Source organism: Notamacropus eugenii, chromosome 7, assembly GCF_028372415.1.
Source record: "Notamacropus eugenii isolate mMacEug1 chromosome 7, mMacEug1.pri_v2, whole genome shotgun sequence".
NCBI lineage: Eukaryota > Metazoa > Chordata > Mammalia > Diprotodontia > Macropodidae > Notamacropus > Notamacropus eugenii.
The window spans coordinates 15,028,208-15,100,296 of record NC_092878.1 but is presented as its reverse complement, the minus strand read 5'-3'; the positions used below and the strand labels follow the sequence as shown (position 1 = coordinate 15,100,296).

At 36.8% G+C, this 72,089-nt stretch overlaps 4 protein-coding genes across 4 annotated transcripts; all 4 read right to left on the bottom strand.

Moving 5' to 3' along the window:
* Nucleotides 1–22,956: 22,956 nt before the first annotated feature.
* On the bottom strand, nucleotides 22,957–23,934 carry LOC140514082 (olfactory receptor 4K2-like). The gene has a single exon (XM_072624067.1). It carries the CDS (start codon nucleotides 23,932–23,934, stop codon nucleotides 22,957–22,959), a length of 978 nt encoding a protein of 325 aa, XP_072480168.1.
* An 18,655-nt stretch (nucleotides 23,935–42,589) lies between these two features.
* LOC140514081 (olfactory receptor 4N2-like) lies at nucleotides 42,590–43,510 on the bottom strand. The gene has a single exon (XM_072624066.1). The coding sequence runs from the start codon at nucleotides 43,508–43,510 to the stop codon at nucleotides 42,590–42,592; it is 921 nt and encodes a 306-aa protein (XP_072480167.1).
* Nucleotides 43,511–56,241: 12,731 nt separating this feature from the next.
* LOC140513748 (olfactory receptor 4N5-like) lies at nucleotides 56,242–57,174 on the bottom strand. The gene has a single exon (XM_072623675.1). It carries the CDS (start codon nucleotides 57,172–57,174, stop codon nucleotides 56,242–56,244), a length of 933 nt encoding a protein of 310 aa, XP_072479776.1.
* A 9,981-nt stretch (nucleotides 57,175–67,155) lies between these two features.
* LOC140513647 (olfactory receptor 4M1) lies at nucleotides 67,156–68,097 on the bottom strand. The gene has a single exon (XM_072623499.1). It carries the CDS (start codon nucleotides 68,095–68,097, stop codon nucleotides 67,156–67,158), a length of 942 nt encoding a protein of 313 aa, XP_072479600.1.
* Between the last annotated feature and the right edge of the window lie 3,992 nt (nucleotides 68,098–72,089).

Sequence of the window (72,089 nt, the reverse complement as noted above, 5' to 3'; positions counted from 1 at the left end):
TTATTACTATTGCTAAGATTTCCAATACAATATTGAATAATATTGGTGACAACAGACATCCTTCTTTGACACCTGATATTAGCTGGAAGGCTTCTAGCCTATCACCATTATAAAAACTTTCTGTTGATGGTTTTAAATAAATGCCTTTTATTAATTGTAAGGAAAAATCCATTTTGCCAATACTTTCAAGTGTTTTTAATAGAAATGTGTTGTACTTTTTCAAAACCTTTTTCTGCATCTATTGATATAATTGTATGATTATTTTACATTTATTATTGATATAATCAATTATGTAAATAGTCTTCCTTACATTAAACCATCTCTGTATTCCTGGTAAAATTCCCACTTGGTCATAATGTATAACTGTTGTAATATATTCTTGAAATCTCAGAGCCAGTTTTTTGGGGTTTTTTTAGGATTTTTGCAACCATATTCATTAATGAAATTGGTTTATAATTTATTTCTCTGTTTTTATTCTTCCTGGTTTAGGTATAAGTATAATATTTGTTTCATAAGAGGAGTTTGGTAGGACCCCTTCTTTGTCTTTTATTCAAAATAGCTTATTTAATATTGAAATTAGTTGATTTTTAAATGTTTCACAGAATTTACTTGTAAATATGCATAGTCTTAATTTTTTTTCTTAAGAAGCTCATTTATGGCCTATTTATGGTCCATTCTGATATTCTATTTCCTCTTCTGCTAATCTAGGCAATTTATATTTTTGTAAATATTTTTGCACTTCACTTAAATTATTAAATTCATTGGCATATAATTGAGCAAAATAAGACCTTATGATTGCTTTCATTTCATCTTCATTAGTGGTACTAGAGCCATAACATAGAATACAAAAGAAAAATAACAATAAAAATATAAAACAACTTGTTTAGCCTTTCTGCAATTAATGGGCATCCTCTCAATTTCCAATTCTTTGACAACACAAAAATAATTTATATAAATATTTTTGTACATGTGGGATGCAGATCTGGTAGCAATATTGCTTGGTTAAAGGGCATACACATAGCCCTACAGCCCTTTGATCATAGCTCCAAATTGTTTTCTAGATTGGACTAGTTTACAATTCCACCAGCAATGCATGAGTGTCCCAATTTTTCCACATTCCCTTCAGTATTTGTCACTTTCCTTTTCTGTCATGTTAGCCAATCTTTGAGATGTGAGGTGATAACTCAGAGCTGTTTTAATTTGCATTTCTCTTATCAGTCATGCTTTAAAGCATTTTTTCATGTGACTATTAATAACTTTTATTTATTCTTCTGAAAACTGCCTGTTTGTATCCTTTGACCAGTTGACAGTGAACTATTAACACATTTAGCATTCCAAGATCTGCAATGAGAAGAAATGAGCCTTTGCCCTTGTTTTTCTTTTTGTTTACTTACTTTTTTTTTTTAAAATTTGAGTACTTTTCCAACTCTGAATTGCTCACTGTGCTCTTCTGGTCTCACCACATCCAGAGATCCCACCCTTAGAGGTATATAACATAATGCTATGCACCTAAAAATTCTATGGGAAATTTAATGAAAAAACATTTAATGAATATGGGCTTTCTATCAACCCATCCATGCCTCACTGCCAACCCCATTTCCATTTTTGACTTCCACCCACTTCTTTCTCCTGAAGATAGCTGAGTGTGCATTGGGCTCATGTAACTTCGCTGGATTATTGACATCTTTCATTCCATAATTCAATTATCTTTCACTGAGTATCTCCTCTTTGGTGAATCTTTGTGATGAAACTGGCCTGTGTGGGCACCTACATGCTGGGAGTGTTCATGATCTCAATAAGTGGTTTGATTGCTCTGGTGTGCTTTATCTTTTAATCACCTCCTGCCCCGTAATCCTGGTCACTGTCTGAAGGCATTCCTCTAGTGAGCCATCCAAATCACTCTCCACTTGTAGTGCACAATTCAATATTGTAACACTTTTCTTTTATCCATGCAGCTTCATCTGTGTATCGCCTTTCATGAATTCTACATAGTTAAAGACATCTCAGTGTTTTACACCATTTTTGCTTCTCCCTTGAATTCAGTGATCTAGGCTGGGACCCCTCCCCTAGTAGGTATTATATCTAATAGATATTCTTTAACAAATCCTTCCGTTGTTACCTAATCCCTTGATAATTCCCTCTTGCCTTTTGAATATTCAAAATTTCTGTTGTGGAATCAGCATCATTACACTATACAAATTCCCTGTCTTTTCTCACTAACATGCTGGTTCTTCTTGGAAGCCAGCCTACTTCTGAGAGTGTCACCCTCAATACATGCCTTTACTTGACCTGGAGATGATCCGAATCTGAATTCTTTGAGACATGCTTGCCACAAGAAACCATGAAATGGTGATATTTTTGGCATCCCTGCGTGGGCCTCCAGTGATAAGTGGTCACAGGATATGACCAGGTAGTTTTCAGGAGATGAAATCAAAGCTGCCACAGTCAAAGGAAAAAAAAATGCTCTGAATCACTAGTGATGACAGAAATGTACATTGAAACAGCTTTGAGGTACCAGTTTACACCTATCAAATTAGCTTGGATGACAGAAAAGTAAAATGACAATGAAAATGAAAGAGATGTGGAAAAACTGAGACATTACTGCATTGCCACTGGAGTTGTGAAATAATCCAAGCATTCTGGAGAGCAATTTGGAGCTTTGTACCTAAATATTTATATCAGCTCCGAAATGGAAATTGAAGGGATGGTCATTCATTGGGGAAAGGCTGCACAAGCATGTCATTGTGGCGGAAAACTACTGAACAAAAAGAAATTATGAGCAGGCTACTTTCAAGAAAAAAAACTTGGGAAGACTTACATGAACTGATGACAAGTGAAATGAGCACAACTACGACAGCACTGTATACAGTAACAACAATATTGTATAATGATCAACTGTGAATATATGATCCAAAATAATTCTAAAGGACTCATGATGGAAAATGCTATCCACCTTCAGAGAAAGAATTGATTCTGTCTGAATGTAGATTGAAGCATACTTATTTAACTTACTTTATTATTCTTGGTGTTTTCTTTTGCAACATAGCTAATATGGAAATGTGCATGACTCCATATGTATAATCCATATAAAATGGTCTACTTTCTCAAGGCAAGGGAAGGAAGGAGAGAATTTGGAACTCAAAAATTTAAAAACAAACAAAAAATTTGTTTACATGTAATTGAGAAATATTGAACAAAAATTAATTTTTTTAAAAAATGAAATGATCCTTAATAAAATGTGTATTAGTATTATGTGAGAATACTCATTCATGACCTTCTGAGTGTTCTGTAAATTAGTAAGCCCATTGTGAACACAAATATTTCAGTGGCAAGCACAGAGTAAAAAGCTTCAGCAAAGGCCCTGAGAGGAAACTGCTAAGGAAGGTGGGGAAGAAAAAGTCTCTCTTAATTCCATCCAAACCTTGACTTCAGAACATCAGAGCATCTGAACTTCTCATTGGCATCTTACCAGAATCACCAAAACAGTTGAAGGCAGTGTCTTTTCATTAGAGCCTAAGGCCAAACTTGACATACTGAGGGAATTATGATTTAGGACTATCCAAAAAGTCTAGCAGGAAGGCTCATCGTGTAAAAGGAGAATTTGATGAGTATCCCACAAAAGGGAGGAAAGAACTTCAGCAACTGCATATTGTAAGTTACTCTATTTACCACATTTGCTGACTAATAAGCCTGAGAGCAATTTGCTCTGGACTCTATGTAGTAATGAGACTATATTACAGACTTTTTAAGAGGACGTTTTCTTCCAACAGTTTTTACTGTATTTCCTTAGTCTAGACCTCTCCAGGTACTAAATAATTTTGATGAACAATGTATATGAATTGATAGTTAATAGGAAAGGATACCAATGAGTACCCATAGGCTATAGCATTAAAAATATACCTACTCAAAGTCCCTCAAACTCCTGAGAGGGGATACTGTAGCCATCCTCTAGGGACTCAACTTGCAAATGAGAGTTAAGATAAAAGACCTGTACCATGTGATATCCTTGTACTTATTATATGTGAATGTATGTGTGTATACACATACATAGATACTCATATGTGCATATATGTATGTGTACATACATGTGTATATGTGCATGTATACATATATGTGTGTATATATACACATATTGCATATGTATGTGTATATATATACACAAACATACATACATATATATGTGGAGAGAGAGATACTCTTTCCTGATAGAACATAAATTCCTGGAGGGCAATAGGTAATGAATAAATGCTAATTGATTAGTTGACTCTAAACAAATTTGGACCTGGGTGACTTGAAGGCTGGTAGTTCCCTTAAAAGAAACAGAGAAATCAAAAAATGGGGTAGGTGTAGGGGAAAAAACTTTCTATGCTGTGATAAAACCCAGCTGGGACCAGTGATTGCCAATCAAAGAGGTCTTCTACAGCCTTAAATCTTTATAATAGCTTTAGAAAGGGTAAATTTATGCTAACACTGGAATGTACGAAGGGTACGATGGAATCCTAATAAAGCTGTCCCCAGCCCCAGTAGTCTAACTCCACTGAACATCAGACATGTCCTGATTTAACCACATAATCTGTTTTTAACCACACCACAGGCCCCCAGACTCACTATAGCTCCTGCCTCTAGCTAGCCATTACCCCCAGATCCAATTTACATATTTAACAGGTGTGTTCTTCTCAGTCACAATCACATCGTCAATTCAGCCCAAGACAGGACCACAATACCCAAGTATCTATCTTGATCAGATAGGACCACAATAGCTAGCCCATCAGAAAGTAGTATGAAAGTAAGATGGATTTTAGTGTATTTAAGGTTGATTTTTCTTATTCTTTCTTATAGTTTTATTCCCAGGATCCATGGCCATAACAACCTCTGTTTCCCAGGCTCATGACTTGTAAATATCTCCACCATACTTGTATAGTACTATATAATGTTAAATAATATAGACACTTGTGCTTAAATTGTAAATATCCACGGTGACTGCACAGTGAGATATAACAGTGAGATGATGAAAACTTGTGAGACTATTGAACGATGCCATCTTTGTCTGTTGCCCTATGATAACAAGTAGGCACTGGTCAGTGAGTAGGGAACCCTTATAGTTGAATATACAGGTTGGAATACTGTGTATGCCTTGATCAGCTTCCATCAAGGCTTGGGGGAATCTGTGTTTGCCTCAACCAGCTCCCATTGAGACTTGAGGGAACTACACAAGTTGTGCCTGTCCCGACTGAACCCTTCCAGACAGAGGGGTAGTTGCCCTCCTTTACACCTTCCCCTGGGAGAAGGGTGATTAGGGAATGCTGTAGAAGTTGGTGCTCCCATTATCAGCAACCCCTTTAAGACTAGATTAGAATAAAGTAGATTATTGACCCCTCTGAAGCTGTCTTTCTGTCCTTCCTGTCTGACTAGAACAAGAATAAACCCGTGCTAGCAACCTTCTTGTGTGTTTACCTGTCTCATACAGCACAATCGGGATGGCTGACCACCTAACCATCGAAGGGCCCTCTCCCCATTACCTAATCCCTTAGCAAATCTCCCCTGCCTTTTTAATACTCAAATTTCTGTTACATAATTACAGCTTTACCTTTTACAAATCTGTCTTGCTTTCTCTAAAGTTTCTTATTCCTCTTTTGAACTTACCCTGCTTCATGAGAGGTGTCAATCTCAATAAATGCTTATACGTGCATTAGAGATGATCTGTCTTAATTCTTTAAGGCAGTTCCCCCACAACACATCATGAAGCCATAACAGGTATCTGCTGTGCATCTTGGGTTATCCCTCCTACCAGCATGTTGCTCCTCAGGATGCACCTGATTCCCTTCTGTCAACAACTCCACATCTGTCCCAGGGAAAGTATATCCTGGCAACCTCTCCCCTGGGCACACAGACCCCAGAACTCTCTGCCTGCCTCAGTGAGATGCTGCTGTGGTCTCTTTATGAGGCTCCCCCTGCTCTATGGCACAGCTCTTCTTAATTGTGAAGCAAGTATAAGACAGTCAAGTAGGTCTTCAATTTGTAGCTAGAAGACAGGTTCAAATCTTAATTTTCTCACTGTGTGAAATTAATTTATATACCCATTAACCTCTCAGCCTCATTCTCCTGACCTGTAAAAAGAGAGGGGTTGAACTGGATGGCCTCTAATGTCACTTTCAGCTAAAAATCTATAACTTCTGTGGGCCTCAGGTTCTTCATCTGTAAACTAGGAGGGTTGATAATTCAAGTTCCTTTTCATCTCTTATTCTATTATTTCTCTCTCTGTCATTTCTCTCCTCACTTTTGAGTCACTATGGGCAGTTCCCTTAACATCTGGGAACTCAAATTTCTTATGTGTAAAATAAGGCTACAGTTATCTAAGAGCTCAACTGATAACAATGAACGTGAAGAGCCTTGCCATATACACGGTATTGTCCAGTTAGGGTAGCAGGGTTCTGGATTTAAATCAACCTGAGTTTAAACCCTGCCTCAGACACTTACTAGCTGCATTGACTCTGGGCAAGTGACTCTACCCTGTTTACTCCACCCCACCCCCATCTCCCAGGCTTGTAGGTGATAATGTTTAATATAAAATTTTGGAATAATCTCTTTGTTCTCTCTGAAGCAAACTCAGAGGGTGCCTCTTCCTATGTTAACAAAGGCAGCCAAGGCTGACTCTGCATTCCTTAAGAGACCTTTAACCTAAGACACTATCTTGAATAATGGGACGTTTTCCATATCTTAATATTTGTAGACATATACTATGTTATGGCATATTAATGGTAAAGAAAATATGGACATCTTAGGTCGTAATTTCTATTGAACTTTGTTTACCCTTTCCTATGTCAGTTATCTGTTTAGGGCAGGAAGCCTGCCACTTACTAGTGGTGGGATTTCTCTCCTTATCACTGAGACATATGTTTACCCAGCCTGGAATCGCAAGGCCTGACCAACATTACTTTTTTAATTGTCTTGTCTTACTGAATTGTTCAACTGGGAGAGTTCCTTTCTCACGGCAAAATGTATATAAGCCAGAAGATTTCTGCACTGGGTAGCCAGAACATTTCTGGCTCCATAATGCATTATGTTACCATTTTCTTAATAGGGAATTGATCAATTAATTAATTAAATCATAAAATGTATGCATTTAGCCTGTTGTCTTTTCTTTAACCAAGTTTTCAGGTCAACATAGGGAAGGTCAAATGAGATATAGTAATAAAGACATTTTTGAAAAACTAAAGCTCTGTATAATGCTAGCTATTCTTATCAGTAGGACCTATGTGTGTGAGCCTATGCAAGAGCTAACGTGTGCAGGGAGCGAAAGGATAGATGGGGAGAGGTGGTAAAGGAAAAATGGAGAGAAGTATCTCTAGAATGTCACTCTGCTAAAAGCTTCCTTCCAGCCAATCCTCTCCTTGCCGATGGATGATGGCAGGGTCACGCTGGAGCCAGCTTGGAGTGACTCCTGACAGCTAACTGTTAAATGTCCTTTGAGAACATCTACAGCTCTCCGAAATCAAACGCTAAGCACTGAAGCCTGTCTGATGACTGTCTAGATTGAAAGCGATGGAGAAAATGCTAATCATGAAAGGTAAACTTAAAAGTGAGTCCCCGCCTTTCAAGCTAGGCCAGTTATTAACAAGTAGGCAGAATGAATCCCTCCAAGGCTTTGTCTTCCCAATGGATGGTTAGAAGAACAAAAGAGAGTAACCTACCTTCTCCTCCCATTGGAAGGTAAGAGCACAGACAAGGGTCGTCCCACCTCTCCTCCACTTCTGCCAATGGAAAGATGTCACCTAACCACTTCTTCAGGGCTTTTTTTTTTTTAAACCAGTTGTGTGATCTCTGCCTTCACTCGACTTTTTTACCTTTAAACAGAATGACCTTATCCAATTGAGCAAAGGATTCCTCCGCACCTTCTCCTATTTTTTTTCCTTAAAACTAAGTTGGAAGGGGTGATATGGCAGCTGTCCCAGGCCCTGGTTTGTCTGTGGGTGGCAGAGGTCCCAAAACAGCCCCTCAATATTTTTCCAAATTAAATGAGAAATCTTGGATAAATGGATGCTTTCACCTCACTTCTATGTCTAATAGGCAGAGAGACAAGGTGTGTGTGACCCTGAGGGCCATTTTTGATTTGTTTTCTTTTATGTGAAATGATAGGGCAGGCCCTGCTTAACAAACAAACAAAAAATGAGACCATAGATTTAGATGTTGAAGGGATTTATGATTGTATTGAATGTATTCCCCCCTGCCGCCATCCCCAATTTGGTGATTCAAGACCCTTTTCATCTCTTATTCTACTGTCTCTCAGGCATCTCTCCCCACTTTTGGTCACCATGGGCAACATAGGTGTAAAATAAGGCTAATATTATTGTGAGCTCAAAGGAACAATGGATCTGCAGCACCTTGCTATAGATGGCAAACATCAGGCATTGTCTAGTTAGAGCTTTGTTTTAAGGAGTAGGAAGCGAAGGGGAAAAAGAGATTTAAGGGATTTGCCTAGAGCGAAATTTGAATTTAGGTCTTCACAATTTTCAAGGCTGAGGCTGACATTAGGCCTCATCAAAGTTGTTGACTACCACAGGATGCAGAAGTCTGGCTTTTCTCCCATAGCCCCTCCCCAATTTCCCATTGAAAAGAAGGGCTCTGATCTGCCTTTTTTTTCCATTGGATGTGGGAGAGGGAATCACAATGACATGGCTTTTCCCTCCCCCTGGAGAGAAGACCCATGCCAGTTGATCATCATTTTGAAGCCCTTCTCAGCATGGCAGGTATACCACCCTCCCATTAGAAGGGGAGCTAGCTGCTTACCTAATAGAAAGGAAGAAGAGGCCTGTTGGAGACTGTCACCCCTTACCTTTAATCCCTAAAAATATAACAGCTGTCTCCTTTTGTAGTTGTGGTTTGTTCTTCATTCCTGAAGAGGACTATGACTTCAGGAAGATGATGACATAACTTGTGACTGAATTGGATTTGAGGGAGGGAGGGCTGTGCAAAGTCACCAGCCTCACTTTTTCCTCCAGAATCATCTGGTTCCAGTGGCCAGATATAGATCAGGAATGACAAAGAGATAACCAAAGATGCTGTGGGAGGCTTTGACCATTTTAAGCTAAGGTGTTTTCAGGTTCTCACTTTGAGTGAGACAAAGCACTTTCAGAGAACAGACCTATTTAAGAAGTGAGGCAAGAGATGGCCCTTTCAATCAGAAAAAAATAAATCATCAAATTCAATCCGAGACAGGAAAGCCCAAAAATAACTGTTGAGTGGTACTTGGGTGGGGACCTATTGTAGTCCAATCAATGAGAGCCAGAGTGAGTTGGGTTTAAAGCTTGATCTTTAAGAAAGAAATCTAGTCCATACACCCCAAGATAACTATGTAGGTTTCAGCCACAAAAATTTGCTTTCCTTTGTATCTTGGGTAAGAGCGTGATACCCCATGTGGGGAGAGAAAGAGAGAGAAGTGGAAGAGCTGAGTTGCCCAACTGGAACTGGCCAGCTGGAACCCATTGGGGCAGCTCAGTCTACTCATTGCTTGTGGTTTGTTCTTTGTTCTAGAGCATATCCCCTCATCCCTTTTTGTGGCCACAATCTTAGGCTACCTCAAAGGTGAGAGGAGAGGTGATCCCAAGAGAGTGGGAAAAGGATTAACTAGACCTAGAATACCTAAAATGAAGGGGATGTAGAATGGATGGACTTTTTTGTGTGTTGGGGCAAGTGGGTATTTGAGAATTGTGTTATTGTGGATCCACAGTTGTGTGAGATGCTGTGCCAGTTTGGTTCAATTCAACTGCATCTGTTTAGCATCTACTACAGTTGGGGTGGGTAGTATGTTTCTGCCCTCAAAGAGCTAACAGAGGAGTTGAGATCAGAATCTGTACATTGCTTAAAGGTCACCTAAATATGATTGACTATTTAAAAGGTCATTATGAATCATATTTTGAGAATCAGCCTTTCCCCTCTCCCGATACTTGTTCTTACAATGACTATTTTTTTAGTAATTAGAAAGCAATGAATCTGGGTTTATTTCAGTGGCAGTACTGTAGAACAAAAGCCTGGATTTGAATCATGGGATTTAGATTCTGTTCCTGGCTTTGACATTACCTAACTATATAAACTTAATTCAGGGCTTCTTAACCATGGGGTCTGTGAACTTATTTTTAAACATTTTCAATAATTTGGTTTTATCCTAAGTGGTTTCTTTTAATTCTTTGTATCTTTTGCATTTACAAACAGCCTAAAAAAGTTTCTTAATCTTTACCAATCTGTCAAAGTGTTCATCACACACACACACACACACACACACACACACACACACACACACACAGTCATACACATTAAGAACCCCTGCCTTAGTCAGATCTCAACTTTATGTTTCATTTCAGTTTCTCTATTTGCAAAGCAAGGTGTTCTTCACCTGAGGCCTGTGAACTTTTTTTCATAAAATATTGATAATTGTATTTCAATATAATTGGTTTCATTTTTAATCCTATGTATTTTATAATATGCTTTTAAAAACATTATCCTGAGGAATCCATAGGCTCTACTAGACTGCCCAAAGGGTCCATGACACCAAAAACTTTAAGAACTCCTTATTTAGACCACAGATTGATAGATTGAGTACTACTAGTGGATCTTGAAGCTATTTCCTCTTTCCAGGATGCAAAGATTCCCAGAAGGGAAAGGTGTGTTAAACAGTGGTAATTTCCACCCCTTCCCATTTGGGAACTTCACTCACTGCATTCCCATACCTTTAGTTATGATCCACAGGTTTGGGGGAAATGAAAAGTAAGTTTACTCACAAAAAGATTAAGCTCATCTGGGCTAAATTAATTGTCAGCTTTATTGATTCTACCTGGCTGGAAGCAATCTGAAAAGCCAGAGGAGCTGAAGTTATAAAAACTGTCCAGAAAGACAGTATATTGGCATGACTTAAGAAATCTGGGAAACACTGGGAGAAAAACCGAAGCATTAGTTACTTTACTATCTTTGCTGTTGCTATCTCCCCAGATATCCAGTATCCATCCATGTCTTAAGTGGCATGGAGAACCAGTGAATCACTTCTCTTCAGCCAAGGTCTCCACACAAGCCTAAGAACGAAGAAAGGGATTCGATTTGGAATAAGAGAGGAGAAAAGAATTTCTGTCTGATGGATATTTTATCAGTGTTACTTTAGTTGAATATATGAACATATACTAAAAAGAATTTCTGCAGTCTTGAGGCCTATATTTTCCCTGGAGGAATATATCTCTGAAGAGGAAAAGAAGAAAGAGAAGAGAGGAAGGTTCACCAGAAAATCTGTAAGTCAATAGAAATGGATTTTGGCACAGAATAACATTAATATTGGCACTGGAAGATTGCAGAATGAAAAGAGCTACTGACTTTCACTGATATGAGTGGTTGAAGCACATTTCCAAATTGGAAAAGACTGTGCATCATTCCACAGATCAGCAATACACTGTCACCATCCTGACAAATGTTTCATTAGATTTGGTTTCATCTATCATTGTCCTTGCAATGATGCCTCCAATAGCAGTTAGCACAAGGATAGTGAAGTACTGTGGTAAAGGTAATATAATTCTAATTTGTCTATAGCCTAGTTTCTTCACAAACTAACAAAAATTAGGGACAATGTGTTTTAGTTTGACTTCATTAGACTCATAAGGACTTTCTAATGGAAAAAGAAAAATATTAGAACATTATGTCACTGGTCATATTTCCTGCTTCAGTAAATAAGAAGCAACAAGGGAACAGAGAGAGCCATTGAACCCCATTCTAGTCTCTATCCCAGAATCAGAAAAGATATGGAATTTGATGGAGATTCATAGTGCTCAGATCAATAAAGAACATCCCAGAATGAAGGATTGACTTATGAGCTACAGATTCAGAGAATGAAAACTATATTTAATGAATTCAGGGACAATGTGGTCTCCACTGAATATATTTTAAATCTGACTCCTCTTTGGCTCCTGCTCTGGCTCAATTTATGGATATTCTTGATGCTCTGGGGATGAGGTTGATGGTGACAATTTATGTGTAGTAATTCTGTTGTTTACTAAGAAATATATGACAGTAAAATCATAGAATTGTAACATGTTAGAAATCATCTAGACTAACTCCGTCAATTTGACAGTAGGGAGATGAAAAGTCACAAAGTGACTTTGAAGAATTATTCCAGCTTGCACAGCTTTATAAATTACAGCAGAATACAGGATTTCTTACTCAAGATCAAATATGGCAGACCTGTGAAGTGGTCAGTTGGAAACATATTCAAAGAATATTCAAGTTGGCTAACAGGAAAACAAGCAGGTAGGTAAATCCCCTGTAGGAAAAGAGTCAGTATTTCTGGAATTAAGAGAAGACCTTTGCACATGTCAAGGATGGCATTAGACATCATAAGATAATACTTGGGCAAAATCAAAGTCCTAACACAGGGTAGGCCTGAAGTCCCTGTGAACTTGCTATAGATGCTCACCAGAATCAAAGAGGTCTAGCCCATCTGTGTGAATGAACTTCTTCCAAATTGCAGTAAAGATAAACTGAAGACTTTTGTTGCCCACAGAGAGTTCATCTTGCATGAATTTCCATGACCCATTCCTGTTAATGTTTCTTTTAAACTGAGTTGAAAGGAATTTCAGACTCAGAGAGAATTCCAAGATTGAATTGCTGTAAAAGTAGAGAGAAGACTTATATACCTATCAGAGATCTCATCTGACATGAGTCTCTATGTCTTTGCATATTGAAGCTGCCACTTATTAACATGGTGAGCTAAAATAAAGTGGAAGTTGGACTCATCCTAGAGAAGAACTCTTAAGATTGAACTTCATTAAGATGGTGGGGTAGAAAGATGCACATATGATAAGCTCTTACCCCACAGCCCATAAAATACTTGTAAAGAAGAACTCTCAACAAATTCTAGAGCTGCAGAAGCCACAGAACAAAGGAGTGGAGGAGATTTCTATCCCAGAGAGACCTGAAAGATATACAGGAAATGTTTGTCACATACCACACGTGAAGCAGAACCCAGCCCTGTCTTGATCATGCAGCATGGAAAGGAGCAGATCCGAGCTGGCTTCAGGGACAGAAACTCCAGCAGCAGCACAGATCCCTCAACCCACAGGTGCCAAAGGTCAGTGAGAGGGTCTTTTCTGCTTACCAAGAAGGGAGCAGCATGTCCCCATAACTCAGGCCTCCTCAGGTGGCAGTAGTAGAGACAGCAGGTGACAGGGGTCCCAAAGCAGGCAGTAGGCTGCATCCATTGTTGAAAATCTCATCAGAAAGCCACTGAGGGAACTGAACCCTGTGTGGTGGCCCTGCCCATACATGAGCATCTGACCTTAATCTTACACTGAATAGCAACTCTGCCCCTGCTGAAAGCCTTTGAGATTTGGGAACAGCTCATTTGAATCTCAGCCCCCAAATGCTGCGTTGGCAGAACTGGAGGCCAGGTAGTTGTGGAGAGGAAACTCAGAAGTCAAATAACTGGCTGGGAAAATGCCAAAAAAAGGGGAAAAAAATAACACCATAGAAGGTTACTTTCTTGGGGAACAGGTGTCTCTCCCCATCCTTTCAGATGATGAAAAACAAGGCATACCGTCAGAGGAAGTCAAGGCCTCTGCCCCCAAAGGGAACTTAAAATGGACTCAGGCAATAGAAGACCTCAAAAAACAAGTTAGCAGCTTACTAAAGGAGAACAAAAAAAAAATGATGAGGAAAATAACAGCTTTAAAAAGAAGCTAACTCAATTGGAAAAAGAGGTCCAAAAAGCCAATAAGAAGGAGGTTTTAAAAAGCAGAATTAGCCAAATGGAGGAGAAGGTTCAAAAGCTCACTGAACAAAATGATTCCTTGAAAGAGAGAATTGAGTTCAGGGAAATGAATGGCTTTGCGTTAAACCAAGTGTTAGTAAACATAACGAAAATTTTGAAAAAAATAGAAGAAAATGTGAAACAACTCATTGGAAAAACAACTCACCTGGAAAATAGATCCTGGAGAAGTAATTTAAAAATTATAGGACTACTGGAAAGCCATGATCAAAAAAGGAGCCTAGACTTTATCTTCCATGAAATTATCAAGGAAAAGTGCCCTGATGTTCTAGAATCAGAGGGCAAAATAAAAATTGAAAGAATTGACCAATTGCCTCCTGAAAGAGACCCAAACAGAGAACCTCCTAGGAATGTTGTGGACAAATTTCAGAGTTCCCAGATCAAGGAAAAAATACTGCAAGCAACTAGAAAGAAACAATTTGAGTACTGTGGAAATACAATCAGGATGACACAGGATCTGGCAGCTTCAACGTTAATGGACTGAAGGGCTTGGAATGAGATATTTCAGAAGTCAAAGGAACTGGGATTGAAACCAAGAATCACCTACCCAGCAAATCTGAGTATAATATTTCAAGGGAAAAAGTGGTCATTCAATGATATACATGACTTTCAATCATTCATGATGAGGAAAAGATCAGATCTCTATAGAAAAATTTGACTTCCCAAGACAAGAATCAAAATAAACATGTAAAGGTAAACAGGGAAGAAAAATCATAAAAGACTCTCTAAAGCTGAACTGTTTACTACATGGAAAGAAAATATTTTTAACTCTTGAATCTTTTCTCAATATTTGGGTAGATGGAGAGATTGTACATACACACACACATACACATAGAGTACAGGGTGTGTTATATCAGAAGAGATGATATCCACACACAAAAAAAAAAAATAAAATAAAATAAAAAATTAAGGGGTGAAGGAGGAAAATTCTGGGAAGAGAAAGGGAGAAATGGAATGAGGCAGGCTATCACTCACAAAAGAGATAAGAAAAGTCTTATTCAATAGAGGAGATAAGGGAGAAGGGGAGATGGGGTTGGAATAAAGGTACTCTCTCTACATGTGGCTTAAGGAGGGAATAACATGCTCACTAAATTTGATATGAAAATTTATATCACACCACAGGAAAGTAGGAGAAGAAGCAACAAGTGGGGTGAGTGGATTGTTAGAAGGGAGGCCAAATGGGAGAAGGGAATAACTAGAAATAAACACTTTCGAGAAGCAACAAGGTCAATTGTGGGGGGAAAAGAATAAGGGGGAATAAAGTAGGACAGAGAGCAATGTAATTAGTACTACAGAACATGATTATTATGGAAGTCTTCTGCAAAAGAACACATATTTAGCATGTATTGAATTGCTTCCCCTCTCAGTGGGGCTGGGGTGGGAGGGGGAAAGGGGGGAAGTTGGAATTCAAAGTATAAGAAACGAATGTTGAGAATTTTTATTGCATATAATAGGGAAATAAGAACTACAGGGAATGGGGTATAGAAATTTATCTTGCCCTGCAAGAAAAGAGAGAAGATGGGGATAAGGGAAGGGTGGGGTGTGATAGAAGGGAGGGTACATTGAGGGAAGGAGTAATCAGAATGCAAGGTATTAGGAAGCAGGGGGAGGGGAGTGATGGGGAGAAAAATTGGACATGTTACAAAGTGAGGCAAAGGAAATTATTATTACAACAGATGACTGAATTAATTATTGAGAATAAATCAATGACATCTTTAGTCTGGGGAAAAGAATTTCAGTCTAAATTTCTTAGAGGAAGGTAATCTCGGGTAAAATTTGGAACTGATGGAAAAATTAAGGTTTTAATGGTAAATTTGATTTTATGATTACTACTTAATCAGGAACTAGAATATGTATAGAAAGGCATGTAAGCCACTTAAGACTTGCCCCAAAAGATGTTCTTAGCCAAAGTGAAATTATAATCATAGTGGAAACCTTGCCATTTTTTAGATGCTATGGGACTATTAAGTGACTGTTCTTCTGAGTCTAACTACAGCTATGGGTAGAAAGAAAGGCAATCTGAGCCTCTAACCCATGATGTCTGTAAGCTGGTGAGATGCTGGTATGAACTGCAAAAGGTGATCTCATGCGAAGGGTGGGAGAGTGGCTGTTCAGTCTGGGCTGAGGTAGGATTCTCCTGATTCAATTTCCCCACTGACACCGGGTAGACCTTAAGCCTGACTGAATGCAAGTGGATAATCTAATCCTGCCTGGAACTGACATGAAGTTGGGGACATACTGTATCACTGCAATGTCCCTACTCTTGGTGGCAATTTCTTATATTCAAAAAGTTTGCAAGCTTAACACCAGATCTATTCAATTATAGATTAATGGTAGGGGAACATCTGAGGATAAGTCTAAAATTATGCTATTAGGTGTAGGACTTTAGACCAACAACAATAAGTTAGAGTCCATTAATTCTTAGTAATACTGTGGAGACAATTAGGTCAAGAGCTTGTGAAGTTAACAACATCAATATTATTTGTGTCTCGGTTAATGTTTTAAAAAAAAGTTCTTTTGTGGTTCATATTGTAAATGCTTTAAAAAGAAGTGTCACGTGACCAAAAGTTTGAATTATTTTATCTGTTATAAACTGTGTTAAAAGATGAAAAATAAAAATTTAAAAAAGAAATCATTTGAAACAAACAAAAATATTGAACTTAATTAATGGTGGGCAACTGCTTTATACGTCATCATAAATTTCACCTACCATGTGTCATTGTATATTGCATCTACCATTATGGCTGACATTTTTGAACTGAAGTGAAAGGGACTTCAGAGTATACTAGAAAAGAACTCGTGTTTCCAACTGGTCATGATCAGAGTCACATCCAGGCAAGCTGGGAAACAACTGAACTTCATGAATATTTATCTTCTATTTAGACATATTTTTTTTAAATTTTATTTTAGTTTCAAGAGCCAGAACACCAATACAGAATAGAGAAAAGAAACAGAAATCATAAACTTAAACACTAAGTAAGAAAAAAAGCATGTCATGTCCATAGCAGAACATAAGGATTCAAATTATGTCATAATAAATTTTCATTTTAAGAAAGCCTATATGATAAATAATACATGCCGTGTTGAGTACTATCCATCTTGTCTTTTCTTACTTATGAATTTTCTTTTCTTCTCTGCTATGAACTTATTTTTACTTTGTTCTTTTTTCCCTCCCCCTCATCCCCCAGAAGGTTATAAATGAAATTGAGATATGTTTCTCTATAGCTATAGATATATACATACACAAACACATACATATATGGTTATATAATTTACCAAACATGCTCTACTCCCGGTTTTTGTTTTCTGTTTGTACATATCTCTCATTTTCTATCCCTTCTGCCTCCTCTACTTTATTTTACCCGCTACTTTTGCCTCCTATTACTTGCCCACCCCCGCAAATGATTCCGCCCCTATCTTCCCATTCCCATAAATTTAAATACCCTTCTCTACTCCCTTTTACCTGTTCCCTCATTCTCCCCTCTAAAAATCCATCCCTTGTCTTCTCCCCTGTCCCTGTGATCCTACGGTTTTGTTTCTTCTAAACTTAGAAGACTTTTATGATCTTCTAAATACATACATACATATTTGTGTATGTATGTATGTATGTATGTATGTATGTATTGCTCCCTCTTAAATCCATTCCTGATGAAAGCAGATTACCAGAGCTACCAGCCCTACTCCCCCATCTAATACTCTGTATGCATTCTGCCTCTTGCACCTCATTTGTATAAAATAATTACCCTTTTCAGCTGTTCTTAAATGGTTTTATTTTAAAATTCATATTATAGGTTTTCCTCAATCTTTTTTATGTGCTACCCAATTATTGGAATACTACACATACATTTTACATACATAAAAGGTATATAAAAGGCAAAGAGCCTGTGATTATCAACTCCTTATAATCAGTGTTTATTACTTAATATTTCTCTTGGTTCTTCTATGTCAAATCTTCTACTAAGTTCAGGATTTTTTTTAACAAAGTCTGAGAGTTTATCAAATGTCCAATAGACAGAAAAACTATACTAGTGGAAGGCCTCAACTGTCCCCTGTGAGAATTCAACAAATCCAACCGAAAAAAAGAAAGAAACTACGAAGATAAATAGAATATAGGAAAGTTAGATATGATAGACATTTGAAGAAAAATGAATGGGAACAGGCAGGATTCTGTCTTTTCTCAGCAGCATATGGCACCTACACAAAAACTGACCATGTAATAGGGAAGGTCAAAATGGTTGCATGATTTAGACATAAAGGGTAGCATCATATGCAAATTAGGAGAGCAAGAAAGACTCCACCGGTCAGATCTATGGGGAAGGGAAGAATTCATGACAAAATTAGACATAGCATTACAAAATATAGGATAGAGAAGTTTGATTCTATTAAATTAAGAAAAAAAAATATTTGTACCAACAAAACCAATGCAAACAAGAGTAAAAGGAAAACATAAGCTGGGAAAGAATCTTTGCAGTCAGTTTCTCTGATAAAGGCCTCATTTCTCAACTATATAAAGAACTGAGTGAAATTTTTAAGAACACAAGCCATTTCCCAATTGTAAACAGGCAGTTTTCAGACGAAGAAATCAAAGACACCTATAGACATATGAAGAAGTGCTCTAAATTACTTTTGGTTAGAAAAATGCAAATTCAAACAATTCTGAAATACCATCTCACACCAATCAGATTGGCTAATATCACAATAAAGGATTATTTTAAATGTTGGAGAGGATATGGGAAAATGGGGACACAGATGCAATGCTGGCAGAGTTGTAAAATGATCCAACCACTCTGGAGAGCAATTTGGGGCTATGTCCAAAGGACAATCAAACTGTGAATACTCTTTGATCCAGCAATACCACTCCTACGTCTGTATCCCAAAAAGATCATAAAAAAGATAAAAGTGCATACACGGGCAAAAGTATTTGGAGTAGCCCTTTTCATGGTGGCAAAATATTGGAAATAGAGGGAATGCCAATCAATTCGGGGAATAGTTGAATAAACTGTAGTAGATGAATGTAATGGAATACTATTGTGCAATAAGAAATAATGAACAGGCAAATTTAAGAAAATCTTGCAAAGACTTGCACAGACTGATGCAAAGTTAATTGAGCAAACCCAGGAAATCATCGTTCATAGTATCATCAGAATTGTGTGATGATCAACTATGAATGACAGCTCTTTTCAGCAACACAGTGATCAATGACAAGTGGAAAGAAGGAAGGAAAATGCCATCCACATCCAGATGAAAAACTGATGGACTCTGAATGAAAATTAATGCATAATTATTTTAGCTTACTTTATTCTTTTTTTCCATTTTCTTTCCCTTTGATATGTTTCTTCCTTCACAACAGTGGCTTATATGGAAATATGTTTTATATATCACATTAATACGTATCAAATGAAATATGTTTTATATATCAAATTGCCTACAGTTTTCAGAAGGGGAAGGAGAGGAGAAGGAGGAAAGAAGAGGAAAAATTGGAACACAAAATCATGTAAAAATGAATGTTAAAAATTTCCTTGACATGCAACTGGTGGAAGGGGACAAAGTACTATTTTCAAAAAAGGATAAAGCAAATACATAAAATTTCCACTCATTTAGTTTCTTCTTATATGTCTATGAGGCATGAGTAAATATTTGCAGTCTAATAGAAAAATACAGGACTGGAGGACATGTTTTTTAAACATTTTTAAACTCAAAAAATGTAATACTTCACAAAACAACTCAGGTATGCAAAATGTAATACATGTAATAATTATATGACCTTAGGCAAAATTACAACTTGTTCTTACCACTACTTATTTCTCAAGCAAGAAAAACAACACCTGACCTAACTGTGAGTCTCAAATTGAATAATATTGGGAAACACCGATTCAAAAGTTTAAAACATTACATACTTATAACACAATGCTATGTCCATTCTTCCCTAGTTCCAATTGTTCTCTTAAAATAGAAAGAATTTCTAATGTTATCACTGCACTCACTGTCTGTGGATATGCAAAAGGTCATCATTATGGCCAGGCAATGCAACCAGCTACACACAATCTAATATTTTCCAGTGCTATTTATATGAATCCAAGAATACGTCTATTTGATCAGGACAACACATAAACACATCAGGTAATTATGCAATTTAAAAATTCTGTTGCAGAAGATGTGGGAGAGTTGTAACACTAATTCATTGTTGATAGAACTGTGAGTTGATCCAACCATGCTGGAGTTCAATTTGGAACTATGCTCAAAGGGCTACAAAAATATGCCTACCCTTTGACCCAGCAATACCTCTTCTTTGAATGTATGCCAAAGAGATTGTAGAAATGGAAAAGTACAAAAATAGTTATAACAGCTCTCTTTGTGGTGGCCAAAAACTAGAAATCAAGGCAATGCCCATCAATTGGGGAATGACTGAACAAGTTGTGGTATATGCATGTAATGGAACACTATTTTCTTATGAGAAAAGATGAACAGGAAGAGTTCAGAGAAACCTAGAAAGACTTATATGAACTGATGCTGAGTGAAAGGAGCAGAAACAAGAGAACTTTTTATACAGCAACAATCACAGTGTGGGAGAAATTTTTCTGGTAGACTGAATACTTCATTGCAATGCATGGACTTAAAAAATTTCCAGTGGACTCTTGAGGGAAAATTCCTTCCACATCCAGAGAAAGAACTGTGGAACTGGATCGCAGATAGAAGCAGACCATCTTCTTTTGCATTATGTGGTGTTTTGTTTTATGATTTCCCCCTTCCAGTTCAATTCTTCTATGCAACATGTGTTTAACAGAAATGTACGTGTAGAAGCTATATAAGATTGTATGACATCTTGGGGAGGCAGTGAGGAGGAAGGGGGAAATCAGGGGGAGGGAAGGGAAAAAATGTAAGATATACAGAAGTGAATTTTAAACACAAAATAAAAAAATAATTTAATTAAAAAATAAAAATAAAAATTCTGTAATGGTTTTGCTACTGCATATATTAACACATACATTCTTTCAGGGAAAAATTTCAAAACTAATTTTAGTAATTAAAATGCTCAAAGATTGAGGTGAAACTTTATGGTCTTTCCAAGTTTTTTTCCATCTTTTTAAAATAATGTGCCTTTTAGATGGTTTTATACAAAGGTTAATTTTAGAAAGAGAACCAAATTATCGTTGGTAGTTCTGAGTATGAGTGCTGATACTACTACTATTCAGTTCTGTGTGACCCTTATCAGTTTAGTTTAGGTCATCATTTCCTAAAGTTACTGGACTACAGAAAATTTTCAAGCCTGAAATATATATTGTTATCCCAAAAATACTGGTCTTGAAGTCCTATGGCATATTTCAGAAATCAATTGGGTTGGAAAAAAGTTGGAATTATGATAGAAATAAGCATATTTTCATACTGTAACATTGTTTCATGTATTTAGTAATTTTAACAAAAACAATTTATTACCTACCCTGTAGAGTTGTGAGTAAAGAGCCTTTGAAATATAAGTCATCATTTCATATTTCAAGAGCTAGATGAGATCTTAGATATTATCTGGTTCAATGCCCTCATTTTATAGATGAAGAAAACAAGACTCAGAAAGGTAGACAGTAACACATGTGATTCTTAAGTCCATATCCTCTGACTCTAAGTCCAGCACTCTTTCCACTACACCACATTTACTGTTTTAGCAGGAAAAAAAATACTTCTGCCTCCAAAATCTTACAGAACCCTTATTTGTACATGTGAAATACTACATGTTGGCAGAACACACTTTGGGAAATGCTAGACTATTTGATCTAAGGGCTCTACAAGGATGAAAACATACTGTCCATAATGTACGTATTCCAAAAACATATTTTAAATCATATTTCTTTAATGTCACATGTATACTACCAGAATTTCAGAAAGAGGAAAAGGAGCTGTATGGAGAAAATAGTTACAACAGCTCTTTTTGGGTTGGCAAAAGAATTGGAAACTGATGGGATGCCCATTAACTCAAAATGGCTGAACAAGTGAACAGATTGAAGCATACTTCTTTTCTTTTTCTTGCTGTTTAAAAGCAGTTTTGTTTGACTTCATGCTTGTCATGAGCTTTGACTTCTCAATTTGGAACTGAAGATGAAATTGAATTAAAATAAAAAGAACCCATCACAGCATTTTAGAGGTCTGTGCTTGATAATGTGGGAATTCATGAAGTATAGTGTAAGAAGGGCCTTTGGAATGTACCATTTGCTTTCTTATTAAATATGCTTCAAATATTTATTAGAAATCATCCAGTAAAGATATAATGATGAATGATCCCTTTTTTATGCCTGTCCAGCAGAGGCTTTGAACAAAGGAAGTCATGGAACTATACAGAATAAATTTCTATGGCTAGTGGAGAGCTGAATTTTTTGACAGTAAAAATATGCATTTCTACAAATTTACATTTTAGAACATCTATTGTTGTGCACACCCACAGATAATATTCTAAACTGATTCCTGTCTTTCCTGTGCTAGTACTGACTTTCTGTAAACCTCACATGATAGCCCACATTTATGTAAATGCTTTGTTTAAAAGCACTTTGCTCACAATAGCCATGTGGAGTAGGTAGTACATTATTATGTCAGCTTTATTGATGACATATTTGAGATTTAGAAAGATTCAGAGACTTGCTCAAGTCATTCAGCTAGAGAATATATGACCAACTTATACACTCTCCAAATGTTGCCCCGAATATGGAAAGATACTAAAATACTAGTCTAGGTGTAGTTACTTATTCAAATTTTCCAACAAAAAGGAGTCACAACTTTAAATTAAATTACAAGAAGTGAAAATCTGGTTCTTCTATATAGGTGGATTCTATAAAAATGTTTTTGACAAGAACATTCAAGTTGCTGTGTTTCCACAGCAGTTGATAATAGCAGAGTCCCTGTGATGTCATGGAAAGAGATATGACAAGAGATTAGAGTTTTAATCCTGACTGCTATAACTGCAGTGTGCAGTCTTTTAGTCTTTATAGGACTCTGGTTTCTCAGATTTAAGATAGAATTATTAGACTAGATAATCTTAAATTCTTTTCTAGCTCTAGTATAGCACCCTTGTCATGTAGTAGGCATTTAATGAAAGACTATTAGATTTAAAAAATAATAATTGTTATTCTAAGGATGGAAAACAGATGATATTGGGTCACAGAGAAGTGTTTTCTTCATTGCACACGGTATCTTGGAAACTGTTCAGTTTTCTGGGAACTAATATATTGGTTGCTCATTTTCTTCATGGCAGCTTTCACCTCTTGGTTCCTCAGAGTGTAGATAAGTGGATTCAAGAAAGGTGTAAAAATGGTATAAAACACAAAAAGAACCTTGTCTGCAAGGAAGTTGGTAAAGGGCCATACATAGATGAATATGCATGGGCCAAAGAATATGAACACAACGATGAAATGTGCAGTACAGGTAGAAAGTGCCTTCGATGACCCATTGGAGGAGTGCTTCTTAAGAGTGACCAGAACAATGATGTAGGAGGTAAGCAAGAGCAGGAAGCTGACCAGAGCAATCATGCCACTGGTTGAAATCATGAAGAGTCCTAGGACATAGATATCTATGCAGGCAAGTTGAATGACTAAAGGAAGGTCACAGAAGAAGCTGTCCACAACATTAGGACCACAGAATGGCAAGTAGAGTGTGAAGGTCAACTGACTCATTGTGTGAAGGAAGCCCACTGTCCAAGAAACCACCACAAGGCACAGACACACATGTTGACTCATAATATTATAGTATCGGAGAGGTTTACATATGGCAATGTATCTGTCAAAGGACATGGAGATAAGCAATACAATCTCAGTTCCAGTGAAGAGGTGCAAGAAAAAGATTTGAGAGATGCAACCTTCAAAAGAGATGGTCTTATGATGGGTGAAAAAGTCCATGATCATCTTTGGTGTAGCAAAGGAGGACAGACACATGTCAATGAAGGACAGGTTGCTGAGCAAGAAATACATGGGAGAATGAAGTTGTTGGGTAGATATAACGGTAACCAAAATGAGAATATTGCCTAATATAGTCATCACATAAAAAATAGGGAACACCACAAAGAAGAAAGCCTGGAGTTCAGGAGAATCAGTTAATCCTAGCAACACAAATTCAGCCACTCTGGAGTAATTGGCTCCTTCCACTGATTTCACAGACATAGTTATGAAGCAACCTGTAAAAAACAAAAGGAATAGAGTTGAACAACATCTAAGACAACTGCAACTATATTTGAAAGAATGATCCTGACATTGCTGCTCAGGATGTTGTAAATATGTACTACAGAAATGTAATTAACCAGGAGTCAGCCAACTGAAACTCAAATAATTAATATTAGGTTTTTCTCCCTTTCGGTATACTTTTAGGAGGAGGCAATTGAAAAGTAGACAAACGTTTAGAAATTTATTTTAAAAGTGAATTTATAAGAATGGAGAGATCAGGCTGCATTTTATCGTTGAAGAAAATATCAGCAACCATGTGACAAATGCTCCAAATCACTGAGAGTTACAGAAATGCAAATCAAAATAATTCTGAGGTTTTATCTCCTGTTGATAAGGTTGATAGGTATGACCAAAAAAGAAATAAAAAGAAAATTAAGTTTTTTGAGAGATTGCAGGAAAACAGGTTCACTAATGTGCTATAGGTAGAATTGAAAATTAAAGAAGTCATTCTCTAAAACAATTTTAAACTATTCCAAAATGTCTGTAAACTATACACAGCTTTTGACCCAGCAATACCGCTACTAGTTCTACATAGCAAAGAAAACAAAGAAAGAGGAAAAGGACTCATATTTGCAAAAAATATTTATGTCAGCTCTTTTTTTGTAGTGGCGAAAAAAATTGGAAGGAGAGAGGAACATTTTTTGGAGAAGGGCTGGGCAAATTTCAGAATATGAATGGAAAATTGTTGCACTGTAAGAAAGGACAAAAAGCAAAGTTTTAGAGAAATCTAAGAATTTCTCTAGTGAGTGTTAGAATCAAGGAAAGTGTAGAAAATCAAGATAATTTATACCAATAACAACAATGCTGTGAAGGAAAGTAATTGCAAAGTACTTAAGAACTCTGAGCATTGAAATAAAAAATACTGAAACATTTTGAAATGCACAAAAAGCTTAAGGAATTTCAGAAGGAAACCCTGGGCACCTTTGAAAGTTACATGTAGAACTAAATCATACACTTAAACAGAAAAAAGTCTGTACGTAATAAGGGTACAGTTTCAAATACAATCATTTCTGATATGATTTGTGTTGTAAGACCTATGTGGAAACATGGGAATCCCACCAACACTTTTAGAAATTTTAAAGAAATATCCAGAAGATGGAAACAAATCTAGATAATAGAAGATGAACATAAGATGCAGAGGAGGTCCGGAAAAATATTGTCAAGAATACTAAAGATCCAAATGACACAAGCCTGACAAGAGAAACTAAGGCAAAAAAGAATATTATTTTGTTTTGAGTTTTAGTTACATTGTAAAGAAAAAGAGGATCGGGAAAAATATTTCATGATTTTACTTAGGCAGATATGATGATAAGACCTGAAAAAAGAGAGAAGGTAAAACTGATCAACAATTATATTGTATTTTTCTCTACAAAAGAGAATTATCTTAACCATGAAAATGACAAAATAAAAGTTAACACTTAAGGTAACTACTCAAGATAGTATCAGCATCATTGTTTAGATGACAAACTTTAAATGACTTGTTTGTGATTTTCAAAGAAATATTGCAGAATTAGATTTGGAAAATAATTTTAATCATATTCCAAAGCTCTCATTTTACAGATGAATAAACTGGGGGCCACAGAGATTATAGGCTCATAAATCCAGAGATAATTTTATCTCTTCACTCCAACTTACATGTAATGCTAAAAGGGACTCTGAGAAGGTACAAAATCCTGAATCTCTATTTTTTAACACTTTCAGTACCTATGATACACTCACCTCGGAAAAGGGATCCCAAACTTAAAACACCAAGAAATATTGTTGCCAAATTCCAGAATAATCAAATGAAGGAGAAAATACTGCAAGCAGTCAGAAAGAAACAATTCAAATATCGAGGAGCTACAGTCAGGATCACACAGGACCTTGCAGCTTCTGCATTAAAAGATCAAAGGGAATGGAATGAAAAATTCTATATAGCAAAGGAGCTGAGACTACAGCCAAGAGTCAGTTACCCAGCAATATTTGAGCATAATATTTCAGGCAAAAAAATGGGCATTCAACAAAATAAGGGATTTCCAGACCTTCCTGATGAAAAGGCAAGAGATCAATAGAACATTTGATCTTCAAACACAAATTTCAAGAAAGGCATAAAAAGGTAAACGGAAAAAACTTGTTATTAATATGGGCAAACTGTTTACATCCTTATAAGGGAAGATGATACATATTAATCTTGAGAACTGCATATTTATTATGATATATAAAAGGGATATAGATAGATGTAGTAGGTTTAAATTAAATGATGGGATGATAAAAATGTGATTTAAGACAGCACAGGAATTGTAACAGGAGATGTGAAAAGGTGGAGGCAGGAAAAGGTAAACTACATTACAGGAACAGGCAAAAAAACATAACAGTAGAGGGAAAGAGGGGATGGAGATGAGCATTGTTCGAGATTTACTCTCATCTTATTTGGTTCCAGGAGAGAACAATAAACTCAGTTAAGTATAGAAATCTACCTAGTTCTATAGGTAGTAGGAAGGAAAAGGAGACAGAAAAGGGAAGGGAGGTTAACAGAGAAGGAAGAAGTAGTAAGGGAAAAGAGGAGCAAAAGACAGGGGAGGCTGAAGGAAGGGAGGGAAGACTGAGGAAGGTGCTGGTCAAAAATTAAAACTCTATTTTGGAGGGGAAGATAGAAGGCAGAACTAAAAGCACAAATGGGGGAAATAGGATAGAGGGAAAGGCACACAGAGAAATCATAACTGTGAATGTGAATGAGATAAACTCTTCCATAAAACAGAGGCAGATAGGAGAATGGATTAAAAACCATAATGCAACAATATGTTGTTTACAAGAAACACATTTGAAACAAAGGTACATACAGTGTAAAGGTAAAAGGTTGGAGCAGAATACATTGTGCTTCAGCTGATATAAAAAAAGCAGGGGTAGCAATCCTAATCTGAGACAAAGCAAAAGCAGAAATAGATCTAATGAAAAGAGATAAGGAAGAAAACTAGATCCTGCAAAAATGCAGCATAGACAACAAAGTAATATCATTACCAAACATATATGCTCCAAGTGCTATAGCATCCAAATTGCTAGAGAAGAAATTAAGGGAGTTACAGGAAAAAATAGACAACAAAACTATACTAGTGGGGGACCTCAACCTCCCCCCCTGAACTTGATAAATCTATCCTCAAAATAAACAAGAAAGAAGTTAAAGAGGTGAATAAAACACTGGATGAGGTATATATGATAGATCTCTGGAGAACACTGAAAAAAAAATTTTGAAATAATAAACAAGTTTGACAAAGTTGCAGGTTACAAAATAAACCCACATAAATGATTTGCATTTCTGTATATAACTAATAAAGCCCAACAGCAACAGATAGAAAGAGAAACCCCATTTAAAGCTGTGGTAGACACTACACAATATCTGGGAGTTTACCTGTCAAAACAAACCCAGGGACTATATGAATACAATTACCAAACACTTTTCACACTAATAAATCAGCTCTATGTAAGTGGAAAAACATTGCTCCTGGGTAGGCCAAACTAATATAATAAAAATGACAACCCTACCTAAGTTAATTTACCTATTCAATGCCATACTAATCAAACCACCAGAAAATTATTTTCTAGAGACAAAAAAAATAGTATTAAAATTAATCTGGAAGAACAAAAGGTCCAGAATATCAAGGGAAATAATGAAAAGAAATGCTAGGGAAGGTGGCCTAGCTGCACCAGATCTCAAATAGTATTATAAAGCAACCATCATCAAAACCATTTGGTACTGATTAAGAAATAGAGGGGTAGACCAGCAGAATAGCTAGGTACTCAAGACACAGTAGTCAATGAATACAGCAATCTACTATTTGATAAACCCAAGGATCCCAGCTTCTGGGATAAGAACTCACTGTTGGACAAAAATTGCTGGAAAAACTGGATAACAATGTGGCAGAAACTGGTCATAAACCAATGCTTGACACTGTACAAGTCTATAAAGTCCAAATGACTACATGATCTAGGTATAAAGACTGATACTATAAACAAATTAGGGGAGCAAGGAATAGTGCATCTGTCAGATTTATGGAGAAGGGAGAAATTTTTGATTAAACAAGAGATAGAGAACATTACCAAGAACAAAACTGATCGTTTTGATTACATGGAATTGAAAAGTTCTTGCACAAAAAAACCCAATGCAGCAAGATTAGGAGGGAAGCAGAAAACTGGGAAAGAAATTTTGCAACTAATGTCTGTGATAAAGTCCTCATTTCTAAAATATATAGAGAACTGAGTGTAATGTACATTAACACAAATCATTCCCCAGTTGACAAATAGTCAAAGGATATGAACAGAGAGTTTTCAGAGGAAGAAATTGAAGCTATCTATAGTCATATAAAAAATGTTCTAAATTACTATTGATTAGAGAGATGCAAATCAAAACAGCTCTGAGATACCACATCACATCTATCAGATTGGCTAACATGATAAAACAGGGAAGATGGTAAATGTTGAGGAATATATGGGAGAGTTGGAACACTAATTCATTTTTTCTGGAACTCTGAGCTGATCTAACCATTCTGGAGAGCAATTTCGAACTATGGATGCCTAAAGGCCTGCAAAACTTTGCATATCTTTTGACTCAGCAATATCACTTCTATATCCCAAAAATATCCCAAAGCAATATCCTGAAGAGATCACAAAATTGGAAAGGGTCCCCCATGTACAAAAATATTTATAAAAGCTCTCTTTATGGTGGTCAAAACTGGAAATCAAACGGATGCCCATCACTTGAGGAATGGTTGAATAAGTTATGGTATATGAATGTAATAGAATACTAAGAGATCACAAAATTGGAAAGGGTCCCCCATGTACAAAAATATTTATAAAAGCTCTCTTTATGGTGGTCAAAACTGGAAATCAAACGGATGCCCATCACTTGAGGAATGGTTGAATAAGTTATGGTATATGAATGTAATAGAATACTATTGTGCTATAGGAAATGATGAACAGGATGGCTTCAGAGAGGCCTGGAAGGACCCACAGAAATTGAGTGAAAGGAGCAGAACCAGGAGAACTTTATACATAGCAACAATCATAGTGTGCAAGGAATTTTTTTATTTGACTTAGCCCTGTACAGCAATGCAAGGACCTACAAAATTCCCAGTGGAATATTGAGGCAAAATACCTTCTACATCCAGAGAAAGATCTATGGAATCACATTGCAGAATTAATCAGACCATTTCTCTTGTGTTATTTTATGTTTTGTTTTGTTTTCACATTTTCTTCCTTTCATTTTAATTCTTCTATGCAACATGACTAAGATGAAGATGTATTTATAAGAATGTATTGTAGAACATATATATTATTACATTCCATCTCAGGGAGGGAGGTGGTGAGAAGACTAAGGCAGGAGAGGGAAGAGAAAAAAATCTAAGATATATGGAAGTGATTGTAGAAAACCGAAAACAAATTAATTAATTAAAAAAATAGATTTTCAAAGTTTCAATGTCATCTGGACCACAACGGTTGGAACTTCATATAAGAAAGTTGAGTAAGCTCCTCTAATGTGTCTCTTTCTTTCATCCAATAGCCAGAAAGTCAATGAATTGAGAAAAACCAAACAAGGAGAGACAAAATGAAATGTGCCTAAAGAATTCATTACAGGTGAAAAACATCCGAGGGACTCAAAAAATGTTAAGGAAAAGGTATACTTCCAATAAAATTAAATATCATTTTGTAAATGAGTCCCAGATAAAATTCCAGAAAAAGTGAATAATTCTGAAGGCTATTAATTGAAATATAACATCAAAAATTATAATGCTGGAGATTGGCTGGGGGAAAATGAAGAGATGAAATAATTAGTGTTCTTAATAAAGCTTGTATGGAGAATTGATAACTTAAAACTGTAGTTATGATCTTAGTAAACAGTGAATAGCATAACATAAAAATATTAGATTATTATTTTTAAATGACAAGACTGGAAAAATATGTGTATATTATGTACTGTCAACAATACTTTACCTCTGGGGAAAAAAATGACTCAGAAAGATAATATGAAAATCATTAACCTCTGAAAAGAACATAATAAGACAAAAGAAGATGGATACAATGTTTCAGAAAACCATAAAGAAAAATTAACCAAAGATATCGGAATTAAAAGATGAAATATATATTGATAGCTCTAGCAGGTCACCAATAGAAAGAAGCTCATCCAACAATGTCACTATGAAGATCCAGACCTCCCAAGTCAAAAGGAAAATATTGCAACATGTAGATAAGTCACGTAACAAAGAACTCCAGGCATAATTGTCTATCTCTGTCCATGCTCAACAATAAAAGAAAGGGGGGAAAATGGAATATAAAATGCTCAAAAGGTAAAGAAAATGGGTTCTAGATAGAAGTGACTGCTTTTTCAAAAGTGAGCACAAACCAAGAAGGGAAAACTTTACTATCAACAAAAATTATTATTTCCTGATAAAGAAAAACACAGATGATAGAGAATCCTGGAGAATCAAGTTAAAAAGTACTTCAAATAATAAACAACATCAGCAAAGTTGCAAGATGCAAAATAAACCCATACAAATCATTTGCGTGTCTATATATTACTAACAAAGCCCAACAGCAAGTTACAATAGACACTATAAAATATTTGGGAGCCTACCTGCAAAAACTAGCTCAAGAATTATGTGAACACAATTACAAAACACTTTTTGCACAAATAAAGTCAGATCTAAGTAAGTGGAAAAATATCAGTTTCTCATGGGTAGGCAGAGCTAATGTAATAAAATGACAATTCTACCTAGATTAATTTAATTATTCAGTGCCATACCAATCAAACTACCAGATAATTATTTTCTTGAACTAGAAAAAATAATGTCAAAATTCATCTGGAAGAAGAAATTGTCCTGAATATCAAGGGAATTAATGAAAAGAAATGTTAGGATAGGTATCTGAGTCACACCAGATCTCAAATTATGGTATAAAGCAGTAATCAACAAAACCACTTGGTACTGGCTAGACATAGAGGGGTAGATCAGTGGAACAGGTTAGGTACACAAGACGCAGTGGTCAAAGATTATAGTAGTCTACTGTTTGATAAACCCAAGGATCCCAGCTTCTGAAACAAAAACTGTCTGACAAAAACTGCCAGGAAAAGCAAAAAAAGTGTGGCAGAAACTGGTCCCTAAGTACAGAGGCTACTATAAACAAATTAAGGGAGCAAGGGATAGTTTATTTATCCAGTTTTTGGAGAATAGAGAAATGCTTGACTAAACAAGAGACAGAAAACATTATGAAGTGAAAAATGGGTAATTTTCCTTACATGAAATTGAAAAATTTTTGCACAAACAAACCGAATGAGACCAAGATTAAGAGGGAAGCAGAAAACTGAGAAAAATTTGCAACTAGTATCTGTAATAAATATATAGAGAACAGAGCCAAATGTACAAGAATACAAGTCTTTCCCCAAATGATGAATGGTCAAACGATATGAACAGGCAGTTTTCTGAGGGAGAAATTAAAGCTATCTATAGTCATATGAAAAAATGCTCCAAATCACAGCTGATTAGAGAGATGCAAATCAAAACAACTCTGAGGTACCACATCACACCTATCAAATTGCCTAACATGGCAGAACAGGAAGATGATAAATATTGGAGAAGATATGGGGGAGTTGGAACAGTAATTCATTGTTGGTGGAACTGTGAGCTGATCCAACCATTCTGTAGAGCCATTTGGAACTATGCCCAAAGGGCTACAAAAATGTGCATACCCTTTGACCCAGTAATACCACTTCTAGGGTTGCATCCCCAAGAGATCATGAAAATGGAAAAGGGTCCCACATGTACAAAAATATTTATAGCAGCTCTCTTTTTGGTGACCACAAACTGGAAATCAAGGGGATGCCCATCAATTTGGGAATGGCTGAATAAATTGTGCTTTATGAATGTAATAGAATACTACTGTGCTATAAGAAATCATGAACAAAAAGGCTTCAGAGAGGCCTGGAAAGATTTATATGAAGTGATGCTGAGTCAAAGGAGCGGAACCAGGAGAACTTTGTACACAGCAAAAATCACAGTGTGCGAGGAATTTTTCTCCTAGACTTAGTACTTCATTGCAAAGCAAGGGCTTAAAAAATTTCCAATGGACTCTTGAGACAAAATGTCTTCCACATCCCAAGAAAGAATTATGGAATTTGATCACAAAATGAAATAGAATATTTTCTTTTGTATTATGTTTTGTTTTGTTTTCATGTTTTCTCCCATTCATTTTTAATTGTTCTGTGCAACATCACTAAGGTGAAAATTTATTTAATAGGAATGTATGCGTAGAACCTATATAAAAGAGTTTGCTGTCTTAGGGAGGGAGTGGGGAAGGAGGGAGAGGGAGGGGAAAAATCTGAGATATTTGAAATCTAAGATTGTAGAACACTGGAAACAAATAAAATAATTAACTAAAATAAAAGAACCCTCTGACAAAAACTTCTGGGAAAACTGGAAAACACTGTGGCAGAATCTGGGCATAGCCCAATGTCTGACACTGTATACCAGAATAAAGTTTAAATGGGCACACTATCTAAGTACAGAGGCTACTATAAACAAATTAGGGGAGTAAAGGATAGTTTGTTTGTCAGATTTATGGGAAATGGAGGAATGTATGACCAAATGAGACAGGGAACATTATGGAAAAATAGATAATTTTGATTACATTAAATTGAATTTTTTTTACACAAACTAGACCAGTGCAACCAAGATTAGGTGAGAAACAGAAAACTGGGAAAGAATTTACAAGTAGTATTTGTGATAAAAGCCTCATTTCTAAAACATATAGAAAACTGAGTCAAATGTACAAGCATACAATTGATAAATACTCAAAGGACATGAACAGTCAGTTTTCAGAGGAAAATATTAAAGCTATGTATAGGCACATGAAGAAGTGCTCTAAATCACTATTGATTAGAGAGATGCAATTCAAAACAACCCTGAGGTATCACATCACACCTATCAGATTGACTAACATGACAAAACAGGAAGATGATAAATGCTGAAGAAGATGTGGGGGAGTTGGAAGGCTAATTCATTGTTGGTGAAACTGTGCATTGATCCAATCATTCAAGAGAGCAGTTTAGAACTATACCCAAAAGGCTATAAAAATGTCCGTACACTTTGACTCATCAATACTACTTCTAGGGTTGTATTCCAAAGTGGTCATAAAAATAGAAAAGGGACCCACATGTACAAAAATATTTATAGCTCGTTTTTTTGTGGTGGCCAAGAACTAGAAATTGAGGAGATGTCCATCAATTGGACTATGACTGAACAAGTTGTGGTATATGAATGGAATGGGATAATATTATGCTATAAAAAAATGATGAGCAGGTAGACTTCAGGAAAACCTGGAAATCCTTATATGAACTGATGCTAAGTGAAGTGAACAGAACCAGAAGAACTTTATACACAGTAATAGTCACACTGTGCAAGGACTAATTTTGATAAACTTAGCCCTTCTCAGCAATGCAAAGACCTAAAACATTTCCAAAGGATTCATGATGTGAATTAGCTGCAGCCAGAGAAATAACTATGGAGTTGGAATGCAGAATGAAGAAGACTATTTTTTCCTTTGTTATGTTTTATTTTTCTCACAATTTCTCCCATTCCCTATCATACCTCTATGTAACATGACTAATGTGAAAAAACTTGTTTAGTTGAAATGTATGTGTAGAGCCTACATAAAATTTCATATCATCGTGGATAGAGAGGGTTCAGGAATGGGGAGAAAATTTAAAACTTATGGAAGTGAATGTTGAAAACTGAAAACAACTAAATTAATAAATTTGCTGAAGAAAAATAAACAAAATCACTTAAAATCTGAACATAAAAAAGTTCAAAAAAACCAATACTGCGCAGTTTAAATACAAACTAATTGGGAGCAAAATAAATGGATGTTTAAACTACTTCAAAATGCTAAGTGGATGATCCATTGGTTACATTTCAAAAGGAAAAAAAGAATGGTATTAATTACCATCCTATTTTCTGGTTAATAGGAGGACAAGTAGTCAGACTATGAGTTTGGATATTCAAAATATATAGACATAAAAAATATCTTATGGAATTCTTGGGATTCCATAGATGAAAATCGTTGAAATATTTAATTTAAAAGTGATTGAGCAATCGAGATCTTATGAACTTTATTCTTATCTGTCTTTTTCAAGAGAAAAGTTTCGTTGGTGTTGTTTTTAAGATTGTAGTGATAGAATGCAATTCATTAAGAACTGATTTTGGGTGGAGTTACTGCAAAGATGTATTTGAATTTCCGTGTGTGATTGTTAAGGGGTCACTTTAAGTAAAACAAGTTACAAACGCAAAAGGCCAATAACAGGAGGAAAAAAGATGGGGCTAACTCCATTGATTTTGTTCTTGACTGGGAAGGTAAAAGGAAAGGGATTAAGTTTACATTCTCTAAGTAAAACTGAACTGTTGATAGCTTTGGTAATTTCTTGGATTAAAAGAAAGAAATACAACAGGTTTTGACGATGGAAAAATTATTGTAAATATGAATGGAATAAAATTCCATAAAAATGGTAAGGTTGGCAATAAATTAGAAAGCAAAATGTAATTTCTTGCATACAAAAACACACAAAAAAGTTCACGCAAAGCACATCTAAGGAGTTAATCATGTCACGTATATATATATGTATGTATGTATGTAATGAAAAAACAAACAAGAAATGAATTAAGTTTATAAGGTGTTTGCTGGTAAAAGTACATGTTGCAATTAGCGATTAATGATGGGAATTTTAAGAAATATTCCTATTTTCAGGTTCATATAAAATTTCTAAACTTTATAAAATGATCAATTTCTAGGGCATGATGAAATTCAAACTTGTAGAACATTGAAGAAATTTAAAACATATTCTTTAGAGAGCACAACACAATATGATTGTAACTGATTAGAAAAATTTAAACCAATGCAAAGAATTAGCTGAAGGTTAAATGATGTTTTGTTAAACAAATAGTGAGTCAAAAAAACTAATCATAGATACTATAAACAATTAAATCAAAGAAAAGTATAATAATGAGATTGCGAACCAGTATTTATTAAAAGCAACTGAAGCAATCCTTATAGGGAAAAAAAATCTGTATTTCTAAACACTTTCAATTTTTTAAAACGAGATATAAAATATATTATGCATACAACTAAAAAATCTCAAAAAACAATAATCAGTAACCCTCAGAAAAGCAGAAAAGTAGATACTCAAAACAAAAGAGTGAAAAAGATGTTCATCTTGGAGTCGAAAGACTGAGTTTGCATCATCTTGGCTCCACGGCTTATTCCTAGTGTGACCATGGCCAAGTTGCTTTAACTTTCCTAGGTCTTAGTTTCTTTTTCTATTCAATGAAAATAGTGGGCTAACTAATCAACGAGGTCCCTTCTGGCTCTCTAGATCAGTGGTGGGGAACCTGCATTCTTGAGGCCACTTGTGTCCCTCTAGGTCTTCAAGCGCAACCTTTTGAATGAATCCAAACTTCACAGGACAAATCATTTTATTAAGGGATTAGAGTAATTTGTCAAATAATTTTATTAGATCTAGAGTCTAGATCTTATGATGAAAAAGGTAAACAACTTTCCTGGCATTCAAGGTTCTCCAAATTTTGATCCTGAGTTGCTATATAGTGCTTCATTGTACTCTATAATCCAGCTAGATTCATCACTGTTACTCATCCTTGTTGTACCCTCTCCTATGCCTGCACCTTTGTTCACGCTGTGAAATGACCCTCCAGCTCCCACTTCTGCTTATTGATGTCCCTTTCTCCTTCAAGAGCCAGCTCCAGCTACCTCATTCAGAATACCTTCCCCTGATTCCTCTAGGGTAGAAACTATCACTCTTCACTTAACAAATCCTAGCACAGGCTGGAGTGGCTCTTTGAACTCTTTGAACTTTGAACTCTTCTATACACAATGATTTTCTAGTTTGTATTATAGTCATTTGTCTACATATTTCATCTCTTATATTATAAGCTACTTGGTAAAGACTGTCAGCTTAATTTTTAAAATATTCATTTATTCAGTTAATTTTAGCATTGCTATCTTCATGTAGAGCAGGTATGTAAGAGGAAAAAGTGTGATGTAGAATAAAGAATTGGACAACACGGAAGATTTGGCCTCTAGCCTTGGCTCAGTCATGTATTTACTGTGAGGTCTTGCCCAAATCACTTAATTCTCTGTGAGATCATTAAACTTTTATCTCTAGGGTATCTCTGAGTTCTAACATTCTGTGAAATATTTGTTATATTAAACTTTTTTCAACTGAAATATAGTTTTCAGTACAACATAAAAGAAAACATTTTTGTATTTGCTTTTCTCTCCTTCTTCCTCCCAAAGACCAAAAGAATCTACATTTATAGTTGGAAGGAACTTTAGAGGTTATCTAGATCAACTTCTTGATTTTGTAGGTAAAGAAACTGAGACTCAGGGAGGTGCCTTGCCAAAAGTCATTCAAGTAACAAGTGAAATTCATACCTAGATCCTCTGACTTTAAATCAAGAAATTGTTACATCACAAAGCACAAAACTGATTATTGCTAATGGGTCCACAATTTAGTTTGCATTTTAAGGAGTTAGTTTCATTTTGCATTTTTTTCTAGTAATCAGCATTTCCCAGTTTCCCTGATCTCTTAGGGTTATAGAATATCATTATCTTTATTCAATGAATTAGTCAGCACAGTTAACCAAATTCCATCCAGTGTCAGAAAATGGGAACTTAGATCTAATCCCTTTAACAGGAGGTAAAATATCTTTTCATTCCTCTGATTTATTTACATCTTATTTCACATTTTTCTGTTATGCTTTTACAGATCTGTCTCAGATGAAGTGCTATTTTATATGAAATGAAGCAATTATTTGCTGAGATTCTCAAACAGGATTGATTCTGTAATTTTAGAATGAGGTGTGGATACTGTGGGTACTGTGGATACCTAAGTTAAAATATATCAGAGTTATAGAATCATTGTCCTTTATGAAGAAGCTATACAATGAAAAGAGCACCATCTAAGTAGCCACAGGACACAGTTAAAATTCTGCCTCTGACATTATTTCATGAATGACCTTGCCCATTACTCAATTTCTTTTGGACTCAGTTTCCTCAACTATAAAATGAATTAGCAGAACAAGATATACTCTTGAGGCCCCTGTCAGCTTGAATAAAATTTCTTTATTTTTATTTTAGAGTTACCACAAAATAAATGTCACAGAGAGATTTATTCTAACAGCAAAACTATGGGTATTTATACTTTAAAATTTTTTTTTAAAGTTCTCTTTCTTTGTACTCCTTGAATTTGTGCCGTGAGTTACTACCTACCTTTGCCTAGGCTTAATTTCAACTCTCATTAAAAAGTAGTTCATACAATTTGACAACACCTAAAGGAAGTCACAACAACTATGGACCTCAGTTTCCTCATCTGTATAATTGAATTTAAGTATTCAATAAAGCAGCAAATGAAAAAGTAAGGTTAAAAGACCATTTCAAAGGATCATAGATTTAGACCTGGAAGATTTCCAAATTCAATTATTTCACCTTAATTCTTTTAACGATAATTGGCAATTTTTACTAAATAAAAGTTTTTAATTTCTACGTTAAAAACATCTAAGGTAAATATAGAATAAGTGACTGGAAAGCTAGAGCAACTATAAATACCAAATAAGTAGTCAGGAAGAGAAGAGAACTGAGTTCTAACTCCATTCATGCCCCTGTCTATATCTGACAGAGGGGATTTGTTCTGTGAATCATGGATTCAGTAAAAAGGTTGCACTTGAGGACCTAGAGGGCCACATGTGACCTCAAGGTCACAGATTTCCCATTCCAGCACTAGAACTTTGGTTTCATTGATATAGAGAATTGTCACATAAAGAAACTCCCTCTCTTTGTGCAGATCAATACCTTCCCTCTAATTAATAGAATCATAGACCGTTACTTAGAGGTTAAATAACTTGTTCAAGGTCCAGAATAGGACTTGAACCCAGGTCTTACTGACTCTGGGGCCAGCTTTCTACTCACTCAATCTTAGCTGCCTCAATAACTGTGGCTTTCAGGTGGAGGGGGGTAGGTGTAGGAGGGAGAACATTTTGTGCCTCTGGGGATCAATTTTTTCATCTATCAAAATCAGGATATTGAACTAGTTCATCACTAATATTACCTCTAGCTCTGACATCCTTTCATTCTGTTTATACACTCATATTTAAGTTATTATGGAAAGGAAAAGTCTGAATTACTTTTCCTTGCTTGATTAATTATTCAACTGAAATTGAGATCCTACAATAAACAAAGTACATATGAGACAGCTGCATGGTGTAACCAGTCTTAGAGTCAGAAAGGCCTGGGTTAAGTCTTACCTGTAATACAGATTGTCTGTGTGACCACTGATAAGTCACCTAATCTCTCAATATCCCCTGGCTGCTCTAATGCTGTAAGCTGAAGAATGGGTGCTGATTGTATGGCAAGAGGGAGTTTCTTCATCTGATTTTCTTCATATTAGAGAAATCACACGTCTATTATTACATCTATTATTTTAAATGTATAAAGCGCTGTGCTATGCACTGACATTAAAAAAATAACAATACAGTTCCAATACTATGACAGACCCAGGAGGAAACCTTTGAAATCCAAGAAGCCTTTGGGTGACCTTCAAATCATTCAATATAGGCCACTATGTGCTCAACCTGGACAGATGAACAAGATTAGATCATTTTCCTCAATGAGTATCATTGCTCTCTACTTGCATTCAAGGTTATATTTAAAAGCTGAAAATTATTCTGGCAATATCAAGACCAAATTTTAGTTGCCAGATTATGAAAATAAACCACAGCTCCCTTTCCATGTCTTACAAACTTCTGTCATCTATTCTACCTACCAGATAAGAAAGGAGAATTAGAGGCACCATGTACTCCAGAAACCACCAACTTGTTGAAGAAATTAATATTTTCTGGTTATCAACAAAGATGCTGGGATGCGAATATATACTCTCTCCTGTATTGAAGCAATAACCAGCTGGAGACAATAACCTTTTGGACATCAGGGATTAAACACTGCACACAGTCTGCAGTGGGAGTTATTAAAGTTTTAGCAGGCTTTTCCCAGGGTTGTAAGAAATACAGTTGAAGTGTCAGTTATTAAATGTGATGGACACCAGAAAGCTTGTTGGCCCCTAACTATCTCCCCATGAATCTGACCACGGTGTCTCAAACCCAACTATAAAATGTCTCTCCTTTTATGTTATGTCATTATCTTTCTTCCCCACAGTTTAATTTTTAACAGTCTCCATATTAGTAAGAATTTATTTTCTCTCCATCCCACCAAACAATAAAAAGGAGAAAACCACTGTAACAAACATGTATGTCAAACAAAATGAATTTTCATATTGTCCATGTCCAAATACGCACATCTTGATTTCCATTTTAAGTTCATCATCTTCTGGGAAGAAGGTAAGTAATATGCATAATCTTCAGTATTCTGAAATTGTAGCTTATCATTACATTGATCAGAGTTCTAAAGTTTTCCAAAGTTATTTTTCTTTTCATTTAATCATGATGTATTTATTTTTTCTCCCTCTCATCCACTGAAGAGGAAGGGAGAGAAAAGGAAGGAAGGAAGGAAAGAAGAAAGGAAGAAAGGAAGGAAGGAAAAAAGAATCATTGTATCACATAAGCTTCAAAAAGCAAAACAGATTTCAAAAATGGTCCTTTAAAAAATGCATTTTTATTGCACATATTTTGTTTTATCATCTCTCTGTCCTGAGGTGAGCAGTGTTCTTTTTAATTCCTATGGAATCATGGTTAATCAGAGTTATTAACCCTTGCAAAATTCTTTTTTTGCAATATTGATGATTTGAATTATTCTTTTACCTTATTTTCTTTATATATTTGTTTTTATTATATAAATTACTCTCCCAGTCCTTCCCACTTTACATTAGTTCAAAGAGGTCCTCCCAGGTTCCTCTGGAATTGTTAATATCATTTCTTGTGGAGCAGTAAATATTCCATTGCTTTTATATACCATGAATTGTCTAACCACTCCCCAATAGATGGGACCCCTTAACTTTCAGTATTTTGCTACTATGAGAAGATCAGATGTAATTGTGTTTCCAGGGATCCTGTGTTAAAACATGATAATCTCTTTAGAGAAGTAACACATTATATGCTTAATAAATAGTTGCTAATTTTAGTTGCTGACGTTAAAATCAGCTATTCTGTAATACAATAATATTCCATTAATACATACTAATTGCTCACTATATGCAAGGGACTATGCAGGGAATATAAAGATGAAAAAGAGCACACAGTATAAAGAAAGGATGAGACATTTACACACATAAGTATAAAAGTAAGGTATAGTGAAGTAGGGACAAAGAAAGATATAGATAGAGTGCCCTAGAAAGATTTGAGGTGATTGTAATCTTTTTGATTGCAGATATCCAGCAGGTTTCATGTAAGAAGTGGCCCCTGACCTGGGATTTGTAGGAAGGGTATTTCAGTCACAGAATATATACTGTATAAATCCAGAAAGATAGAAAAGCTTAAAATGGGACCAAAAAGTGGGGAGGGAGAGAAACTAGTAATTCACTTTATTTGTAGTTTGAATTTGTGAAGGCCAACAGAAAGAAATAAAGTTCAAAAGGTAGCTTGGAACATTTAAAATGCCCCATATGCCAAGTTGAAGAATTGACATTTTATCCAATAGCAAGTGGGGAGCCACTAAAGATCCTTAATAGAAAGAGTGACATGGTTAGACTTATAGATGGGGAAGATTATTTTGTCAGCTAGCTACATGAAGGATGGTCTAGAAATAAGAGATTAACAGCAGCACGGAAAGTAAGGAAGCTGTTGTTATATGAGAGAAAGGATGAGAAATTGAACTAGAGTGGTAGGCAGTATGAGTGGGGAGTAAAGATATGAAATGACAACCACAACGGCAACAATAACTTTTATTGATGGAGTGCTTTAAGTTTTACAAAGCACTTTACACATACAATCTCCTTTGATTCCCACAACAATCTTGTGAGGTAGGTGTTATTGTCATCCCAACTTTACAGATGAAAAAACTGAAGCTACGAAAGACTAAGTTGCTCAGAGTCACATGGCTAAAAAAGTGTCAGAAGGATTTCCATTCTTCTTCCTAACTCCAAACCCATCACTTTATCCATTATGACCCTCTACCAGAGATTGTTGTCAGTAAAGCACCAGACATGGAGTCAGGAAGACCTGAGTTTGAATTCTGCCTTGGGCAAGTCAACTAACCTCTCTGCAACTCAGTTTTCTATTCCATGAAATGAGAGTAATAATGACACCTATTTCAAAAGGCTGTTGGGAGAATCAAATGAGGCAACATGGAAAGTGCTTTGAAAATCTTAACTAATATTAACAGTAGACTCAAGATCTCTTTCCATTGCCTATGGGTAATTAGACCTCTTATTCTTTATTCTTTTTTAATGGATTAATTTTATTTTTGTTACTCAGGTTGCAACCCATGGATCATGTGTAGAGATGGTCTGTAGGGGCGCATTACATGGAATTTGTATCAGAGATTCCTATCCAGATTCCATGGACAAATATGGCATCACTGAAAGGGGTTGTTGTTTGGAGATGATAAAGCAGTCTCCTTTGTACTTACTGAGCCCAAAGAGCTTCTGATTCAGCTGATATTAACAAGTGAATGTTTCTGCTCTTTGTTACTTTTCATTTATAGGCTGACTAAGAACACTGGAAATTCCTCCCCGAAAAGGTGGAGAGAGAATGGATTCCTTTCCCTCTGACTTCTCAGGATAGCAGCTAAACTCAATATGACATCTAAAGCATATATCCTACTCACATGATCCAGAGCCTGGGTTAGGGGTTGCCTCTTCTGGTTTTCTTATTTTGGAGTATCAGAGTTTTCATCCTTTCCAAAGTACAAGTAAACAGAACAGTCACCCTGAAATGGTGGTTTCAGGTAGCTTTGTGACCTCAAGATATCCAGAGATCCTGGGTTCATCAGGTAAAACTGACTGGTGGCAGGAGGAATATTCTGCAACTACAACCTCTTGGAGAATATGACTGTGAACAAGACGGATTCCAGACTTTAACCTCGGTTACCAAAAGACATAGACAAAAAGAATTTATTTGGACAGTACAGAATTGAAGTAAAAATTATAAATGAACAGTCCCACAAATGGTTTTGTTTCTGATGAAATCTTGACCTCCTGGGAGAGAAAAAATAGCTATCATCTATCTTTATTGTACACTTCTATCCTCTTCATCGGAGAGACTCTACACATTTAATTGGGGAAAAATAAAATACTAAATTTTCTTTAAAAATTCAATACTCTAAAAAATACAAATAAAATATAAGGATAATGTTATGTACACAGCAATCTCATCAGTTGCTGTTCTCTTCCCTTTTGCCAGGTCCTTATAGCCATCAACTTTTTGTTCAGTGTGGAAAAAGACTTGTCTTTGGCTCTGTGGATGCAATGAGCATAACACCCTTATAGTATATTCTGATTTTTATAATTCTGTGTCCTTGCACTGTATGACTAGATTGTCTACATGAAGTTAATACATAGCACGCAGGTAGTCAATGAATCCCAGCTGAAAATCTTGAGTGACATCCATTCTTGATTCTACTCCGCAATCTGCCTATTCACCAATTTCCTCATAGAGGCCTTCACTTCCTGGTTTCTCAGGGTATAAATGACAGGATTCAGCAAGGGAAAGATGACAGTGTGAAAAAGGGCAACCACTTTGTCAGCTGGGAAGGACCTAAAAGGGCGGGTGTAAATAAAGATGGCAGGTCCAAACATTAGAAACACAATGATAACATGGGTGGTACAAGTGGACAAAGCCTTGCTCTTCCCCTCAGAAGAAGATCCCCTAACCCGAAAGAGGATGACTGCATAAGATGTCAGCAAACCCAGGAAGCATAGCAGGGTAAGCAGTCCACTGTTGGATACCATCAGGAGTTCCACCACAAAGGTGTCAGTGCAGGCCAGCTTGATGATCTGTGGGACATCACAGAAGAAATTGTCCAGTTGATTTGGACCACAGAAAGGCAGACGAATAATGAGAGCCACCTGCACAATAGAGTGGGCAAAACCCCCAACCCATAGTGCTAGCAACAACACATAGCATACCTGGCGGTTCATGAGGGTTACATAGTGTAGGGGTTGGCAGATTGCAATATAGCGGTCAAAGGCCATCACCACAAGGAGGAACATCTCACCTGCTCCAAGAAAGTGCAAGAAGAAGAGCTGGGTGATGCACCCTTGATAAGAAATGGTCTTTTTCTCATACAAGAAATCGACTAGCATTTTGGGGGCCACAACAAAAGAATAAGAAGCATCCAGGAAAGCCAGGTTGCCCAGGAAGAAATACAGAGGTGCTGTGAGAGCAGGATCTGATCTGATGGTGATGATAATGAGAAGATTCCCAGGAAGAACAATCATGTAGAAGGAGAAGATTAATACAAAGACTAAGAGTTGAACTTCTGGAGATTTTGTTAGTCCTAAAAGGGTGAATTCAGTCACTGTGCTGTTCTGTTCCATCTGTTCAACCTGGGGAATATTATGGAATGTAAAGCCATTACAGTTATTTCAGACCCCTCCTCTAATACTGGAATTATTCAGGAAGCCTGCTTTACCACCCTGGTTCCCCACCCATAAATCCCTCTTTTCTTCATTTCCTAATGGTCAGAGTTAAAAACAATGAGTTGACTTTGGAAAGAGTAAAAAGTAATTCAGTAAATGTCCAGACACACAGCAGTTTATCTTGGAAAATAGTGGCTTTGTTTCACTCACAGTCTTAAAGAAAAAGATGGGCAAATCCTTGTTGGAGATATTGCAGAGGGAATCCTTCATTGGATAGAAGTCAGCTTTAATGATCTCCAAGTCTCGTTCAAATTTTGAGATTCCCTGATCATACCCATTACATATCTTTCCAAAATCTGCCCTGTTCTCTATCTGTTTCTCCTTTATCCACCAACCAAGAAATCCATTGAATGATTTGTTTATACTCACAGACTCGAGAATGCCCATGTCCCAGCATTTGCACCTGCTGAGTAAAAGCTTCATGTCAATTCTAAATTTGGCTTCCTTTTTCAATTCAGTTTTGCTGGTGCCGTGTGTCTGCTGTTCAGTTGAAATACCTAGATTCTGATATCCTCCTCATCCCCAGGTTCCTGACTTGTATGTTAAAGTCCTTTACTTGTTATTTTAGACACCCTTTAGTGTCTATATATCTTCTGTGGACCCAGACTATTTACCTCAACTTGTCCTGATTGAAAGGATCTGGATTCCAACTCTGCTTTTCTTACTTGGTACCAATGAGACTTGAGGGCATTCACTTAATCTCTTTTGTCTGAGGTTTTCTCATATGTAAAATAAAGTAGTTGAACTGCTTGATTTTGAAGGTCCCTACCATCTCTAAATCTATTTTCTTAAGATGTCTTTTAGAAGGAACATGGAATAACTGGGAAAACACTGAATTGAGAGAAAACTTGAGTCCAACACTTACTAGCTTTGATCTTATAGACAGGTAAGGAAGGAAAAATATAGAAGTAGGCAAGTAAGAGTGTCTATTTAAAATGACAATTACATCACTATCTGCTGCTCTAATCAATTTTTACTATTTCAGCTAATATGTTTAGATGTTGACATAGGATTGCTTCTATACAGCCTCTGTTTAAATTTTCATGGATCATGGAAGTAGAGAAAAAGGATTGGGACTCCAAAGGTCAGTGATAGACACTGGTAATGGAGTGTGGACAAACGATAAAGCTATTTAAAAGCATGCCTGGAAATTCTTCCTAAAACGTTGACATTCTAGAATATACTAGTTGAGAAACCTTAATAATAATTATTTTTTCCAAATTTATTAATTAGTTTTCAGTTTTCAACAATCACTTCCATAAGTTTCCAATTTTCTCCCCTCCCTATCTTCTCCCTCCCCAAGACAGAATCCAATTTGATATGGGCTCTATACAGGCACTTAATAAATAATTATAATAAAAACATTTGGAGACCAGCAAGATGTAGTGAATGAAAGTGGAAAAGGACCTCTGCAATCATAGTTAATGGTGAAAATATGTTTTTTCAAATTCTGACTCTTTGAATCAATTAACTCCTCACTTAACAACTCTCTAAGACTTGTTGATCAGCATTAGTGAAGGGTATTTGCACACTGTTCAGCTCTCTCACTTGGGAATCGTAAACCAAGCACTAGAGGACATGCATAGCTAACTAGTGCAATCCTGCACTTTACAGATGAAGAAACTGAGGTCTAAGGAGCACATGATTTGCCAAGTCTCACAAGGAGTAAAGATCAGAAGTGTAAGAGATAAAATCAAGTCTAGACAAAAAACAAAACAAAAGTCACTCTCAACCTGAGATTTCCAATAGCTCTTCAACGTTGACAAAGCACCTTCTGCATAACAATCCTAAGAAGGAGATAGTTAGAAAGCAGTGTGGTACAGTGGAGTACCTTAGTTCAAATTGTGCCCCTGCCACATACCTACCTATGTGCCTTTGGGAAAGTCATTTAATTTCTCTGGCTCTCAGTTATCCCAACAAATAAGATGAGGGAGTTGGACAAGAGTGCTATCTAAGGTCTTTTCCATCTCTGATCTATACATTTTCACCCCCAATTTGTGGATGAGGAAATGGAATTTCCAGAGGGTATTGGGGAGAGGTAGAATGAGAGGATGGCTTACCTTCGATTCCCACTGTCCCTACTCTATTCTCATGTCAGGATGCTGACAGTGATCGTTAACCTGGTGACCTAGTGAAAGAAAATGATCAGGTATGGGCTCTGGACTCATGGGTTTGAGCTGCATTTCTGATTGTGTCTTTCCCCTTTAAGACAAGTCAGTCTCTGGAGGATTGAAGAAGGGACTCTATTCTTCTTACATCCATAGTTGCTGGTCCTGGGGCAGCTCTGTGCCTAGAAAAGATCTCATATGGGCTCATATGGGCTGATGCACACCACTTGCTAAAGATGCGGGGGAGGGGAAGGGCTCCGGAGCCAACTACTGAGATAAGAATGAGTTTCTTAGGTGAGGCTGCTACTTTGATATAAATTTGCTGAGGCTGAAAGGCCGGCAGAGCATTAACTTCACTGTGCTATGAAATACTCATTTATTCTGGAACCAGAGTGGAAAAAGGAAGGGCACTCTTCTAACTTTGTATGGAGGAGGACTTTTGTAGTTTTCATATTGATGTGTAAGGGATTTGTTGGTTTTTAGAAAGGTCACTGGTGTTTGCTTCTTTCCAAAGGCTGAATCTATGATACGAGGCCCGGGTTTGGACATCTTTCCTGCACCTGGTCTTCTTTTCCTTCCCTCTATCTCATTCCAGGGGTTGAGATTTTCTGGGGACTTTGGGACAGTAAGGTAAAAGATGATTTGACAACATATTCTTGGGCTTCCAGAAAGAGAAGCCTTTTGGGTGAAGGGAGGGGAGCTAGGGACCGCAACTCAGAATTCCATCCCACACTGTTGGTGATAGGGTTTGTCGTGGGAGGGTGGGGAGGTTTTTTGAAAGGGTAGTCTTTCAGGACAACTTTCTTCAGAGAATCTGTTGGTCATATGTTTTGGATACCTTCTCACTTCCCTGTGACAGCCTCTCACCATGGAGAAGAAATCTAAAGCTGGGGGAAGAGGTCTCTGTCCCTGACATTGAGCACCCACCTTAATAGCTATTCTCATTTCCAATCAATAGTTCCCCAGCAAGGAGTACCTTAAATAATCAGTGCTTTGTATGGTGGGAGTAAAGCCCACTGGAGTGAGAGGTTACTCTCTTTTGAGAGTTGGTTGAACAGAAGAAATAGCTGCTTTTTAAAGGGACAAAAATGGAGAATATGGAGAAATTTACCGCTGGGACCTAAGGCACTAGTGGCCTGGACAACAGACCTGTTTTTGTAGAAATTTTGGCAAGGGATCATACTGTTAACTTAGTTGTTGGCAGCTGGACATCCTGATTCTTTAACTCTGATCAGTGCTTTTGTGTTGCCACAATTACCTCCAAAACCACTGAATATGTGTGTGTCTATGTCTCTGTGTATTTTTTTTTTCCTTTTTGCTTTCCCTTGAGTGGAATTACTGCCTCCGCAATTATTTGTTTATATCAGCACAGAAATTTGTAACTGAAATTTAGAAATATAACTTCTTGCGTCTTATTTTTCTATCATTATAATATGTGTGTGTGAACCTGTAGTTCTGTGATGTGGGGAAAGTGATTATGCCACGGAATGAGACTAAGATTGTTCTCAGCTACAAATTAAGACTCTGAATGGGAATTCTGGGTTAAGCAAATGGAGATGAAGCAAAATTGTGCAGCAATTCAACTCATCATTTTCGAGTTACCTGAAAATCTTAATTTCTTCCTGTTGGGTAGATAAGACATAACATAACAGCTTTTCCTTTTTAAAGAGCTAATGTTGCACTTAGTGGACATTCTACATGTATAGACTCAGAAAGGCACAAGTTATTTTCACTTAGGAGCTGGCTATCTAATCAATAACATCTTAGAACTCTAAGGCAGATATTCTCTTATCTCTACTAGACTGAAAATTTTTTGAAGCAGCTAAGGGATTTCTTGTTTAAATCACATAGTTAGTAAGTATTGAAGTTAAGAGAAAAATAGATCTGGCCACAGATAGAACACTGTTTTCACTGCACTACCTCTCCTTGTTTATTACTTCTATTACTTATGTCTGTTCCTCTTACTTAGTAGGTAGGTGGTTCAAAGGGAGCTGATATTTGTTACCTGCTCCCAACAGCGCTATTCTGAAGTCATAAGAGGAATTCCAACCATAAGTATGGTCACAAAGGTGCACACATTTCTGTTTGGTGTTTCTCCTGCTACACCAGAAAGTTAGAGAAGGTCAGATTAAGAAGACGCTTCAGAGATCATCTGATCCCCCTGCCCACATCACAAACGAGGAAAGCAGTGGTGAACAGGACATCTCTGAAGAGGACAAAGACTTAGTGGAAACTGAACTTCTAAAGATGCGAAGCTACAGTCTCAGCCTCGGGAAACTGAATGTGTCATATCTGCTCTATTCCTATTTTGAGCCCACTCAGTTAGATTCCTTCCACTCTAATGTCCCTTTGTCACTGTTAACATTTTTATGGAGATAGATGTGTTACATGTAGGGATAATTGTGTAAATCCCTGTAGTCAAAGAGAACTGGTGATTATAATTTGGTTATAAGGGTAGTTAAACAAACTCCAACTGCGCTATCCCCAGGTCTGCATCCCATACAGAAGCTGTTCTTCTGCGGTGGTTAAATCAAGGCAGAAAAGTGGTGATGATGTTCATGAAGAAGAAAACCTATGGATCAACTGCTACTACTACTATTGACATCAAATTTGCTACCACTTTTTTTATTATTGTTTGCTCATTTTGTTGTTGTTGTGGCAGTGGTGGTTGTGGTAGTGATGGTAGTGGTGGTGGTGGTGGCTGAACAAGCCCTAGAGTTGGAGTCAGAACCTTGGGTTCAACTTATCTCACCATGGGTAAGTCTCATCTATCTTAGACTCAGTTTCCTCACTTGTAAAATGAGGAAAACAACACAGAAAGTTCCTGTGAGGAAATTGCTTTGCAAACATACAAGCTCTATGGATATTTACTTTGCATTTATATTTACAGGACTTTTATGATTTTATAAATAATCAGTACTTTTCTTTTCTACAACCACCATCACTCCACTCTATGCTCCAATTATCCTCTTTCCCATTATCTCCACATCTTTCTCTTCCGTCTCAGTTCTTTCTTCATTCCTCAATTTTCTCCAACTTTTCTCCATCCTTTTTTAATCACTTTTTCCCCATTGATATCTCAATAAGTCTTATCTTTCTTCCCATTCACTTTACACTGATTTTTGCCTGTTTTTGTTTCCCAGTCTTTGCCAAGTATGATAAGTTAATTAAAGAAAATTTGCCCCAATGAAATGGTTTAGAGATTCAAAAATTTTAAGAACTACTCATCTCTATTATACTTTCCTTTCAAGGTAGTTCATTCTTAATCTCTCTGAATCTCAGGGTTTTTTCTCTGTAAAATATATTTACTAATTTTTACGCATGGCTGTTGGGAGGTTCATATAAGATGATGTATCTAATGATTAAAATGCAAAGACTCATTTTTGTGTGTGTTGTCCTTTCCCTACCCTGGGAGCCACTCCTCTCCATTTTCATCTCAGAAATTTTCCAGAGATCTAGTGATTCTTTCATCATCTTCTTCCTATCAAAACATACTGAAATGTAGTATCTTATATTAATAATTTATTCTTTGATATGAATTGGAACATACTACCCCTCTCCAAAGTATTGAATTTGGTGACTTATCTATAATTGTAGGATGAAAAATTTTGACCCCTAAGAAAGAAATCCTAAGCACCTCGAAAAGATGTCAGGTAGAAAGTTGATAGAGGTGGGACATCTGGAAGGGACCCTTAAAACTATGCCTTATTCACAATCACAGACTTACCCATTCATAAGACTTTCCCTGCATTAACTCTGACCTCCATTCTAATGCATCCTGAGTTAGCAAATATCCCCTCAGATAGCCTTTTCTAGTTCAACCATTTTAGTTATTTGCTATTCCTATCCCCTAGTTATATTTTCATATGGATAATCAGAAATTTCACACCTCTCTGAGTCTCCTGGTGTCTTCATACAGAAATTATCAGCCCTGCTCTGAAGACATGGCAATGATCCCACACTGATCGACCCATGAATTTGCTTTCAAATACGTGTTTTCCTTTTGTGCCTTCCCTTAGATTGCTAAATCCACCCTACTTACTTGTGACGTGATGGAGAATGTGCTTTGGGTGTCTGGGGATAACAGAACCCTGAAGAATACTTGCAATGGGAGTTATTAGAATGGTAGTTTGGGCTCTGTTACCCAAAGACCTAGGCCAGATTTTTGTAAGGAATATATACGTATTGAGGTACTTCATGATACCTCACTGGCTCAGCCTTTGTTTACATCCAGTCATCAGTGACTGGAATAATGGTACATACTTACTTACTGGAAATGACAATGAGTTAAGTCTCTAAAGTTTTTGAAGACTAAAATAATTGAAATATATTTAGGAAATAATAGTTTATAATAGCTTGACATAACAATGTTATTATGAAATCAGTGAAGAAATAAAATACATGCATAGACTATTTAGAGAGATGCACACATACACATAGAAAATGTGATAGACAAAGACAGAAAAAATAGATATGTGATCTTGGAAGAATCATTTCATCTCTCTGAATTTCAAATTTTTCATCTACACAATATTAATAGTGATATCTGCCTTACTCAATTTCCGTGATGGTAAAATATGACAATATATTTGAGAGTTCATTGTAAATTGTCAAATTATTTCCAATTTCATCAGATTGTGGTTACTAAAGTGATTATTTTCCCATTAAATTTCTTAGATTATATACTATTTCTTGTTAAAAAAAAATAACTTCTGTTGTTAAAGTCCAAATTTATCCAATGTCAAGACTAGGCAGCTAATCTTAGTCTAATAGTAAATACAGGGAAAAGACTTCAATGCCAATAATAATAAATAATAATAATACCAAAAGCTAACATTTATTTCTTCTATGTAAATATAATATTATAAATTTTATCTTTAAGTTGGCAGAATGAAGACCAGCAATTGCACTTTGAAATGATGATAGAATAGACATCCAGTTAGAGATGTCCAAAGGCACCTGAAGATGTGTATTTGAGGCTCAGAAAACAAATCAAAACCAAAGACCACAGCATCATAGATTTAAGGGCTGCAAGGACCAAGGTGAAGAGAAATGAAGTTTTTGCTTGATGCCTTGCTTTTCTTCGCTAGTAAGTACATTCTTCCCCAACTTATTTCCCTAATGCCTCATTCTTTCGTGGAGATGACTTTGAGTTTTGAAAGATCATTCTAGTGGAGCGCATACTCAGTTAGATCATGTTAAGGTGGAAATCCAGAAAAGCTTATCCTGTGATATAGAGAATCGTTTTTCTGAGAATAAGCTTAGTCACGTATGGAAAGGTGCAACTGAAGGTCATTTTCCCAAACCTTTGACATATATTATCTTGTTTGAGCCATGCGTTAGCATTTTGAAGCATAAGAAAAGTGTCTTCTAGATATTTCTGAGGGAGGAGTTGGGTCATTAAACGTATGATTTCTTGTCAGTGCAGATTAGCACTTTCTATCCAACACATGATCTTAGAGAGTTAATTAGAAGTGTGTGTGTTCATCCTTCATTGCCAAAGAAGACCATGCCATCAGAGAAATGATGACATGACTGGCACTTGACTCTGTTTTTGAGTGAGAGAAGGCTGTGCAGGTCACCAGCCTCACTTTTCCTTCATAGCCATCTGAATCCAGTGACCAGATATTCGTCAGGATGACTGTAGACTTCCAAGGATGAGGCAATTGGGGTTAAGTGACTTGCCCAAGGTCACACAGCTAGTGAGTGTCAAGTGTCTGAGGTGAGATTTGAACTCAGGCCCTCCTGACTCCTGCACTGGTGCTATACACTCCACCACCCAGTTGCCCCTAATTAAGAACATGAAGAATTTAAATTACTTTCTCCAGGTCACAAAATAAGGATGTCAGAGGAAGAGCTTGATTCTCCATATTTTTGAATCTTAACTATCTTTCAGTATATTTGTTAAGATTCCTACAACATTGCCACGTACAAATCTGGTAAGTAAGCCATCTATACTTTTATTCGTGTAATGGATAAAAGTATTGAACAATACGTGCTCTTCCATATGAAAGACTGTTTCAAATCACTAAGAAGATTAACAGGGTTAGGGAATTGGCCTGTGGTTTCATTAATATAGGAGATTCTCAGTTGAAGAAAAACCCTCAGTCAATGTTATTCAGCAGCTTCTGTGCAACTTCTTGTCTCAGAGAATTTTCTAAAGCTCAGGGGGATATATGACTTAGTCTAGGGTCTCACCCCTACTATGTGCAGGAGGCCATGCAAACAAAAACATCACAAATTAAAACATTTTTGAAGTTTCACCTCATACTCAACAAATTGGAATGAGAATATGACTTTCAATGGAAAGGTTGCTGTGGCATAGTGAACTGGAAATAAGCATCATTACATATGGAGACAACTAAATTCAGTGGAGAAAAGCCAGATCTGGAGACCTGACTTCAAATTCAGACATGCACTACCTCTATTACTCTGGCAAGTCATTTAACCTCTGTTTTCCTTAATCCACTGGGGAAGGAAATGGAAAAGCACTCTGGGCAGCTAAGTGGTGCAGTGGAGAGAGGCCAGCCTGGAGTCAGGAAGACTTAAATTCAAATCCAGCCTCAGACACTTACTAGCTGTGTTACCCTGGGCAAGTCACTTAATCCTGTTTGCCACCATTTTCTCTTCTGTAAAGTCAGCTGGAGAAACAAATGGCAACCTTGCCAAGAAAACCTCAAAGGAGATCACAAAGAGTCAGTCATTATTGAAGATGACTAAACAACATGAGAAATGGAATCTCAAGACTGTACTTTAAATTCTATGGCCTTAGATGAGTGACTTTATCTCACTGGACCTCATTTTCCTCATCTGTAACATGTGGGGTTCATGAGACAGAACATGAGAGTTTCAGGGGAGATTGTTTTGACTGAACACAAGATGTGCAAATTACAAACCTTTTTTTCCTCCTTTCAAGGAATGAATGAAAAAGAATGTTTCCTTGATCCCTCTGTCTTACTAATACATTTCTCAACTATGATTTGAGGTTTGGATTTTTGTTTGTTTGTTTGTTTTTTTAATGTAAAACTGCTCATGCCCAAGGGCTTTGAAGTGATCTACCTTGACTTGTACTGGGGAACTGATTCTGCTTTTCACTAATTTATGTACCTGTTTTGTTTTGGTTTGTTTCATGAATCAAGAGGAAAGAGGTTTCAACTCCACCATGAGTGACTGAAGTTGGGTAAGAAAAAGAATGCCTAATTTTAGCTGTTTCAATAATTGTGATAACCTGAAATGCACTACTCAGGCCAATATTGGATACTTCTTCTTTGGAGAGCCTCACAAATGGAAATGCTCCCTCTGTCATCCCATACCTTTGGTACGTTGTTATCCAGAACTAAAATTATATATGAAATAAAATTTTCTGAGTTAAGACAAATTCTTCATTCAACTCCCTTTCCCTATTATCTCAGGTCCAATCATTCCAAGGACTCAAAAAGAAACAGCTCAGTTCTATTAAATTTCACTGTTCTGTGTTTAATTTTCTTTAATTGTGTAGTAAATATGAACATATTGAGTACAATGGGTAAAAATTGTTAAAAGCAAGAAATACAAGCATAACTGAGGGAAAGTATGCTGAGATTATTGAGATTTTGTGAACAGTAGGGAATAGTCTATTATATCAGTGTTAAATAAATCTGTAGTTATAAAGCAGGAAGAAAGTATCCTTTAACTTACTAGGCAAATTTAGGCAGAGGTGACATAATTCTAATTATATAATTATGGCCTTTAAATAAGAAAATAATGGGTTCAAATAACTGTTAGTTCAAGATTCACCTCTGTCCATGAAAGATTCCTTAGTTCAAGGTGACTTCTTTCTTCTCAAATGTTCTTGAAGTAAGTATTTTGTCCCTATATTTTTCCTTTTATCACATTATATTTTATATAATAATTCTACAAAGGTATTCGAGGCAGGTGTTCTATTGTTGTTTTTCATTTGTTTGCATCCTCCCCACCTAGCATAGTACTTTACATGTAAACTCTAATAAATATTTATTGTTCTAAAAATCACTAAAGCTAAAATAACTAAAAATAACTAAGCCACTGTACGGCAGTAGAAAAAGTTGGGGATGAGGGTAAGGTACCACTTCTGACACTGGAAAGAACAGAAATCTTGAGTAAGTCTTTTAACTCTCTCTAGGTGTTTTAAAAAAAAATCTACAAGTTGAGGTGATTCGATTAGTTGATTTCTAAGGTACCTTAGCTCTAGCAGTCCGTGAGTCTGCAAGGGGAATACAGCTTCATAAACTCTAACGGTTCAGACAGAATAAGCTATGTAAGCTTGTTACACCTGCTCAAAAATATGAATTTAAAGAATAGGATAAATAAATGCAAGTCTTCTTTAAGAGTTTAACATTGTTATATCTTTTCTCTACTTTACAACACTCATGAATTTATTTCAGAGTAAATGAAATATAACTATCAAACTAGATAAAATTTACACAATATGTTAAGGTTTACAAAATAACCTTTTTTGTATGTATTGTTCCTTTTGATCTTCACAATTACCTTGTGAAATGGGTGCTATTATTGTCCTCATATCACAGATAAAGAAACTCAGGCTTGGAGAGGTTAAGTTATTTTGTCACGGTATCTGAGACAGAATTCAAATTCTGGCACTCCTGATTCCATTTCTAAGTCTCAGTGCACCACACCAAGCTGAACTAGATATGAGGACATTTATCTCCCAGAACAGTTTTACAAATGTGTGCGTGTGTGTGTGTATTTGTGTGTGTGTGTGTGTGTGTGTGTGTGTTTGGGAAGGATCTTGACTCAATGGAATGGAATAGAAAAGCATTTATTAAGCAAAAATCATGGCAGTCCCCGTTCTTGAGGAGCTCACTTTCTAATTAGGCAAGACAACTCAACTAAGAGGTTTTTTTTATTCAGGGCAGATGTAAAGGCCAGGTGGTCCTCAAGGTGTAACAGTAGGGAAGAAGTCAATACCCCCAAGTTCAGTGAGTGTAACAACAGGGAAAAAGGTAAGGCCATGTTTATGGCAGTAGAAATGGTGATGCCCAATGTTCTACCATCTTTTCAGAAGTATGGTAGTTAGTAACTCCCTGTTCATTCAAGCAACATGACCAGTCATGTCCCCATCCAGACACTGTTGGGTAGAGTCCTGTTATTTGTAGTTAAATAAGGCTCTGAGTTGCCTCCTTTTGTGGGGGTGGAGATGGTGAGATCATGGCCTACCTGGGAATAAGCATCCAGAGTTTGGTAGGACCTGGACAGCAGAGATGCAGATGAGAAGGAAAAGACAAATAATAAGTATTTACTAAATGTTCAGATGATAAAACACCCATGCCTTCTCTACATATAGGGATGTGGGGTGTAGCATAAGAGTGAAATATTGACTACAACATCAGACAAGTATTTAACACAATTCCTGACATAGAGAAGGTGTTTAATAAACGATTGACTGTTGATTGACTGCTCATCGGTTTTACTTACTGGTTTTTCTTTGTTACAAATGAGAGTTCAATGACGAAATTTTACTGAGAAACAGCTTTGGGATGAAAAGAGAAAAGCATCAACAAAGTATTAATAACCTGCTGCACACAACTTAACAAATGCTCAATGAATCATGGTTAACCCCATCATTTTATAGATGCAAAGCCTGAGACTTGCAGTGACTGCAAGTCAATGCTTGACTTGACCTATGTCATTACATGGATAGCAAGTAGTAGGTCTGTAATTTGAATTGGAATTGTCTGATTCAGTGTAAGACACTAATGTCTAATGACAGTGAGTTTAATTTTATTTATCTTTGTGTTTAATTCATCTCTCGATTATAAATCAGATTTAACATATAACATTTGTGTTCTCATAATGTCCAGTTCATCCCAATTTGCAGTTACAAGAAGTTAATCCTTGTGTCACCAACTAGTGGCACCGTCTCATATCTGATGGCAATAAGAGGACAATAATGGTGATGAGGAGAAGGAAGAAGAGAAGGAGGACAAACAGCATGTAGTTGTTTTAAAGTTTTCAGTGTGCTTTTCCGACATTGTCTCATTTGATTCTCCAAACTTCATGCAGCAGATTCTAATAGTTTTATCCTCATATTACAGATAGGGACCCTAAGGTTCACAAGAGGTAAGTAACTTATCCATGGTCACATAGATAGCAACCATCAAAAATTGTATTTGATCACACTTGATAGCAAGTTTGCCACTATATCATGTGACCTCCTACTATGAATGCTAAGGATAAACTCCTAGCTAAGATTTTAAAAGTCTCCTTAAGAATTGACACAGTCCTCCCCAAAATACAGAGTTGAACATGTCATATTTATAAAGCAAATTGACCAGTTTCCTCTCTATTTCCCCTCCCCAAACTTTGTACCTAGTAACTTTATTGTTAAGGTCAAACCACCAATAAGGCATTCTCCAGTATGTTCCAGTTTTTACAACCCTGTGTCATTCCCATGAATAGTTAGATTTTCTGCATCAAGTAAGGAGAGGACATAGTGGTACTGAATGAGTCCTAGTTGAAGATATCCTGAGTGATACTCATTCTTCATTCTACTCCACAAATGACCTGCCTATTCACCAACTTCCTCATAGAGGTCTTTACTTCCTGGTTTCTCAGGGTATAAATGACAGGATTCAGCAAGGGAAAGATGACAGTGTGAAAAAAGGCAACCGCTTTGTTAGCTGGGAAGGACCTAAAAGGGTGGGTGTAAATAAAGATGGCAGATCCAAACATTAGAAACACAATGATAACATGGGTAGCACAAGTGGACAAAGCCTTGCTCTTCCCCTCAGAAGAAGATCCCCTAACCTGAAAGAGGATGACTGCATAAGATGTCAGCAAACCCAGGAAACATAGCAAGGTAAGCAGTCCAGTGTTGGACACCATCAGGAGTTCCACTACAAAGGTGTCAGTGCAGGCCAGCTTGATGATCTGTGGGACATCACAGAAGAAGTTATCCAGCTGATTTGGGCCACAGAAAGGCAGATGGATAATGACAGCCACCTGCACAATAGCATGGATGAAACCCCCAACCCACAGGGCTAGCAACAACACATAGCATACTTGGCAGTTCATGATGGCTGCATAGCTTAAAGGTTTGCAGATTGCAATATAGCGGTCAAAGGCCATCACCACAAGGAGGAACATCTCACCTGCTCCAAGCAAATGCAAGAAGAAAAGCTGAGTTATACATTGTTGATAAGAGATGGTCTTCTTCTCATACAAGAAATCTACCAGCATTTTGGGAGCTACAATGAAAGAATAAGAAACATCCAAGAAAGCCAGGTTGCCCAGGAAGAAATACAGAGGTGCTGTGAGAGTAGGATCTGATCTGATGGTGATAATGATAAGAAGATTCCCAGGAAGGATGATCATATAGAAGGAGAATATCAGTACAGAGACCAAAATTTGTATCTCTTTAGATTGAGTTAGACCCAGAAGAATGAATTCAGTCACTGTGTTGTTCTCCAACTCCATCTACTCAACCTGGAGAATATTGAGGGATAAAAAGCTACTGTAGTTAATTCTGACCCTTTCTCTTACATTACAGTTTTCTCTAATAATACCTAGGATTTTAATGACACTGACATTCAAGGAATTATATAGGAAGTCTGTTTTACCATCCTGATTCCCAACTCTGGCAAATTCCTCTTTTCTTTATTTCTCAGAAGACAGAACTAGAAGCCATGCATGAAACTGTAGAGAGGCAGTCAACCAGACACCTATGATGTACCAGCTACTCTTCTAAGTGCAGAGGATGCAACAAAAAGCAAAAGTTGGTTCTTGTTCCCGAGAAGCTAAGAGTCTCATGGAGGACACAGTACATTAACAAATACGTACAAACAAAATGTATGTAGAGTAAATTGGAGGTAATGATCATAGGGAAGGCAATAGCATTAAAAGGGATCAGGAAAGGCATCTTTCAGAAGGAGAGCTCTTAGGTGACACTTAAAGAAAACCAGAAAAACTAGGATTAAAAGGGAGAGAGTTGTAGGCATGGGATAACAGCAGGTGAAAATGCTCAGAGTAGAGAGATGGGGAATCTAGTGTGACGAATAGCAAGGAAACCAGTAGCCCTAGTTTGAAAAGCACATAAGAAGGTACAAGGACAAAGAGATCTGAAGTGGAAGGAAAGGGCCATGGGAACAAGGGCTTTAAAAGCCAAACAAAGGATTTTCAACCAAAGGAACAATTTATTATTATTATTTATTATTCTGGTTTTTCTTGTTATTGTAGCAATAACAATAGCTAGCATTTATATGGTACTTTTGAGGTTTGTAAAACACTTCACAAGTATTATCTCATTTTATATCCACAACAACACAAGGAGACAGGTTTTGTTCTTATTGCCATTTTATATACAAAGAAACAGATGAAGAGAATATTTAAGTGACAGTAAGTGTTTGAGGCAAGATTTGGACAAGCATCCTCCTGACTCTAGGTTGAGCACTATCCACTGCACCACCTCGCTGCACCTAAAAATTAGAATTGTCCAATAGTGGAATAGGGTTTTTTGTTGTTGTTGTTTTAATTTTTGTTTTGTTTTTTCAGAAGCAAATTTCTTCTTTCACTGGAAATCTTGGAGCAATAGCTGGATACCCACTTTTTAGAGATGTAGTAGAGCACTTTTCTTACTGGATACCAATTAGAATAGGTAACATAGGCCTCCTTCATACTTTGAGATCCAGTGATTGCACCCACCACCACCACTACTATATACCTTATCAGAATATGCCCTTTTCTATGGTCGTCATTCTCCTTTCATGAACTGTATTTGCTCACCTTTCTCAACCTTGGACTTTAGGAAAGCCCACACTCTGACATTGGCACTTATAGAGCAGAAGTTTCCTGATAAATACTAAATTTTACTTCAGTTATTAAGATCAATCGTTTTTCAGTGCCTTTTGTCTACTGCTCATATTGCATGCCTAGATTCTGATTCCCTTCCAGTCTCAGATTCCTAAATTTGAGATTTGAATCCTTGACTTCCCGTCTTGGCTTACTTTTTTTCCCCATATATATCTAGTCTCCTTGGATCCTAAAACATATGCTTGCCTAGACTTTTACTGAGTGAGAGAATATAGTTTCATTTCCACTTCTACATTGTATTTGTACGACCTTACACCACTTAATCTTTGGACATAAGTTTCTGCATATGTAAAATTAAATAGTTAAACTGATGAATCTGAATGGTCTCTTCTATCTCTAAATTATATTTTCTTAAGTTCTGTTTTAACAACAGTGTAAAATAATGGGCAGAACACATAGAAGATATGAGCCCAAGATTAACTCCACAATTATCATACTTCTACCAAGGTAATGTGACTTTGATCAAGTCACTTTAGGTCAAAGACTCTCTGCTTCAAGCTAAATGATCTATAGACCCAATAACATGTAAGAAGTGCTGCTCTGCCCTGTATCTTCTTCTCAGATATCCTATCTCATGCTTATTCTCTCTGAGCCTTAATTTCCTTATCTATAAAATGGGGATCTGTAAAATGCATATACATCTTATTTCATAGTCATTTTGAGAATCAAATGAGTAGATGGATATATGCAGATTAGTGATGGAAAGTCAGTCAGAGAAATCTGGAAAGACTCATATGAACTGATGCTGAGTGAGGGGAGCAGAACCAGAACACTGGTTACAGTCACATTGTGTGATGACTAACTTTGATAGAGTTGTCTTTTCTCAGCAAAGCAAGGTTTTAGGACACCAAGGGGCTCATGATGGAAAGTGCTATCCACATCCGGAGAAAGAATTATGGAGTTTAAACGTAGATCAAAGCAAACTATTTGTTCTCTCTGTCCCTTTTTTTATTTTCTTTTGTTTCTTCTTTCTCATGGTTCATTTCAATGGTTATAATTCTTCTTTACAACATGACTAATGTAAAAATATGTTTAATATGAATGTATATGTATAATCTATATTAGACTCTATGCCATCTTGGGGTGGAAGAAAAAAGGAGAGAGGAGGAGAAAATTTAAAACTCAAAAGCTTGTGGAACTGAATGCAATAAACTAAAAATAAATAAATAAAAATTTAAAAAATGTAATTGAAAGTCAAAACATTTGTGCCTTCCTTCTTTCTTTTCAATTTTACTCAGTATAAAAGTTACAAACTCTGACGATCTACCCTTGTAGCATTCAGATTTTTCAGTTTCGTAAAACAGCAAGAGAGAAAGAGAGAGAGAGACAGAGAAGGGGGGGGAGGGAGGGAGAGAGAGTAAGGTAGACAGATAGAAAGGTAGACAAAGAGACCACTTGGTAAGCACGGACTACGAAACACTAATCTAGGTATTAAAGATATAACACACAAACAAACAAGCAAGACAATCCCTGATATTAAGGAGCTGATATTCTTGTGGAGAAAGACAACACATAAAGGAGCACTGGAAGGCAGATTGAGAAAAAAACAGGAAGGAGAATACTTTCATAGGGTCAGGGTGAGAAGAGGTTCTGTAAGTATATTGGAGACCTGGGTACCTCAAGTTAAAGTGAAAGGTCATCTATCAGAACCAGAGGACCCTGGAATAGAATCCAAAGTTATAGTGGGATGGAGAAGGTCACAGACTAAGATCACGGAGATAGATGTCTCAGTTTAAATGGATGACTATAACCCTGGTTACTACTGTAATTCATGGTTAATCTTTTATGTAGATGATTTAGAAGTGGAAATAGTATTGTGTTCTAGGTTTAGATAATAATGTCCCCAAAACAAAATGAGACCAAGTCATTATGGGAATAATCAGACTTTGGGTATGGCCTTGTCACATATACCAAACAGACTTTAACAGAGATAAGTGCTACTCATGATGTTCTATTCCGTGACATATTTGTAACTTTAAATGGTCTATAGAACATTAAAAAGAAAGAAGGAATTAGGATCCCAAAGGTCCATGTTGGAAAATGCAAATGGAGTGTAGAGAAAGGAAAGAGAATTTGGAAATATTTCCTAGGAAATCTTCATAAAATATTGGCATTCCAGGACATAATAGTTGTGAAATCTTTAAGAGTAATAACCAACATTTATGAAGCAACATGGCACAGTGAATCTATGCTGGCTTTGGAGTTAGAAAACTTTTTCAAGTTCTGTCTCTAACAAATACCAACTATGTGACCAAGTTATTAAAACAAGCAAATTTTAAAGACTATAATCTAGAAAGAAATTAATGATCTACATTGGTGGAAGGAGTTTCCACACTGGGAGTTCTGATCTAGGCATCATAGACCTAGAACTGAAAGGGATCATACGATCATAGATTTAGCATTGGAAAAGAACTGCATGTTCTCTATTATAATAGTCTTATTTTGTAGGTCCTAAAAATGAGGTCTAGAGAGGTCAAGTTACTTTGCCATGATTTCATAGGCATGAAGTGTCAGAAGTGAGATTTGAAACCACATTCTTTGACAACAAAATTGACATTTCTCCCCTCCACTACATGGTCTCTAGAATTGTTACAACCTATTGGTTTTACTGATGAGGAAACTGAGATTTAAAGAGTTCAATTGGACTATCCAAGGTCATGAGGAAGAAAGAAGAATGGAAGGAAAGAAAAGCAAGGAAGGAAGGAAGAAAGGAAGGAAGGAAGGAAGGAAGGAAGGAAGGAAGGAAGGAAGGAAGGAAGGAAGGAAGGAAGGAAGGAAGGAAGGAAGGAAGGAAGGAAGGAAAGGAAGAAAGAAAAAAGAAACAAAGAAAGAGAAAGAAAGGTGGGGAGAGAAGGAAGCAAGGAAGGAAAGAAAGAAGGAAAACCAAAGAAAAGTTCAATATCATAATATGTTATTGAACTACAGAATGTCAGACCCAGAGTATGTCTGACCAACTCTACTATTTTTCTGATAAGGAAGCTGAAGTTAAATATGTCTCTGAAGAGGGTGGAAACAAGTGTTATGAGGGTGAAAACTATAATTTCTGCCACCCTATCCCTTATCACCCCTATTTTCCTGTCCACTATTTTAATTTCAATTCACTCTACTCTCTTTTTGATTCTCTTGTCTTCTTCCATTCACATATCTTTACCTTATTCTGTGACTGTGGGTCTCAAAGAGTAGTCAAGAGAGTTTTCCATCCCTCCAGAAAGAAAGGATAGGCATGTTATAGACAGCTGTTAAACACATAGACAAATATGCAACCACTTAGTTACCTACTAGAACTAGTCCTTGCAAGGTGGTCCCAAGGGTGATGAGACAAGCTAAAACTCCCTATCCCCAAGTCTGCTTCCCATGTGGAGGTTATCCTTCTGCCCTGGCTCCCTTGGGGAGAGAGGAGGTTTTCACTGGTCATGGGAGAAGAAAACCTGAAAATTTGCTGCTGCTGCTAGCACTGGTACTATTTTTGCTACCAGTATTTTTTGTTGTATTGCAGGGTTTAACCTAGAGTCTGTGAATTTATTATTTTATTATTTTGATAATTTTACTTCAATATTGCATTCTTTTGTAATTCTATTTATTTGGTACATTTCATTTCTTGGTTTGGGGATAGGCAATTGGGGTTAAGTGACTTGCCCAGGGTTACATAGCTAGTATGGTTCTAAAGCAAGATGTGAATTCAGGCCCTATTGACTCTCTATATTTTTTTATTTGGTGCATTGTAAAATTTTGTAACAGCCAGAGTGGCAGGACATTAAAAAAATGAAGACTCCTTTATGTAATAGAAGAAGCAGTGGGGTTGGATCCAAAAGACTTAGGTCTAAAAGTCTTAAATCAAATACTTCTTCACCATGTCATCATGAGCAAGTCCCAATTCTCTAAGCCTCAGAGACTTCAGTTTTTCCGTACAGCGTCTCATCTCTGATTGTGATGTAAAATTCTATAAAAAGGAATTCTGAGCACCAAGAGAAAATGACAGGGCAACAATTGACAAAAATAGGGGCATCTGGAAAAGACTCCTAAAATCAAACTTCAATTACCTATTTAACCTATATACCAACATATAAGACTTTCTCTACAGTAACTCTGACCTCCATCCCAAAGCATCCTAAATCAGAAGTCATCATCCTTCCTATTTAAATTATTTCTTCTACTTATTATTTCTTTCTCTCAAGTGTATTTCCAGTAAATGTAAAAGATGACTAGAAATAGTCACCTCTCCATTTGTCTCCTGCTGCCCTCTTATAAAAGGAATCAACTCTGTTCTCGATAAAGTTGTGCTCCCAAACTTAATTGATTTCCTGTCAGTTTGCTTTCAAATATCCACTCTCCTTTAGTGCCTCCCCCTAGATTTCTAATCCTTCATGCTTTCTTGTGACATGATAGAAAATATACTGTGTTCATCTGGGAATAATGCAACCCTGAAGAACACTTGCATTGGGAGTTATCAGAATGATAGTTCGAGCCCCCTTAGACAAGACCTAGGCCAGACTTTTGTAAGGAAAATACATTTATTTAAACTCTTAGTGGTATCGTGCCAGGTGAGACCTTTTCAAGTTTAATATTTCTTCAGTAACTGCTTTAAAGATATGGCAATCATACTTACTCAACTTAGAGAAGATAGTTAAGTCCCCAAATTCTTTAAAAATAAGAAGTTCACTGAAAATGAAGACAAAAAGTTTAAGAAAATGAAATACTGTATTAAGTGCTTTGATACCATTCAATGTCATATAATGTGACCTATCATCATTATTGTTAGAAGGCAGTCCTTTATTGTCAGAAACAAAACAAAGTGACAGTGAATGTATGAGTTAAATATAGAGCCCTTTGGGTGGAGTAGTAGTGACATCACGTGCATTCCCTGATAGGAGCAAAGACAAAAAATATCTGGTTGGATGAAAAAAACCTTGTTAAATTAGAGTTCCCTTCTAGATTCAGATGGGCATAATCCTAAGCATGAGTAGGAAGAATCCAGAACAAGAAAAATATCAGTTTACTTCTTTTCAGGTATGCATATCTTCTCTAAGCAGCTAAGTGGCTCAGTGGAAAAAATACTGGGCCTAGAGTCAGGAAGACTAGCTGTGTGACCGTGGGCAAGTCACTTAACCTCTGCTTACTTCAATGTAGGGAAGGAAATTGGAAGCCACTCCAGTGGTTTGGGCTAAGGAAACACTGAAGAGCTAGTTGTACACGACTGAATGAATGAACAACGAATGTCTTCTCTCTTGTTGTGAAGTCTTCCTATGAAAATTGGATGGGATTTTTGTAGTTGTTATGATTAATAATTTTTTTCTAATTCAATGACTGAGACCATACCATGCACTATATACAAAACTGACTTTCCTTCTAAAGCAAATGCTTCTAAAGTATAAACTGCAGCTAATGCCAAGATTAGTCAGTGGATCTTAGTCTAATATTACATCTAGGAGGAAAAAATAACTGGAAATCGTTAGCATTATTAGCAACAACAGCAGGCTGAAAATCAACATGAGGGCTTTGAATTGACAGTGTTGGCATAACCTCTCTGTATCTATTTGTATTTTTCAAAACTTGTCTCTAACCACTAAGCCACACATGTAATTCTCCTCCACCTGTTTTAGTCCCTGAATTTGTGTTTTTCTCCTTGAACCACAGCTCATAGCTTTGCATTTAGTCCTTGTCTGAAAGAAAATAAGCAAAATATCATCCACCAATTTACAGTAACCCCAAGGTTCAAGAAATCTGTATGATCAGGGAGATTTCAACAAAATTGGATAAAATATGGGTGACAAAAGGAAAGCAAAAGACAATAGCCAACGGAAAGACAGGGCAGACTATTGGAGCTGAAGTCAAAAAGTTGTTGTTCAGTCATGTCTGATTCTTTGTGATCCCATTTGGGGTTTTCTTTTCTTTTTTTTCTTTTTTGTAGGCAATCAGGTGTTACATGACTTGCCCAGGATTGTACAGCTGGTAAGTTCCTGAGGACAGATTTGAACTCAGATCCTCATGTCCAGCGCTCTATCCACTGTGCCACCTAGCTGCCCTCATCTGGAGTTCTCATGGAAAAGATATTGGAATGATTTGTCCTTTCCTTCTCCAGGTCATTTTACAGATGAGGAAAGTGAAGCAAACAGGGTTAAATAACTTGCCCAAAGTCATACAGCAAAGAACTGTCTGAGGCCAGATTTGGGCTAAGGAAGATGAGTCTTTCTGACTTCAGGCCTGACACTCTCTTCACTCCATCATTTAGCTGTCCAAATACAAATGTCAGCTACTATTATTTCTGAATTACAGATTTTCTGAGAATATAGCTGGAATTAAAATCCAAGATGCAGGCTACCATTTCTATCACCAGTAAGCACATCTTTTAAAAAAAGACATATTTCCATGCCATTTTTTCATTGGAATTGAAATAGAAATGAGAAAACATATTGCTTCATTTTCAGGTGAGAGATAAGTTGAGACTTAGGCATCACAGTTTCAAATTATGCCACTCAGCTTCTGTAAGAAAAGTTTCCCTGGAATTGCATGGCTACTGGAATTGTATCATACTGACCCACTTACTTCTTAGGAAGTTAGCAGATCTTTATGGTAGAAAATTCCCATATTAAAGTGAGACACTATTCATCATCATTCCAACTGGACTCATAGATCCCTGAGGTTACACAGGGCCTATGGCCAGAGAAATGCAGCTCCAAATATCCTGATAATTTCTATTGCGTTGTATTCATGCCAAAGTAGTAGGATTAGCTATGAGGCAAAATATTTCCCTATATGTTCATCCCCTCCAATGAAGAAGATATAAGTTATGAGTATATACACATATACACACATATGTATGTACATGTACATGCATGTGTACATATTTATGTGTATGCATATGTGTACTAACACATGTCTATATACATACACATATGCCCATACTCTCTTTATGGTCTATGTATGCATGCATATACATACTATAAAATATATGGAAGGAGTATTTTCTATTCAGAGTCCCATCATTTTACTTTGTCTTATAAAGAGGCTAAACTTATATCTATGCACATAAGCCAGTTCAACCATTTTGAGTAAGTGACTGGTTGTAAACTGGCTGTCCCACTGAAGTGAGCAGTCAGTTTTTATGGAGACACTTTCAAAGACTCAAGATTTCTAATCAACATTTCTAATTCTGAATCTTGCCTAGCATAACTGTCTTGGGACCAAGGAGATGGAAGTAGGGGTGATTCACTGGGACAAGGGAATCTGTACTTTAAGATCCTTTACACACATACTGAAAAGTTAGCTGTATGGAAAAAAAATATCCTAATGGCTTCAATGACAACCTCCAACTTTGTTTAACTTGGAAACAAGAAGTGGAAAATGTGAAATATGATCCATCATTTTTACATTATAAGGCAGGGAAAAAATAGTGTGCTCCAATGAAAATTTTCTTCAAGGATGCTGGAGGTCTGCAAGATAGGAATCTACTGTCAGAGTCCTTTCTTCAGCCTATTTTAATCTTCATGTCAATCGTACTTATTGTTGCAGTTAGTTAGGGAAGGAGATTGTTAAGAGAAGGAGGATGAAAGGGAAGTGGATGAGTCACATTATTATGTAAGTATGGTGACAGTTTCAGGGCAGCTAGGTGGCATGCGGATCAAGTGCCAGGCCTACTGTCAGGAAGACCTAGGTTTAAATCTGGTCTCAGATATTTACTAGTTGTGTGACCGTGAGCAAATCACTGACTACCTAAGTTTTCTTATCTATAAAATGTGTGCATGTTCATCCTTCATTGGTGAAGAAGACCATGCCATCAGAGAAATAATGACATGTCTTGCATTTGATTTTGTTTTGAGTGAGGGAGGGCTGTGAAGGTCACCACCCTCACTTCTCCTCCAGAGCCATCTCAATCCAATGACCAAATATTCATCAGGATGACTGGAAATGACTCAGGATGAGGCAATTGGGGTTAAGTGACTTGGCCAAGGTCACACAGCTAAGGAGTGTCAAGTGTCTGAGGTGAGATTTGAGCTCAGGTCTTCCTGACTCCTGCACTGTATCCACTCCACCACCTTGCTGCCCTATATAAACTGCACTAAAGAAGAAAATGACAAACCATTCAAGTATCTTTGCCAAGAAAACCCCAAATAGGGTTATGAAAAGTCAGACATGATTGAAAAGCAATAGAACTTCACATCCTGCATTCAATACAATAGAATGTGGGCACCATATCTAAAAGAACTTACTCATTTTGTTCTAAGTGATTTTATTTTCAATTGGCTGATGATTGGTGTGCCTTTAGTTTCCATCCCACTCTGGGAATAGTGAAAGTTGTGAAGGAGAACCCCAACAATCAGTTTCATTCTTTGCACACAGAACTGGTATTTTGTGGATGCCTTACCCAGTGACAGATTTTGGAAACCACCTGCATGGCCATTGTGAGAGGTAAGACCCTTTCTATCTCTATGCCTCTGCTCTCCTTTTAGAAACTGAAGGAAACAGTATAAACGTAAATTCCTAAATCAAAGAAGCTAGTTAAAAGGCAAAAGAGATAGTACCACAACAAGGGCTGTGTACTCTGGAAATATGAATGTCATGGGGACTCAGTGGGAGGATGCTCATGACAGCTCACTTCTCTTTACATAAGATGTATTTGTTGGTCATTTTCCTCATGGCAGTTTTTACTTCTTTGTTACGTAATGTGTAGATGATGGGATTCAGTAAGGGGAAGATGATGGTGTGAAACACAGACACTATCTTATCTAAGGAGAAGGCATCAAAAGGACGTGCATAAATATAGATGGATGGGCCAAACATTAAGACCACAATGGTTATGTGGGAATAGCAAGTAGACACAGCCCGACTGGTACTTTCACCTGAGCCTGAGTGTTTCTTGAGCATGGCCAGGAGGAAGGCATAGGACAAGAGTAATGCAATGAAACACACAACAGAGATCAACCCGCTGCTAAAGATCATCACCAACTCCTCTGGGAAGGTGTTGGCACAGGCAATGCGGACCACCTGTGTGATGTCACAGAAATAGCTGTCCAATTCATTGGGTCCACAGAATGGCAGACGGATGATAAGTGCCACTTGAATTATGGAGTGGATAAAACCACCCAACCAAGAGGAGGCCACCAGCACACAACAGAGGCGCCTGTTCATGATGGTCGCATAGTGCAAGGGTCGGCAGATGGCAGCATAACGATCGAAAGCCATGACAGTGAGCAGGAACATCTCAGAGGCCCCAACAAAGTGCAGGAAGAAGAGCTGAGCAATGCAGCCCCCAAAGGAGATGATCTTTCTTTCTGCAAAGAAGTCCACAAGCATCTTAGGGGCTGTGATAGAGGAATACCAGATGTCAAGGAAGGCTAGGTTTGCCAACAGAAAATACATAGGTGAAGTCAGGTGGGCATCAAACCTGATGGTAAAAATAATAAGGACATTTCCTGGTAGAATTATTAAATAGAAGGAGAGAAATATAACAAATAAGACCAGTTGCACCTCCCGGGTTTGGGACAGACCCGTGAGGACAAATTCCGTCACTCTGGTATAATTCTCAGGCTCCATTTCTTCACTTTAGTTTTCATAGCATGACTAAGGAAAACAAAAAAATCAAAATGACTCATAACATCAAATATGGAAAAGCTTGTTGTTTTCTCACTTCTCTCCTCAGAAATGCCAAATATATACTACCAGTATGGGATCACAGGAAAGCAGTTTGAGGTGGCCGCATTTTATAGACAGATAAACCAAGGCAGGAAGAAGGCAAATGATCAAGCTGAGATTCACCTTGATAGTGAAAGAAGTAGTATTGTAAGTCACAGAGGAGCACTCAGCTTATATAGTTAATATACCACTTTCTACTACAACAACCAGTGAATTTATATATCTTCCTCCCCCATCTCTATTTTAGGAAACTTTTATAAATGTCAGAGATAACTTCACAAAGACTTTTGACACTTGCTGAAGAGCCTATGGAGTAACTGGCTTTTCCATATTCTATTTATACTTACATTTTGGCATTTTGGAAAGCTTTACTGCTCTACAATCTCTGTCTTTTAGTATTATAGGAATTGTCTTGGCCTGGTCTCTTCCACGGAGGTAGTTTGGACCTAAACAGAAACTTGGAGAATGGTTGGCTTGGAGAGCTGAAATTCTAATTTATATATGATTTTATGTAGAACAATTGTACTATTGGGATTTCCTATAACTCTTTCTCTGGAACCCAAACCATGACATCAAACTAACCTATGTTAATATCCTCTAAAAAACGAAATAAACTCACATATCCTCTGGGCTATACATGTATAATGTTCACTTGTACTCAGGGAAGTTACTATTACCATCATCAAGAAAAGTGTGATCATTCATGTATAAGCACAATAGAAAACAATGTAGGTCACCAAAGGGTGTTAATGAGGTAGGTAAACATATAAATTCCAGCTCAAGTTGGATCTTTTCCTCTCTTCCTGCCTCATTCTCCCCAACAGGAAGCAATCTTTTATGTCATAAAACTCCTACAGTATTTTGACTGTACCTTTCATACTGCATTTGTCAAGCTGAACTCTACTACATGTGACTCCCTTGACTACTTTTTAAAGAAGTCTATTCACTGAATGGGCATTACCTCACTTTAAGTAAGTACCCTACAAGGCTTTAGCCTAAAAAGGACAAGGACTCCCATTGCATCCTGGGCCATCTCCAGTCATCCTGATGAATATCTGGTCACTAGATCCAGATGGTTCAGGAGGAGACAGTGAGTCTGGTGACCTTACACAGCCCTCCCTCACTCAAGACAAAGTCCAGTACAATCATGTCATCATTTCTCTGCTGTCATGGTCTTCTTCAAAAACGAAGGATGAACACAACAATGCAAACCCTTTGAGAGCAGCTCTCTTTTCTGTTTGTATCCCCCTTGCTTAGCTCAGTGCTTGACATATAGTTAAGAGCTTAATAAATATTTTTCATTTTATTCCATATCCTGTGCCCCTCACTATGAATGTCCTGGGACTGCTTCTTTCTCTGCACTCGCTCAATGTCTTCCTTAATTCCATTAGCTTCAATTATAATTTAAAGGCAGCTGGGCAGTCCTGAGTTCAAGTCCAGGTTCAGACACTGACTAGGTATTGTTTAACCTTTGCTTGCTTCAGCTTCCTTAACTCTGAAATGGGTTTATTATTAGCACCTATTTCATAGAGTTTGAGACCAGGTAATGTTTCATTTTCTTCCTTTTCTCCCTAGATTCTGGTGCATAGTAGTTACTTAAAAATATTGACTGATTGATTGATACTTGGTGAGCCAAAATTTAAACAGCCTTGGGCACCCTTCCACCAGCCCCTAAATTAAACACTTTCTCAAACTTTATTTAAAAGACCACTTTTATAATGATCACTGACAACAATTTATTTTGTATAGCATAAAAAATCTCTCTGTCTTATAAAAGTTAGTATTTTTGTACCTTAGTCTCAATGGACAGAACAGAAAGATCAGAAGGTCCTTCCAATTCTATTAATGCAGGTTTTTACAATTCATCTATCTTTAACTCAGTTCTCTAAGAAAAACATACAATAACAAAAAAAAGTACTCAAATTATACCTCTTAACAGTCAAAATAGACAACACACAGGCCATTTACCTTAAATAGCATGAACCTTTGTCACAGGAGAGTCTTCAGATGTTACTTAACACTTGTAGGTCCCCTAAAAGCTACCCTAGGTTAAAGACATTATTAGATCTGCCTTCACATAGAATTTTAACCTCATCAGAGTGTTTATTTCACCAGTCAAAGGACACATTAATTTAAAGCAAAAGATCACTAATCTAATAATAAATAAATTACAAGAAAGTCTCCAACCTTTCCACTCTCTTTACTGTAATCACGCCACCAACAAACATACAATGGCCAAGGAAAGGAAAGTGCTTGAAAAGGCATATCCATAAAGGGCTCAGTGCCAGGACAACTGGTGCTCCAAAAGTATGTGTCTACTGGAATTTTTTTCCTCCTCCAAAATTGCTTATTCTCTACAGAATTGTTGAGGTCCTCTTGAGACTCTGTTTGCCTAGAAGCAGGGATCCCTGTTGAGCTTCGCTTTGCTGCCATCTGCTGGTCATTTTCTGAATGGATTCAGTTCACACAACCCACTGTCACAAAGTCTTTACATACATGCCTCTGTTATCTTTCAGATGATGTTAGTCTAAATAGTTAGTTGAATTTTGTATTTGGGGATTTTTGTTTGTTTTGTTTTGAATGTGACTTCAATCACATGGAAAATTTCCAATATAGAAAACCCTTCTACTGATAGATTTGTAGATGACCAACTCTTGTGTAACTTAGGATGTATGTCATGCTTCGCATCCCATTCAGCCAGGAAATTGAACCCTACTAAGTCAACTTCCCATTATCCCTGCATCCCCACCTGCAATAGTCAACCTCAGGACTTGACTTCTGGACGCCATTATCCCTTCAAACCCAATTCAACCCAAGCTTCTGGGTCAATCCATCTAGTCAGCTTTGGAGCTTTCCACTCCAGAACTGAGCTGCCCTGTTTAGTGAACGAATGAGCACAAAGTTACATAACCCATAGTATCTAGGCAGCTACAGGATCTGCTTCACATCCGTCCACAGCAGCCCACCAGGAAACCAGAGCCTAATAGGGACATCTAACCATTTGTGCTGCCATCATACAAATACTACTACTGGTACTGGAAAGGCATGATGTCAGTGCCCTAAGATTGCACTCTCTGTATCTTTCCAGACAAAAATCTCCTTTTTCTCACTACTATTCACCTATATATGTTGCCACCCCGATTAGGATATAAACTCCATGTGGACAGGGACTATCTCACTTTTGTATTGGTTTCCCCACTCCCTAGTTCAGTGCCTGACAAACAAGAAGCAATTAATAAGTTATTTTCCATGCAATCTTTGTAAGTTAAGTACCTGAGGCACTTGAGGAGTAAAGGGACTTGAGCATGGTCACAGAGTGAGTATATCAGAGTCAAGACTCAAGCCCAAGATCTTCCTGACTCCAAAACTAGTCTTTCTTCTTTGAGAAAATTATTTCTAGCACTTATCATACTGCTTAGTTCCTAGTCTAGGGCACAAATGATCCCATTTAGTAAAACTACAAAATATCTGGATGACACTGGTAAGAAGATTCCTTTTGATCCCTATCATGTCGCCCTGCCTATACAAATCCACTTGAGAGCATGTTGAAAATGACTGACTGAAGCTGGAGAAGTTGATAACCTTTGTCCTGCGTTCCTTCAGAATCTAGTTGTTATACAGTAGAAAGAGTAAGAAGACCTGGACTGAATAGCCTACCAGCAAAGTTCTCTCTATTTTTGAAATCTTATACAGAAAACCTCAGTTTCCCCATCTGTAAAATGAGAGCTTTGTACTAGATGTCTATAAGGTCACTTTAGTTCACCATTTTTTGATCCTGTAGTTCCAACATACTTTTCATATAATGATGGAGAAGTTCAGACAAAATACTATAAAAATTATGAACAGGAGTTCACTTTGAGCTGTGGTTTGAGGGAGAGGGGTTTAAAGAAAGT

Excerpts from the sequence above, each read along its gene's own strand:
- LOC140514082 (XM_072624067.1), bottom strand. The coding sequence starts at position 23,934 with ATGTCTGTGAAATCAGTGGAAGGAGCCAATTACTCCAGAGTGGCTGAA.
- LOC140514081 (XM_072624066.1), bottom strand. The coding sequence starts at position 43,510 with ATGGAACAGAACAGCACAGTGACTGAATTCACCCTTTTAGGACTAACA.
- LOC140513748 (XM_072623675.1), bottom strand. The coding sequence starts at position 57,174 with ATGGAGTTGGAGAACAACACAGTGACTGAATTCATTCTTCTGGGTCTA.
- LOC140513647 (XM_072623499.1), bottom strand. The coding sequence starts at position 68,097 with ATGGAGCCTGAGAATTATACCAGAGTGACGGAATTTGTCCTCACGGGT.